The sequence below is a fragment of the Microcaecilia unicolor genome, chromosome 10, assembly GCF_901765095.1.
Source record: "Microcaecilia unicolor chromosome 10, aMicUni1.1, whole genome shotgun sequence".
Taxonomy (NCBI): domain Eukaryota; kingdom Metazoa; phylum Chordata; class Amphibia; order Gymnophiona; family Siphonopidae; genus Microcaecilia; species Microcaecilia unicolor.
In genome coordinates, this window is record NC_044040.1 from 40,633,192 (window position 1) to 40,705,280 (window position 72,089).

A 72,089-nucleotide genomic window follows, 5' to 3' on the forward strand; every position below is an offset into this window, starting at 1 on the left:
TAAATTTGAAAAACAGTGGGTTATGAGTCTCACCGTTACATCCCTGTTGAACAACACAGTGTAGGTGAAAGATGCTTTAAATGTGTTGTTTAATAGAGTAATAATCTTTGGATAAACAGTCTGCAGCCTTCTTCCCTGTCTCTGTGTGTATTGTGGGTCCTTCAGTGTTTCCACTGTGTGATAGTCCATTGGTAGCAGGTGCGAACGCGGCTTGGTGAGGTAAAGGGGGGAGGGGGTATGTGGTGGAATTCTGTGTGTGTGATTTGTGTGCTGTGCTCGCACTTCATGATTTTGACCTCCTCCGCATCATAGAACGTCAACATTATTTTAAACTTTTGTATTTGCTTTGGACGTGTGGGAAAGAGCGCCGTGGGTTCTCTGTTTTTCTCTGCTGGTAGATGTTGAATGCAGAGGTCACGTGTGCACTTACCTTTCACGGCGTGCTGGACTCTGCGGTTTTGTGGGAGGTGTGCTTGTCTGCTGTTTTGCTGTCCCCCTAAGTGTCCTGCTCCGCAGCGAGTTATCTTCCAGGGCTCCTCCCCTCCGTTCCTGAAGTCTGGTGCTCCGATTTACACGCCCCCCCCTCCTTCCCTCCCCTTCCGTATTCCAGGCCCTCCTCCCCCTTCCTGTTTGCTGGAGTCTGCAGTCGTGTGCGAGGGGTGCTTGTCTGCTGTTGCTCTCCCCTTGACAGCTGTTCCGTGAGTCCAACGCATGCGCGGAATGTTGATGACAGCTGCTGTCTACTGCGCATTTGCGGGTGAGTCGGTCACCTCTCATTTATATAGTTAGATAATGTTAGTTTTCTTTCCCTCAAATTTTCTTCCATGTTTTTCTTCACCATCCCCAACCCCTCTGCTCAAAACTTCAATTCCAGTTACTCAGCTGGGGCACCAGCAGATAAAGCATTTACATTTTGTTCTTAATCGTACTGGTTTTGCATTAACCTTTGAATTTGGTTTCAAAAGAAGAAATTGCATTGTTGATTTTCAGCTTACTTCAGTCACAGGCTGCTTCTTTATAGGTTCATTACACTTTTCCTTTTATAAAACTCACATCGCGAGAAGGGGTGGGCAGTTTCATTAAGAAGACCTTTCTCCTTGCTTGTAAATGGATCTTGATGAATTGAAAGGGCCAAATCCTCCCAATGTGACACAGTGGCACATTCAGTCATTTCAAATTGTGAATACAGAAAAATTATTGGTAGATGAAATGATGCCTGTAAATCAGAGGGCTTTTTAAAGTATCTGGGAATCCTTTTGGAACTCAATACTATACCATATACAGCAAGGAGGTCCTTATTGAATACTTGATAATACCCGAACTACCATGTTTCTGTACCTACAATATTTGATCTTGTCATTTAGAAGATTGATGATTCTATGGTTTGGTTAGAAAGGTGAATTGGTTTATAAGGATAGGGAAGGGTGGGATATACAATGGAGTATTGTGTTCAGTTTTAGAGGCCGTATCTTGCTAAAGATGTCAAAAGACTGGAAGCGGTGCAAAGAAAAGCTACGAAAATGGTATGGGATTTGCGGTGCAAACCGTACGAGGAGAGACTTGCCAACCTGAACATGTATACCTTGGAGGAAAGGAGAAACAGGGGTGACATGATACAGACGTTCAAATATTTGAAAGGTATTAATCCGCAAATGAACCTTTTCAGGAGACGGGAAGGTGGTAGAACTAGAGGACATGAATTGAGGTTGCAGGGGGGGCAGACTTAAGAGTAATGCTAGGAAGTATTTTTTCACAGAAAGGGTGGTAGATAAGTGGAATGCCCTCCCATAGGAGGTGGTGGAGATAAAAACGGTAATGGAATTCAAACATACGTGGGATAAACATAAATGAATCCTGTTTAGAAGGAATGTATCTACGGAATCTTAGTGGAGATTGGGTTGTGACACTGGTAATTGGAGAGTAAAACCAGTGCTGTGTGGACTCCTACAGTCTGCGCCTTGATCTTGGCTGAATAGATATGAATGGGCTGGAGTGTAAATTTTAAGGGGCTTCGATGTTAGCTTCAAAACTTTTAGTGCAGGAACAGTGCTGGGCGCACTTTTACAGTCTGTGCCCTGAGAAAGGCAGGGAAAGATCAAACTCAGGTATACATATAAAGTATCACATACCATGTAAAATGAGTTTATCTTGTAGGGCAGACTGGATGGACCATTCAGGTCTTTATCTGCTGTCATTTACTATGTTAATGGAAATCTAGCACAAAATGTAAAGGCATTGTTATCTCTTTTGTCATTGTGTAATGATTGATGCGTAAAAGGAATAATATATTTCAATGAAACAGGCAATAAGAAAGAAACTATGTCTTACCTGATAATTTTCTTTCATTTATGCCTAGCAGATCAGTCCAGAACCTGTAGGTTGTGTCGCTCAGTCAGCATATGTGGAGATAGAGATTCTAGAATTTGGGGCTGTAGCCTATAAAGGCACTGTGCAGTCTCAGGTTTTCAGTATTTTGACTGACAAAGCAGTACTGTTCAACTTTGTACTTCTATTCAGTTAGGATATTCATCTATTACATTTATGAAATAAGGCATTCTTTGCTCTATTTACCCACAGTTTTCCAACTGGGACAAGAGATGCCTCAGAAACCAATCATATAAGTTAAAGGTAGAAGCACCTTGAGCTGTAAAAATGTTAATGGGAACAATATACCAGAAATAGAAGCATGGCTATTAATATTCAACTAGGGAGGATCTCTGGACTAGTCTGGTAGAACTAAAAGAAAGAAAATGAACAGGTATGACATCATTTCTCCTTCCATATCATCCTTACCAGACCAGTCCAGAACCTGTGGGATGTAATAAAGCAGTCCTTGATGGGTGGGACTTGTATATAGGTGCCAGAAGAGCTTGGCCTCAAGCACCACCTTTACTGGCATCCTTGTATGAAACTACTGAACCTTGCAAAACATGATGTAGATCGTAAGATGCTATTCAGATAGAATGTATCGTCTGAAAATTGTTCATTTTACCTTAAATAGAATATTGTGGTCAGCTTGGATTACAGTTAAAATTTATACCATAATATGAGTGTACAGTGTTCAAGTCTGCCAGAGACTGGTAAGAGAAGCCCCTGTGTTTCCATCTGTCATAATGCCCTTAGTCCAAGTAAATTCCATCTTTCACTCAGGCTGAGAACATAAGTTGCTAGTGACTGAAGAGCTCTAGTAATGATTTTTATATAATCTGCTGAGATTATATTTATTTTTAACACAGCAATTTCCTTCTGCTCCTTCCAGCTGAATTCTAAACAGAATAGGATGAGGCTTGACCTATGAGAGAAAAGATTATTTTTTTTCCAGTGACTTGATTTCTGCAGTACCAGGTTCACACTTTGTTTAGTTTATGCTTTTTGAAATTTATGTTCTGTAGTTGTTGATAGTTGTTTTCTTGACAAGGAGTGCTGACATCAACAGCATAAAAACAGTAGTGAATATAGCTAAAGTTACACATAAGTTCATGAAACTCAAATGAACCATTTTAACTAGACACGTTCAGGCTGAAATTCAAAGGAAGCTATGTGCTAGTCGCTGGGTGATCAGTGCACAGCTTGCTTATCCATATCGTTTATTAATTTACTAGATCGTCACTTATTACGAAAATAAGTCAGAACGGTTTGCAATGTAATATAACATTAAAATACAACGTTAAAATACTATAAAACATACTCTGAAATCCATTTATGATAGGAAAGCACAGCAAACCAGTCAATTCATACGAATTACTTAAGCTATAATCATAAAAACATTCAATAAAATCTGAAAAAAATAATAAGAAAAGAAAAGTATATTCTCTCTTAAAAAAAAAAAATAATCCTATGGATAGTATCAGGCTGCTTAAATCACTAGGGGCCTCTTTTATCATGCTGCGCTAGCGGTTCCAATGTGGCAATGCCTACGAAGCATATTCAAAGTAACATAAATAGTAACATACTAGATGATGGCAGATAAAGACCTATCCAGTCTGCCCAACAAGATAAACTCATATGTGCTACATTATATGTATACCTGATCTTGATTTATCCTTGCCATTTTTGGGGCATAGACCGTAGAAGTCTGCCCAGTACTTGCCCTGCCTCCCAACCACCGGTGCTGCCACCCAATCTCCGCTAAGCTTCTGAGGATCCATTCCTTCTGAACAGGATTCCTTTATGTTTATCCCACGCATTTTTGAATTCTGTTACTGTTTTCATCTCCACCACCTCCCGCGGGAGGGCATTCCAAGTATCCACCACTCTCTCTGTGAAAAAATACTTCCTGACATTTTTCTTGAGTCTGCCCCCCTTCGACCTCATTTCATGTCCTGTAGTTCTACCGCCTTCCCATCTCCAGAAAAAATTTGTTTGCGGATTAATACCTTTCAAATATTTGAATGTCTGTTTCATATCATGCTTGTTTCTCCTTTTCTTCCAGGGTATACATGTTCAGGTCAGCAAGTCTCTCCTTATATGTCTTGTAACGCAAACCCCATACCATTTTTGTAGCTTAATTTTGCACCACCTCAATTCTTTTTACATCCTTAGCAAGATACGGCCTCCAAAACTGAACACAATACTCCAAGTGGGGCCTCACCAACGAATTGTACAGGGGCATCAACACCTTGAATGGGCTTTGTCAACATTACCGCACCACGGGCCGCTAGCCTCGAAATGCTTAAAAAACCATCTGTATGCAAAAAATGTTCCAAATCCTGATTTTGGAAATTCAGAATTTGGATGTTTCACTCTACAGTTTGTCTGAATAGCAAGGGGGCATGTTGTGAGTGTGTTTGGGCCAGACTAGGAAGGACCCAAAAGTAGGATGTCCAGCAGCGACTTTTGAACGGGAAGAAATGACCATGTCTAAAAACAAAACAAAAAAAAGATGCTTTTATCTAGACCTGTTTCTGTAACATCCAAGTTACAGCAAGTTGCTCTTATTGAGCACCTGACTACTGGAGGGATTAAGGTATGGCCACTCTTTAATCCCCCAGTGGTTGCTGTCCCCCTGCCTCAACCCTGACAGTAAAACCAGAAAGGAACACCAGGCTCTATGTCAGCCATTCTGAACAAGGCAACAAGCAGTCAAAGGTGGCAGCCTAGTGGCACATGCAGTGACTTGTAAACAAAAAGATACAGGTTCACATCCAACTGCCTGCTGTACCTAAAAAATGGCTTGTTCTAACCCCAGCGAGGGTCTTTCCCGTGCGCTAAGGCCACTTTTAGTGCTGCCAGGAAATGGCTGATTTTTCTATTTCAGCAATAATGGCCAAACACTAATTTTCCCATTAGTGTGTGAGCATTTACTGGCACCTATTTTGTAGGAGGCGAGGGTTCACGCGCTGCCTACTCTCCGCACCCAGACCTACCCCAGCGCTAAAAAATAAAAACTACTTTTTAGCCTGAGTGTGTCTGCGGTAGTACATTTTAACTTGCAGTAAGCACAAGCTAGTGTTTACTGCAGCTTAGTAAAAGGGGCTTCCTCCAGGAACAGAAAAATGCTTACTGTACATAGTAACATAGTAGATGACGGCAGATAAAGACCTGTATGGTCCATCCAGTCTGTCCTACAAGATAAACTCATTTTACATGGTATGTGATACTTTATATGTATACCCGAGTTTGATTTGTCCTTGCCTTTCTCAGGGCACAGACCGTAGAAGTCTGTCCAGTACTGTTCTTGTACTAAGTTCTAAAGCTAACATTGAAGCCCCTTAAAATTTACACTCCAGCCCATCCCTTTTTATTTAGTCACAATCAGGGCGTAGACCGTAGAAGTCTGCCCAGCTCCCGTTTTGTTTCCAATTACCGGCGTCACCACCCAATCTCTGCTAAGATTCCACGGAACCATTCCTTCTAAACAGGATTCCTTTGTGTTTATCCCACGCTTGTTTGAATTCCAATACTGTTTTCATCTCCACCACCTCCCGCGGGAGGGCATTCCATGTATCCACCATCCTCTCCGTGAAAAAATACTTCCTGACATTAGTCCTGAGTCTGCCCCCCTTCAACCTCAATTCATGTCCTCTAGTTCTACCGCCTTCCCGTCTCCGGAAAAGGTTCGTTTGCGGATTAATACCTTCCAAGTATTTGAACATCTGTATCATATCACCCCTGTTTCTCCTTTCCTCCAAGGTATACATGTTCAGGTCAGCAAGTCTCTCCTTGTACGGTTTGCAACGCAAATCCCATACCATTTTCGTAGCTTTTCTTTGCAGCGCTTCCACTCTTTTTACATCTTTAGCAAAATACAGCCTCCAAAACTGAACACAATACTCCAAGTGGGATAAGACACCTATAAGCCTGAAGGCTATTGAACTGTTGTAATTCAAGTACAGTAGGCATTTTTCTGTTCCTGGAGGGATCACATTTACAAAAAAAACAAACATTTGTAGTCCACTACCTTAACCATTGGCCTAAACCTCTGTTCTGCAAGGCTGTTTGTGGCCATTTTCATAGGAATGTTGCCAGACAAGTGTCCCTGTGCCTTATTTCCCCTCATAATTGAAATGCTTCAGGGGGTCTTTTACAAAGGCATGGTAACGTTTTTAGTGCATGCTAAATGCTAGATAGGAATACATGGGTGTCTCTAGCGTTTAGCGCACACTTATTTTTAACGCATGCCAAAAACACTAGTGCACCTTTGTAAAAGGCCCACTCAGTTTGTAGAATGATTGTTTAGGATAGACATCTCCAGCGTAAGGACGTCCTTCTCATTCATTCTCAAACAGGAGATCTGGATGTCTTTCCTGATTGAGAATTGCTGTGAGATGTTTTTTTTTTTTTTTTTGATGAGCAAGACATCCTAATTCTGACTTGGACATTCTTTTGAAAATGTCTCTCATAGAATTTTAAATTTAGTTCTGTTTGTACTATAGCCAGTGACGTTTTTGCAGAGATGGTGTGATGTGATCATGCCGCTTACTATTTCTGTCATTCTTGCTGTAGCATTCTGAATCAACTGGAGCTGGTAGAAATCCTCTGTAGTCAGACAAATGTAGTTGCATTACAGTAGTCTAGTCTTCATGTTATCATGGCGTGAACCACTGTGACAAGACTTGCCTTCTTAATGTATGGAGAGAGGCAGTGTAGTTGTCACAGAAGATAGAAGCAGCTCCTGAAAGTTGCTTGGAGTTGGGGCATCAGTGTAAGTGTTGAGTCTAGCTATATGCCAAGGTACCTGACTTGTGATTTGTGGCGGAATTCATATCTCCCAAGAGAGATTTTGATATCAAATATGTTCTCACTGGTGTTAGGAACTCATAGGAGCTCAGTGTTCTTTTTAGCCCATTCTTGAATTGCTGTTAAACAGGTAGTCAGTTTATTCAGGGCTGTAGGTATGTCTAGCTCAGTGGGTAAGGGTAGCTGCACGTCATCCACATAGATGTAGAACTGAATATCCATTGACTGAATCAGCTCGACTAGTGAGTTGAGGTAGATATTAAACAGAATAGGTGACCGATCCTTGTGGTATCCCACAGGTTATCGCCCTTAGTGGCAATGAGGTGCTGCCGAACAGTATAGACTGTTGCCTATCTGATAGAAAAACATAAGAATAGCCATACTGGGTCAGACCAATGGTCCATCTAGCCCAGTATTCTGCTTCCAGCAGCGTCCAATTCAGGTCACAAGTACCTGGCAGAATCCCAAATAGTCGCAAGATTCATGATACTTATCCTAGGGACAAGCAGTGACTTATGGATTTTTCATCCAAGAACTTGTCCAAACCTTTTTTAAACCAAGATTCACTGATTACTTATACCACATCTTCTGGTAACAAGTTCCAGAGCTTTAACTATTCGTTGAGTGAAAAAGTATTTCCTCCTGTTTGTTTTAAAAATAGTAAATGAAAAGAAAAAGTCTATATGCCTCTAACTGATGCTTAACAGTATCTCCCTCTGACTCTGTCCAATAAGATTCAACCAATAATGAGTCCAAAGTTGCTCCCTTAAAAGCTAAGGGCCTCTTTTATCAAGCTGCTTTAGTGGTTCCCGCGCAGCAATGCCGACGGAGCCCGTTCAAAGTGAATGGACTTTGTCGGCATAACCGCACCGGGATCCATTAGCACAGCTCGATAAGAGGCCCTAAATTAGAAAATAATTTATTGGTCTTTGATACCAAAAATGTGCAAGACTACACCTATCATGCGATATTGCAACATCCATTCCCTTTTCCTTTTAAATAGCCTATTTGAGAACAACTTCTTAGAGCTGTTCCCCGCAGTCTGAATCTTTCATCTTAAGGGGTATGTTTACTAAGTCGCATTAAACACTGACTCGCCTATACGTTTCTATGAGTGCATTAGTGTTTAATGCGTATAAACCATTTATGCATGTTAAAAACGCTAACGCACCCATAGCGCACCTTAGTAAACATAGGAGTAAGTGTCGTAGCAGAAAACCAATTTGCAACAGTCTGTCATTCCTTCTTAAATGGTTGGGATCATTCCACTTTACCCATTGTCTCTCTAGTTTCTTGATCTCTCTCTTCTCTGCATGCAGTTGTCTGTGAACCAGTGGGCTACTTGCTTGAGCAAAGGTACATAAGTACATAAGTACATAAGTAGTGCCATACTGGGAAAGACCAAAGGTCCATCTAGCCCAGCATCCTGTCACCGACAGTGGCCAATCCAGGTCAAGGGCACCTGGCACGCTCCCCAAACGTAAAAACATTCCAGACAAGTTATACCTAAAAATGCGGAATTTTTCCAAGTCCATTTAATAGCGGTCTATGGACTTGTCCTTTAGGAATCTATCTAACCCCTTTTTAAACTCCGTCAAGCTAACCGCCCGTACCACGTTCTCCGGCAACGAATTCCAGAGTCTAATTACACGTTGGGTGAAGAAAAATTTTCTCCGATTCGTTTTAAATTTACCACACTGTAGCTTCAACTCATGCCCTCTAGTCCTAGTATTTTTGGATAGCGTGAACAGACGCTTCACATCCACCCGATCCATTCCACTCATTATTTTATACACTTCTATCATATCTCCCCTCAGCCGTCTCTTCTCCAAGCTGAAAAGCCCTAGCCTTCTCAGCCTCTCTTCATAGGAAATTTGCTATGGGGTAATCTCATCTAAAATTTGGACAACCTCCTCATTCCAATTGTCCACTAGACATTCAGCAGGGCCATTTGCGGTTTCTTCGAGTGAACTAGCATTAGTTCACTGAAACAACCAGCAGTTTGAAACTTCCACCTTGGCTACTATGATTTGCTCAGCTTTCACAAACATTAATATTTCACCCATATTTAAAAAATGAAATGTTGATTGAATTATGAATGTTTATAAAAGCTGTACTCAGATTCTTCTTGACTACTGGCCTGTCTTTTTTTTTTTTTTTTTTTCTGTGTATGACCTTGTTAAATCTGTCTGTGGATTGGGACTAAGGTGAATCTTAACTCTTTGCTTCATAAAGATCTGTTTTCTGAGGCTTCACAGCTCAATCTTGTCCCTCGTCCAGCTCTGACCCTGCGGAATACTCTCCCTTTATATCTGAAGCTGGAGGCCTCTTTCTCAAATCTATGAAGTCTTTGAAAACTCTTCTTTGAACCAGTCTTTTCTTTGGGGGATGGGGTACACTGAGTGGCCTATAACAGGATCGTTCTGTTGATTTGTCCTGTCTATATTTTCTGTTCTGTATACTTTATTAGCTTTGTAAAGCACCGCAGCAAGCTATTCTGCTGGACTGGTGGTATAGTAAATCCTTGGAAATACATATTCCTATCCATTTCAGATAGATAGTGTGCTTGGACCTCTCTAAACCCTCTAATGACTCCCTTATAGTGGTGACTCATAATCGAACTCCTGTAGGAATGACCCACTTAAACCAGCGACGGATTTTTACACAATCTATAATAATTCAGTCTTATATGGGAGACAGTCTAGGAAAACAATTTTCTTTTATTCTAACAATATGGTAATGAAATACATTATTTCCATAGTACAATATACAGCAAATTCCCATCAGAGCTTCCGGCTTTGTTCCTCAGAACCAGACAGAGTACATAAAAGCCTCTCTTATTGAGCTGGGGAGTGGAGTGGCATGCATTAGTGTCTCTCCCAGACAAAAAGCACTAAGGCATGATAGCTCAGGAACAATTATAAATAGAGCAGTTCCTCCACCTCTAGAAAACAGGCAAATTATGCAATAGGATGTGATCGCTGTGGAGCTCAGTCATGTCTGCTTAGAAACACAGAACATGATGGCAGATAAAAACCATATGGATAGTCTGCCTATCCTTTCCATCTATTATTCCTTCCTCCCTCTTCTGATCCCATGTGCCCATATAGTGAATTATGCGATCCGCCATCAGCAACCAGCTTTAAGCAATAGCTCCCAGTATTTATACCACTAATGTGTGTATCTTAAGCACATGCAGAATTTCCAGACTACAAAACTGTGCCACATTATGCAAAATAAAGGCAATACTATGCATTGTACCAAACGTTAGATGCAAACCTCATAATTCTATATGTTGCCAAAAATTGCATGTCCAAATTTGAGCACACACCAAGTTTGCATGTGCAAATTCATTGAATAACAAGCCAATTAATATCAATAACTGGCTTTTTAAAAAGTAATTGTTGGCACTAATTAGATATAATTGGATCTTGTGTGAGTAAAAAAAAAAAGCGCGGAAATGGGAGGGTCATGGGCAGAATGGGTTGTTCTTAGCATTTATGTGTGTTGATATAGAATAACTGGGATACACGCCTTTTTTTAAGTGCGTACATTTGCACCACGTTTCAGCTGGTGCACATGACCACGCCTAAGGTTAGGTGTGAGTCCCGGGCATAGGTGCTGGTCTGTAAACCGTGCCTAACTTTAAGCATGGCTTGTAGAATAGTGCTTTTCTCAGCACCATATATAGAATTCACCTCCAATTGTTTGCCAAGGTTTATAGAATACAAGTACATATGTGCAAGATTAGTGTCTTTAATTGGTGATTATGCGCATATGTGCTAGACACTATTTTATGAAATTGGCACACTAGTTAATTGACACATAGCAGATGGGCTGTAGTGGTGGGTAGAGCGTGGGCATCTCATGAGTGTGCCCCATAGCAATGAGCACACCTTACAGAATAATATCATAGAAATAGGACGGCAGATAAGGGCCAAATGGCTCATCCAGTCTGCCCTTCCTCAGTACCCACTAACTCCTCCTTTTCCTAAGGGATCCCACGTGCCTGTCCCATGCGTTCTTAAATTCTGACACAGTCTTCATCTCTGCATTGCAGGGTATACTTAGGTCTGCCAGATTATGCCTATGTTTTGGTGTGCTAAAGTGCCTAACTCACTATTCTATAGTGAGTTAGGCACACCATACTGCTTTTATAGAATTGGTGCTAAGAGCACTCTGAAAGGGAAAGGGGTTCCAGTCAAGGCAGTTTGCATATTATATACGGTACTTATTTTGTACCTGGGGTAATGAAGGGTTAAGTGACCAGAGACAAGAAGCTGCAGTGAGAATTGAACCCGGTTCCACTGGATCTTAGGCTGCTCCACTCCACCTAGATTTATGGGCCACTTTATAGAATTGCCCTAATGTTTCATAGATAGCAACGTTGCTTATTCCTAATTTAGCCAAAAGATCATTGTCATCTCATCTTTTTTTTTTTTTACCGCACAAGGACTTGAACTTGATCAAATTCTTCAAAATAGGCCATTTTACTTGATTCACAAAATACAGGTTCTCAATGTGGTTCTTGAGATTATAATATTTCTACCTATCTAAAAGTGTAAGCTAAATCAGTAACCTAATCACTACCAAGAAACATTTGCTAAGAAAATCCTTAGTACTGAAGCACACCTACACTCTCTAAGATCTCGTAAAGAAACCCATTACTCTTTGTCTCCCTAGGCTCCTCTGCTGCAAGGTCCTCTTTATGGATCCCCTCTGCTTAGGGTAAGGTTTCCCTAACTTTCGGGCCATCCTTCCATTCTTCCCCAACTAAGTCTGAGGGGTTCCAACTCCCTTCCAGGCCCCGAATTTCAGTTTCCTTTCCTTTAGAGCTTGAAGTCCATCCAAACTCATAGATGTCCACCTTATGCAAATTGATATTCTCAGGAGGATTGAAGAAAAGAAGAAGCCAGAGAAATAGAAGAGAAGGCAAATCAGCATATTAGTGACCTCCTCTCCCTCCTAGGAATGGGTTAGTCCTCCCCTGCCACCTACCACATAATCTTCTGTATTGGACTACTACCACCCCACACAAAGTCTCATGTCTTCACCCTAAGATAGTATGGACTATACCCAGTCTTCTCTTATCATATACTTTTCTCATTTTTAGGTGGTTGCATCCTTCTATCTCTGGTCTCTATTCTTTGCATCAAGTCTCTTCTTCTTCCTACACAGGAAGTCAATATTCACATGTGGTTTTCCTGCGCTATGCTCTAGAGAGAAATCATAGACTTGAAGAACTAGATACCACCTGGTAAGTCAAGCATTAATATTTTTCATTGGGATTAGCTATGGCATGGTCATTAACTAGCACGAAGTGCCTAACTAAAAGGTAGTAATGGAGAGACTCCACTGCCCATTTTACAGTCAAACATTGTGGTGGCATAGTGTTGTTCTGCTTCAGTTAACTTTCTACTAAGATATGTAAATATTGAGCACAGGTCATGCACCATGGAAAAGGGCCAAAGGGCAAAAACTGGTAAGCATGTGAACCAGAAACTCATGATCTGATAAGGCATTCCTGCGTGCAAGCAGGCATGAGAAAGGAGCAATTATGAATAGACAAAAAATGTGGTTTAGCAACAGCTGGGAAACAGATGGTGTTGAAAGAAAACAGGATGATCTTTGAGGAAGATAACTTGCTAAACTTATGTGAAGTGTTGTCTAAAATAAAGGTATATAAGCAGTTGAATCAGAACAATACTTTGGAGAGACAGTTACAGATAATACCTATGTGTAGCAGTGCTGTCCTCCCATGAGAAACTATTGATGGTATCTGTACCTTGGTAAGTAATAAAAATTTGCTTTTCTCATACATGGCCTTAGTCTTTTATCACTCCAAATTGTGAGTGGCTGGTACATAATAATTTTGAAGTGGTGGTAAAAAGACTAGAATATAACAGCTACAACATAGGGTGCTCATATTCCCTTATCTTTTGGCTTTACATGGCCCCTAAGCCCACCCCTGAGGTGTCTGTTTATAAGTCAAATTCCCAACTAAAATCCATATTTTGTGGGACGGCACCCCAACACAAGGCTTCCTTCAGGCGGCCAAAGGCCTGGTCAGCCACCATATCCCACTTCAGTTTATTGGGTTGGGAATTTTGCAACACCACCATTAAATCTGCAGCTAACTCTGCAAGCTGTGGGATGAATTTCCTATAGTACCCAACCAAACCCAGAAAAGCCCTCAGCTGTCTCTAGGTTTTGGGTAACTGTACTTTTTGAATAGCCTCCATTTTCAAGGGCATGGGTTTTATCCCCCCCCCCCCTACCCACACACACACACACACAGTGGCTGAGGTACTGCACCTCCTGCTCGCCCAGGGGACACTTTTTCAGGTTAGCTGTAAGTCCAGCCTGCCTGAGAGCCTCATAGAGTGCCCCTAACTGTTCTAAATGCTCTTCCCAGGTGGTGGAGAAGACCACCACATCATGTAAATAGGCTCAAGCATTGGCCTGGTGTGGTTTGAGTATTTCATTCATCACCATCTGAAATGTAGTGGGGGCCCAGTGGTTTCTGAAAGGCAGCACCATGAACTGATATAACCTTGATGGGTTATAAAGGTGATTTTTTCCCATGACTCTTATTCCAATGGGATTTGCCAATATCCCTTTGTGAGATCAATGGCTGACAAATAGTGCCCCCCCCCCCCCCCAGCAGTTCTATCAGATCATCAACCCGGGGCATCAGGTAAACACCAAAGTAGGACATGGAACCCGCGGGATTCCCGCAGGGATGGAAGCAGTTCTATGGGGTTCCTGTGGGGACGGAAGCAGTTCCTGTGGGGTTCTCATGGGGATGGAAGCAGTTCTGTGGGGTTCCCATGGAAGTGTAAGCTGCACCTGCACCAGCCTCTCATCTACAGAGTACCAAGTCCTTTGAGTGCTGTCTCCTCCTCCTCCTCTTCTTCCTTGCTTTAACAGCACAAATGTGGAAAGTCTTCCATTAAGGAGATGGTAGAGACACAAATGATGACGGAATTCAAAAAGGCATGGGATGAACACAGAGGATCTCTAATTAGAAAATGGAAGTTATTAAAAACCTAACCTTAAATGGCTGCATGTGTATGGATGTGTCAAGTGACGCTTAGATGGCAACTCTGTCTGTGATGAACTAGGGCTGATACTGGACAGACTTGTATGGCCTGTGTCTCATACGTGGCAATCTGGTTTAGGATGGTCTGGAAAGGGCTTAGACAGCAACTTCAGTGGCTGGAACATAAGGACAGTGCTGGACAGATTTTTATAGCCTGTGTCCCACAAATGAGAAGACAAATAGACTGGAGTGGGCTTCAACGGCAACTCCAGTAGTTGAAACATAAGGATAGGGCCAGATAGACTTCTATGGTCTATGTTCCAGAAACACGAAAGAAAGACCATAATCAAGTATATAATATCACACTTGTTGATTTAGTGAATTCAAACATGCGTGGGATAAACATAAAGGAATCCTGTTCAGAAGGAATGGATTTTCAGCAGCTTAGCCGAGATTGGGTGGCAGAGCCAGTGGTGGGAGGCGGGGATAGTGCTGGGCAGACTTATACAGTCTGTGCCGGGGCTGGTGGTTGGGAGGCGGGGAAAATGCTGGGCAGACTTATACGGTCTGTACCAGAGCTGGTGGTGGGAGGCGGGGATAGTGCTGGGCAGACTTATACGGTCTGTGCCCTGAAGAGGACAGGTACAAATCAAGTAGGGTATACACAAAAAGTAGCACATATGAGTTTATCTTGTTGGGCAGACTGGAAGGACCGTGCAGGTCCTTTTCTGCCATCATCTACTATGTTACTATTGTGCAGACTGGATGGACCGTTCAGGTCTTTATTTGCTGTCACTTACTATGTTACAATTAATCCTCTTTGCTCCTGGGCTGATGCGTATACCTCAGCTCTGACACAGGCATAAGCATCGGATGTCACCTGACCTACTGGTGCGTGCATGTGGTGACCTCTCAGCACACAGTGCTAGTAAATCAGAGACAAATCTTACATGTGCACACCAGAGTGTTCCAAGTTTCAACTTCCATTCCTTCCTTGCCTACAGTGCTGTGGCTCAAATCCAGAGAGAGACTGAGGGAGCTGACTGGAATTTTCTTTTATGTACCATTAAATTCTTACAGGGATGGGTGGGGATGGGATAAATTCTTGCGGGGACGGGTGGGGATGGGTTGGGATGGGCTAAAGTTTTGCGGGGGTGGGTGGGGATGGGTAAGATTCCAGTGAGGACGGGTGGGGATGGGCAAGATTCCAGCAGGGACGGGCGGGGATGGGTAAGATTTCTGTCCCCGTGCAACTCTCTAGTTCCAACCTTCCCTTCCAGGCCCTGAGGTCAAGTTTCCTTTCCCTTAGATCTTGAAGTCCATCCAGTCTCCTAGATGCCCACCTTATGCAGATTAATATGCTGATTAGCCTTCAGTTCTACTTCTCTAGCTTCTTCTTTTCCTCAGTACTACTGAGAATATCAAAGTGACCTCTCACTCCTGGGAATGGGTTAGCTCTCCCCTGCCACCTCCCATGTAGGTTTCTCTTTTGGACTACTACCACCTCACACAGGATCCCAGGTCTTCACCCTAACTAAGATAGCACAGATTATACCCAAACAATCTTCTTGTATGTAGCAGGAAATACCCACTGATTTCAGGAGAGTTTTTTCTTTAAAATTATTTTCAGTGGTAGGCTGTATACTTTGTTAGAGTGTTATTTAACCACTTGGTTTTTCAGTGTATCTTCAAAGAATACATATGCAATAGATTTGCATGCACTGTCTCTGTTGTATGTAAATCTATTTCATGCATGTTCATTATAGGTATCTTGAAAATGTGACTGGCTGGGTATTTTCTGAGAATTGGGTTGAGAAACACTATCCCAGATGTGTATAAAAACAAGTTAACTATGAAGCTCCATGGAGAACTAATGGAATCTGTTTTTCAGAATGCATATGTCTGTGGAGTCCTGGAAAAATATCCTTATTGGGATTTCCTTGGTTCTCTTGATAGGTGCAGAAAATGTAGTATGGGTAGGACGCTATGTGCTGAAAATATGGGGGATGGGGAGACACACACACATAGAGTGCTTATAACCCTTCTTTTCTTAAAAATTGATAGCAAATTATTGTAAATGATAAGAATGACAGAGACAGTAGATTAGACAAAACAATAATTCTAATGAAAATCAAAATTACCTTCTCTGAAACATATGTAATAAGCATTCTAAGAAATAATAACTACTAATGAACAATTAGACATGATGAGAATAAGACAGCAGGTAGGAAACACAAAAAATCTCAAAGACATAACAACCTGATAATAAATTCAGTATATCTAGCATACGGTATATAGAACACCAGACCACAGGAAATTCACAAGAGGCAAAATCAAACCAAATTTTTCAGGGTCAATAGGTGGTAGCCAAGCTTGAAGCCTTGACAACTGGTGTTACTGTTTACACATTTGAAACAGTTGCTAAGTTGACCATTTTTACTGCATAGATTATTAGTTAATGAAATATTTGTACTCAGCAGGCTGTGTCTTGACTGTTGGTTTATCCCTGAGCCCTTGACAACTGGAGAATTTCTTTAAACTTTTGAATAGTTGCCCATTTCTGTTTCTAGATAGAAACTCAAATGTGATCTTTTTTTATTTTATTTAAAAAAAAAATGTTTCTTTCTGTGTGTTCTGGTGTACCTAAGCATTACATCTCTGTGCAAGTCTTTCATGATGGAGTGCCTGACATACACAGACTGAACACCAGATGGCAGCATATGCACAGTAAAAACTAAGTGGACACATTATTAATATGGAACTACCTGTAAACATGATGGCAGAAAAGACCACAAGGTTCATCTACTCTGACCATGTTCTGTCACATGTGATGCTGCAGACGCTGTCTGAACTCTGATTTTACCTTTACATACCCACAACCTAAAACTGTTTTTGCCCTTCTTGCTTTCACTGAAGTCTGTTCAAAGCATTCAACACCACCCTTTCAAAGAAGAAATATTTCCTTGTGTTACTCCCGAATCTACATTTCATGCCATGATCTATTGCTTTAGAACAGGTGCTTTTACTAAGGTGCGCCGAAAAGTGGCCTGGAACAAGTGCAGGTCCATTTTTCAGTGCACTTGCAAAAAAGGTCTCTTGGCGTCTCACGCGTTAACCAGATGGTAATCATCAGCGTGTGTACAATGCTGATTACCGCCCAGTTAGTGCCACACACCGGAAAATAAAATATAATTTCCAGTGTGTGTGTAGTGGACGCTGTATATGAGCACAAATTATGCATTATGGAATGGGTTAAAAGGCTAGAGATTGATAAAGTCTGTATGACTCTGGAATCTATCAGAGATTGATGAGCTTGCATAACTTTGGGATTTGTGATCTCTGGAACTTATGATACCCTTAGGGGGCAGGCAAGCGGGCCTGGGAAGGAGACTAGTGTAAACAGCAGAAGAATGTTGTTTTACCAGCTTAAGAGAACCAGATGGAAATCAGATAATCTGTGAGAAAGACAGTTTGCAGAACAAGAGTCATGTAAATCATTGTTTGAAACAAATGATATAAGCTGCTGTCTCAGAAGAATATTTCAGGCAGACAAACATCTTATGTTACTGAATTGATCTCTCATGAGAAACTATGGTGAATAAAATATATTTTATCATATCCTGTTTACTTAGTATTGGTTTCTTTTACCTCTCCCAGTTGAGAATGGCTGGTTTATGCTAATTTGGGAAGGGATACAAGCAGCCTAAAAACAACGCACGTAAAAAATGAAATTACCGCCCGGGCCACGCAGAAGCTGGGCGGTAGTTCCAAATTGGCACACGGGTGCACATAGGTGCCGACGTGGCTTAGTAAAAGGGCCCCCTAGGTTGCAACCCCAAATAGGGTCATAAAATCTTCATTTGGGGTCATTTTTTTCCTTTTAAGTTCAAACATTTTATTGAATATTTATATCAAACAAAATACAACTACAGAGAACTATATAAAACAAAAAATATAAATAAAACATAATTATATTCATTGTGATTGTCAGAAGGGAAAAAATGCTACAATCATAATCAGTTTATAATTAACAGAAAAACAATCATCGCACCCATTGATGAGACAGTGAATTAAATCAGTGAAAGATAAGTTTCAAGAGATTTTCCAAACCTCACAAATTTTATATCTATTGTTTTTTTCTGCAGCCTTAAATTCTTATTTATAGATAGTATGCCACCAAACGTTATCATTCAGAGTTGTGGCAGTCTTCAAAAAACCAAGAATCATTTGTATTGCAAGCGCACTTAATATGTCAAAGATTGTTATATATCATCTAGTTATAAAAAAGGATGTGCTAAACGTAGGATGATGATGGATAGCAAAATTGAATTGTTGATTTTTAGAATTTTTTGGATAGTTGACCATATGTTTTGCCACAAAGTATTGATACATGAGCAGTCGAAGATCATAAGAGCTAAGGTGTCTCATTGTGTTTACAATGCCAGCAAAGCTTGGTGTTGGCAATCTTTGTCCTCCCTTTTCTAAACGGAGTCCATATTATCCCATAGGCTACAAAGTATAGAGATTGGGATAAACTAGGTGATTGTGTAGGTCTGTTGACCTTATACCAAAAGAATTCACAATTTATAGTTTGATCAGTAATTTCCAGATTTTGTTCCCAGACTTTTATAAGTACAAGATATGTGTCATGTTTTCCAACCTGGAAACTGGGTTTGTGAGCCCTTGGGCCACTGCTGAGGAGCGGCAGCGGCAGGCAAAACCACCCTCAAATCAGGGACAGGGCAGAACAGGACTGGAACCCCGGACTGGGGTTGCAGCAGTGGCAAACAAGCTGGAACAGGCAGAGCAGGAACCTTAGTCTTCACCTGCGCTTAGCCGCTTTTCCCCAGGAGTTGAGCCCTTGGATGCAGGTGGCCGGCAGGGCTTTGCAGGACAGGGCAGGGGCAGGATACCAACAGGCAACACACAACAGAGAAGGACTAAAAGCTGCCAGCGCAGCCACTAAACAAGAAACACAAACAGATAAGAAATATGACTGAAAGCTGCCAGGCAGCCACCAAACAAGACACACAAAGTACCAAGAACTAGACACAGAAATACAAACAAGAATCAAGACTAGGACAGTACAAGCTAAACTACACAAAGACTAAACTAGAATCAGGCAGGGAACTGAACCAGAAACTAAATTAGGCAGAAGTGCCACAAGCACCAACATACCAGGGCCTTAGGCAATGCAAAGGCAAAGCAGAAAGCTTTCAGAATGGCTAAAAAGCCCAGCAGCAGCTGAGGCTCAGCTGCAGCAATCACCAGGCAACTACGGGAGCTGTGCAGGTTCAATCCAAGCAAGTAAGTCTGGCAGCCCAGAAGATCCGGACCAGACTCGACCGATATCTGGAACGGGTGGCAATAACCAGACAGTTCATTGCAGCCACCAGGTGGCGAGAAGAAGGAGAGCACGAAACATGGGCACAACCGTGATAATATGCATGAAAAGAGAAATTATTAAGAATTTTGTAAATGGGTGAGACAAACTTGCCTTCCACTAACAATTTTTTACTTAGATCATAAATGAGAAGTTTTCAAAATGATTGAGCTCTTTTTTAATTGTTTGTATAAGGCGTAGCCAATGAAAATATTGATTGGGTGTGCCCCAAGGACTGGATCAAGAAACATTACCCTACAGTACACAAATTTAGCTATTTCAGTCTGTCCCAAAAGATACATAGGAACTAGAATCTTTTCTTGCTTGCATTCCTTACCCTTCACTGTTAGATATATTGACTCATATCTATCCCTCTTATCTGTATATATATATATCTTCTCTCTTCTTACACACCCCACAGAATTGGGGAGTAGTTTTGCTTTAAGACTTGTCTTAATTCAGAATATTAATATATAAAAAGAAAAAGAACTCTATACTCAATAAATTAGGACATCTGGGGGAGGCGTATTTTCAAAGCATTTAGACTTACAAAGTTACATAGGAACCTATGGAACTTTATAAGTCTAAGTGGTTTGAAAATGAGCCCCAGCTGGTCATCCTCCCTCCTTATTCTCCATGTGTTTGGTGACGCCAGCCTTCCTTTGCCCCTCTTCAGTTAAAAACTGTTTCAGAAACTTTTCCCCCCACTCCCCAGTCTTAAATCATTCTGTTCCACCACTTTGATAATGTGAGAGAGACACCTCCTGCTGATGATCTACATAGTAGATGATGGCAGAAAAAGACCTGCACGGTCCATCTAGTCTGCCCAACAATTTAAACTCATATGTGCTACTTCATGTGTATACCTGACCTTGATTTGTTTCTGCCATTTTCAGGGCACAGACCATAGAAGTCTGCCCAGAACAAGGCCCACCTCCCAACCACCAGCCCCGCCTCCCCCCACCGGCTCTGCCACCCAATCTCGGCTAAGCTTCTGAAGATCCCTTCCTTCCGAGCAGGATTCCTTTATGTTTATCCCACGCATTTTTGAATTCCGTTACCGTTTTCATCTCCACCACTTCCCGCGGGAGGGCATTCCAAGCATCCACCACTGTCTCCGTGAAAAAATACTTCCTGACATTTTTCCTTGAGTCTGCCCCCCTTCAATCTCATTTCATGTCCTCTCGTTTTACCGCCTTCCCATCTCCGGAAAAGGTTCGATTGCGGATTTATACCTTTCAAATATTTGAACGTCTGTATCATATCACCCCTGTTTCTCCTCTCCTCCAGGGTATACATTTTCAGGTGCGCAAGTCTCTCCTCATATGTCTTGTAACGCAAATCCCATACCATTTTTGTAGCTTTTCTTTGCACCGCTAGATATTAGAATACAGAAGAGATGTCAGAAACCTATAGGATTAGAAACTATGCTAAATATAATACCAGTGCTTTTCCTATATAATAATTCTCACCTCCAACAGGATGTGCTTGGGACCATGCCTGCCGGAAGTGGTCTGCTAGGCAGGCACGCACTGACCTCAGTGACATCAGTGACAGACAATTTGGCAAAGCAAAACAATCTGAGTGCTGGCCATTACGACACAGGGTTGATAGGAGAGTTTTAAAAGACTAAAGGAACCGAAAGTGTTAAATGGGGGGATGGGGGAGTTCTGAACGACTGAAAGACATGAACATTTGGGAAAGGAAAACAATCTGAATGCTGGCCATTAGGACACAGGGTAGATAGGAGAGTTTTAAAAGACTAAAGGAAACGAAAGTGTTAAACTGGAGAAGGGGGGGGGGGAGTTGTGAATGACTGAAAGACATGCAAATTTGGGACAGGAAAACAATCTCAATGCTGGCCATTAGCACACAGGGTACATAGGAGAGTTTTAAAAGACTGAAGGAACCAAAAGTGTTCAGGGGGGGAGGGCAAGTTCTGAATGAATGAAAGAAATGAAAATTTACGAGAGGAACACAATCTGAATGCCGGGCATTTGTACACAGGGTAGATAGGACACTTTTTTTAAAAAAATGAAGGACGTGAAAGTATTACATCTTCGGGGAGGGGTGAGGAGGAAAGAGGTGGGGTATCCGGATACTGGGCGATAGGGCCACGGGGGTACATAGACTTTTGAAAGCCTTAAGGAACCCAAAGTGTGGGAAGGAGGAGGAAAAGGATGGGAGGGAACGGGGTGAGGGGCATTAGGAACAGGGGAGGGGGCCCTGTCACACACTCTCATTCTCACACACACACTGTCACACAGACAGTCTCACTCTGTCACACACCCGCACATTCACTCTGGCTCTCTCTCTCAAACATACACACTCCCAGGAAAACCTTGCTAGCGCCCGTTTCATTCGTTCCAGAAACGGGCCTTTTTTGCTAGTGTTATATAATTTAGGAATTAGTTAAGTGTCTATTTATCTAGGACCAAAATGATTACCTTCTCAGGTATAAAAACAATGCAATCTAGCAGTGCCCTTTGGAAAAAAAAAGACACATTCCAGGTAAATACTTCAGTGCATTGCTCAGCATAACAGAGAGCAATCCACTTTCCAGGGCCTTTTCTGGACATCTAGTTCTTCTTGTCAGAATTAATGATGACTGTTGCCCAGATGCTTTAATGCGGCGCTTCTCTGCTCTTTATTTCTTGTTGGTTCTCTGGAGAAATCCAAAACATTTTAAATTTGATTTAGGGAAGTTTTCTGAAGTAAACTGAGCCACTGCAGACAGCACTTTAACTTTCATGGTCAGGACACAGGCGATAAAGAACAATAAAAGGTAAAGTAATTTCATTTAGAGACCCACAGCCTTGTATGTTTGTATTTGGAGTTTAATAGCTATATGGCCTTTTGTTTTCTGCTGTTGCTTTGAGGTTCTTTTACGGACTTTGAGTGATTTTCTGCTGGAAATCTTACTGGCTGAAGAATAAATGTATGCTTTTGTGTGCATGTTAGGGGAAGGGGGTGCCCTGACGTAGAAGCAAGAGACTGAGCAGTCCTGATCCTGTCATATTCTGTCATTGAAGTTGTGAGCTTTCTAGAATGTTCAGTTAAATTCTGAGAAACCTGACTGGTTGGTGCATAGGGAAGTAATTGTTGAAAAATGCAACGGTTCACTTTGACTGTAGCATTTGTGTCTTTTTGCTTATTAAAAATAGAAACATAAGAAAACTCTAAAAATATCTATAAAAAAAAAAGCAAAACCTGTTTAACTGGCATATAGTAGAAATAATCCTCTTTAGGGCAGGACATTTATAGTTAATGTGTGATCAGCTTCCCCATCAACATGAGTGAGTACACCTTCACAGCAGGTAAAAGTAGAGGCTGACCAAAGACGATTCACCACTGGAGACTTGAATCCAACAGTCTTTATTAGTATATAAGTGAATAGGGGGGGAGGGTAGAAGGGGAGTAAATGTTGTAAAAAATTGATGATACAGTAAAGATGTACATAAATGCATATGATGTGTCACTATGATTACAGAATGTTTGCTTTTCATAAATTGTTTCAAATGTTTGATCATCAATAAAAACCGTTTAAATATATTAGTATAAGTGAAATAAGGACCGTGTCGGGTCCTTATTTCACTTATACTAATAAAGACTGTTGGATTCAAGTCTCCAGTGGTGAATCGTCTTTGGTCAGCCTCTACTTTTGCCTGCTGTGATTCGTCATCGTACAGGATTCCCCCTGTTTTGCACTTTGGATTTGAGTATACCTTCATCCAGGAATCCTCACGTACTCCTTTCCTTTCACCGCCTCTGGTTATCAGCTACTTGACTGCTAGACCATCAGGCTGCGAGGGAATGGCATCAGTTCTAGGTCATGAAACTTCTTCTGGCTCTTGGTTGGGTGGGCTATACCCAAGGAGCGCACGCAAGGAGTCGCTCTTTGGTGAGCCCCTCAGTGCCTACACAAAGGGTAATTTTTTATAGCAGGCTATTTATAAAACAATACCAAACATGTAGCTCTTCTATACCTGTTTTACGAAGGGAATGGATCATAATATAAAGTTGGCTCGTTTAGAGCTGCGCTGGATATTTACTCTAAACACTGTGAATCCTAGAGGACTTAATGAAAGTGTGGAATGGAACACCATAATTTAGCTTTCCTCCTTCATTGTTCCCCATTGTGAATAACTTTTAGGCTGGATCGTTGTGTACCTGGCCCCTGTGAGTATCAAAAAGTTGGTTGTGCCTTTGACGTCAGTAGAAGGATTCTTCCGGCCAATGTGTACTTGCTGGTGCCTTTAAAAGCCACACAACATGTTTGGGAAGGAAGTCTCGTTTTAATTTGAGCTAGAGGAAGGAGTTGTTTTTCATGCCTTAACCCTCGTCCCTGAAGCAAGCAATTGAAACCTGCAGAGTCGGGCGGTTTCAGGGGAAGGCATTGTGGAATAAAGTGGAAGAATTCCCATGAGACCAGATAAGTACTCAGCTTTTCACCTTGCACATTTAAAAAGACTGAAAGTTTGTAGCACAGTGGTGTCGGGAAGCAATAAAACAGAAAAAAAGAAAAAAAGCCTTCCGAACTCACTGCAGGGATACCCGATGAAAGAAACACTATACCATTTCATAGCAGTATCCTTGACTGCATGAGGAGTGGGAAAATCATCTGAGGGTTCCCTTGCTACTCATGGGTGTGCATTGTATTATAAATATTGGATAAGTGGATTAGTGCATTGGTGTTAGCTGAGACTTTAGTTTAATATTTGGGTGGCTAAGGTCCTGGTTTATTTTGTTCATTTTTGGATGTTACCAGAGACCACGATACTTTTGTATTGTTTTACGAAGGCAACATATGTATATACTAGTAAAAAAAATGCCTGTTTCTGTGAGAAATGAAACGGGCGCTAGCAAGGTTTTGCTGTCCAGCGACCCTCCTCTCCCCCGGCCCCCCCTGCAGCAACCCATGGCCAGCGACCCTGCTCTCCCCCTACCCCCCTCCAGCCACCCTGCTCTCCCCCTGCTCCCCCTGCGGCCACCCATGTCATGCAACCGTCCTCTCCTCCTGCCCCCTTGCAGCCACCCATGTCCTGCAACCCTCCTATCCCCCTGCCCCCTTGTAGGCACCTATGTGTAGTGGCGAGGCTCCTCTCCCCCTGCCCCGTTGCAGCTACTTATGTGCAGCAGCGACCCTCATCTCCCCCTGCCCCCCCTGCAGCCACCCATGCCAGTGACCCTGCTCTCGCCCTGCCCCCCCCAGCAGACACCCATGTCTAGTGACCCTGCTGTCTCACCTGCCCCTCCATCCACTGCGGTTCTTTTTTAGGAAATGTTCGTGGCAGGCAGGAAAGATCCACGTTCCTGCCTGGCTGCGGCTGTCGCTCTGTGTTGCCGGTTGCCTTTTGAAAATGGCCACCGAGGGGCAGGGGTAGATCGCGATTCGTCGAGTGTCATTGCTCCGCCCTCAACATCATCACGTTGTGATGGGAGGGCAGGGCAGACACATGGGGAAACCGGATATCTAGACCGCTTCAAACTTCTGGCTGAGGCTTCATTAGAACGTTGGAGGTGCCTTTTATATATAGAGATGTGTCTTTATGGAGTAAGGTGCTAGAATAATCCACAGAGGTGCATTCCCAGACAGAATTGCACCTGCACATACCATGTTTATACATGCTTATTCACGCTTTCCCTAGCTGAGATAATATTTAACCATCTCTCTGACCTCATGTGCAACTTTCTTTAAATCAGTCACCTTACTTTCTAACTCTTCTTACTCTCTTACCTATCTATATGTTCCATCTTTGCTTTACCCTTCACTATCAATTAAAATGTTCTATTACATATTGTGTTGACATTGTAAGTAGTATACTAATCCACACAGACCGTCAACAATATGAAACAAGGGACCACAATATCACAATTCCTCATGTACAGCCACAAAACAACCTTTTAGGGTGGATAGTGTTCACAATGAGCTCCTTTTATTATCGACCAGATAGAGAGAAGAGTTTTCAGTTTTGGCACAGTATAAGTCATCACAAAAACTAAATATAAGAAAACCAATGGAATGCATTAGGGGCTTATAGCCCATTTAGTTTAAACAAAAGAGATCTGCATGAAACAAAATATTTATTTTTATTTTGACTTACAAAACCACTTGCCTCTGAAACATGTTCAAAACTTCTACAAAACAGATGAAGATGTGGTTACATATGCCCTAATGAAAGGAGAGTTTAATTTTACTTTCATTTAATTTCAATATATTCCATCGTCTTTATAACACCAAGCTTCCCAAGGCAGATTACAACTGGTAAGATGAACCCAATCGGAAACAGGATATCCATTTAGCCATCTGCATTGTATATACAGTGTATTTATTTATTAAGATTTTAGTGTAGTTTACAGGGGCGTAGCCAGACCTCACCGGGAGGGGGGAGGCCAGCGCCCGAGGTGGGGGGGCACTGTTTAGCCGCCCCCCCCCAAGCTGCCGCTGCCGCCACATTGGACCTCCCTGCCGGCCTGCCGACGATCCCCTTGAACACCCCTCCTGCCACCAACTCTCCCCCGCCGTAGCTGCCTGCCCCGCAGCCGCATCAGATACCTTTTTTGCTGGTGGGGGTCCCCGAACCCCGCCAGCCGAAGAGAGTCTTCTTCAGCACCAGAGTAGCGCTTTTGTTCAACGAAGTTCCTGGTGCGATCAGCTGTTTCGACGCCTTACGTCCTGCACTGGGCTACTTGTCAGCAGTATTCTTCTTCTCAGCCCATCTACCAACCTACCTGCCTCAGTCACTACTTATGGCCAATGTACACATTCTCTTCCTTGCCCTATCCCTTCCTAATCTTTTTCCCCTCCCCCTACCGCTGTCTACCTCTGAAACTCACTGCCCACCCATGTCCTCTCCAGTCCTACTCACTACTGCAATACCCTATTCACCCCCGTTCCTCACCACCTCACCATCTCTCTTGTCCCCCTCCTCCTTCCTAGCTCTCAACCTTCAACACTTCCTTCCTGCCATTAACCCATCCCCATTCCTCCTAAGTGCATCCCGTCTTCATCGCCCTACCTCCCCCACCCTCCTCCGCACTATCTTGCTCCTCCTCCTGCTATCCGCGGGAGACATCAATCCCAATCCAGGTCCCCCCCACCTGTCCTCGTCCTATCCATGCAAACGATTCTGGGATGTCTCCAATCTCATCTCTATTCCCCTCCTCCCCCCTCTTCCCTCCCCTTCTGATGTGCCCTGTGGAATGCCCGATCGGTCTGCAACAAACTTCCCTTCACCCATGATCTCTTCATCTCTCATTCCCTTCAATTGCTCGCCCTAACTGAAACCTGGCTCTCCCCTGATGACTCTGCCTCAGTCGCGGCCCTATGCCATGGAGGTTATCTCTTCTCCCACACTCCCCGCCCAGTTGGCCGCGGTGGAGGCGTTGGGTTACTACTCTCGCCCTCCTGTAGTTTCCAACCCCTCCTTCTACCGCAATCTCACTGCTTCTCATCCTTTGAAGCCCACGCCATCCGTCTATTCTACCCGTTGCCACTCAGAATGGCAGTCATTTACCGCCCCCCTGATAAATCTCTCTCTTCCTTCCTCACTGACTTCGATGCCTGGCTTTCTGTTTTTTTTGATCCCTCACCTCCGTCCCTCATTCTCGGGTCATCTTTGACTCCTCCCTCTCCTCTGCGCATATCCAGCAGACAGCCAAGACCTGTCGCTTCTTCCTCTTTAACATCAGCAAAATTCGCCCTTTCCTCTCTGAGCACACCACCCGAACTCTCATCCATGCTCTCATTACCTCTCGCCTTAACTACTGCAACCTACTCCTCACTGGCCTCCCACTTAACCATCTATCCCCCCTTCAATCCATTCAGAACTCTGTTGCATGTCTTATATTCCGCCTGAACCGATATACTCATATCACCCCTCTCTTCAGGTCACTTCACTGGCTTCCGATCAGATATCGCATACAGTTCAAGCTTCTCCTTCTTACCTACAAATGCACTCAGTCTGCAGCCCCCCATTATCTCTCTACCCTCATCTCCCCTTACGTTCCCGCCCGAAACCTCCGCTCACAGGTCAAATCCCTCCTCTCAGTACCCTTCTCCACCACTGCCAACTCCAGGCTCTGCCCATTCTGCCTCGCCTCACCCTATGCTTGGAATAAACTTCCTGAGCCCTTACGCCAAGCCCCCTCCCTACCCATCTTCAAATCCTTGCTCAAAGCCCACCTCTTCAATGTTGCTTTCGGCACCTAACCTTTATACCTTTCAGGAAATCTAGACTGCCCCAATTTGACTGCCCCTACTTGACTGACTGTACATTTGTCCTTTAGATTGTAAGCTCTTTGAGCAGGGACTGTCCTTCTATGTTAAATTGTACAGCGCTGTGTAACCCTAGTAGCGCTTTAGAAATAGTAGTAGTATTTTTATCTGCTTGTTACAATGCATAATATCTGAGGGTACTCTACAAAATATTATATGCATTCATGCATGGCATAAAATATTTGTGATATTGAAGTACGATATAAAACAAAATATATCGGTACAGGTGTAGTTAGTCCTGGTTTTCTTATTGTGACCTACTACTAAAGTTAGACACTAAAATGTCAACTAACACTAGAATTGTATAATGGCATTGCGTGCATACTTGCTGATATAGAATTTGAGCTTAGTGCCAAAATGTAGGCAATGCTATAGAATTTTCCGCTAATTGTTTCTAACGCTTTTATTTCAACAATAGATCGTAAAGCCTCCTCCTCTAGCTTTGTAATGTGTGACATCAGTTGCAGTGCTTGTCGCCTCTCCTTCTACCATTTTATTCTCCTCGGAAGTAAAAATTAATTAACTGAGAAGATTAAATATTATTACATCTAATTATTAGATCTAAAACCGAGGGGAAGGATTTTCATTTTTATGCTGTGTAGTTTAGGGGACCTTTTTCTTTAATCCACAGCTATGAGGCTTGGCCTGTTTTGAACTTTCAGTGAGTGCTTGTAAGCTGACATTTCAGTGGTAAAAAGCCAAATTTTGACTTTTTACCTCTGAAATGTCATCAAAGTTTGCAAAGAAACCGTGGGAGGTTTTCTGACGATTATATATCTGGGTTACCCGGTCAATAGTCAGCCTTATTTTTTATGACATTTACAAGGTTTGCAAATCTGTGTAGGGCTGAAGTTGATTTGTTTTTCTGATTTGAAGAAATTTGCTATAATCAGACTGGTCATGAGTTCAGGATATGACCTCAGATCCATGGCAGTCATCTCCTTTAAGTCATTCTGTAAAGATGTGACATCACACCCACAAGCTGTAGGATAGCTCTTAATATCTTAACTAAACAGACTGTTATATTTCATAGATGCATTTATATACAGTTAAAAATACTATGAGGTACTACGTATATTATAAGATAAGATGCTGTTTTTATCCTAATTTATAGAGAGAGTTTCTAAAAAAAATATGCTGGCTAAAACTTGATGGATCAATATTCAAATACTACAGTCAGTTAAAAAAAATGCCAGCTGTGCTCTGTACCATTTTGCTGTGTAGCCTGTTGCCAAACAAAGTACATATTTAAATTAGTCACCTTTCCTTCAGAGGACTTACAGAGCAGGCAGCCCAGGAGCAACCTTAAGTTGCAGATGAAGACCAGCATGGCGCATCTAGTCTGCCCAGGAAGAAGGCTGGGTTGCACCCACTGCTCCATGTAGGTAACCTCCTATACCCTTGTTTAGTGTTGCACCTGCTGGTCCATACTCAGGTCCAGATACACTGTGCAAGTTCAGCCTGAGAGAGTACTACTCAGGCTTAGTAAGGGCGGATTATAGGAACCAACAAACGATAATTGTATCAACATTGAGCACAGGATGGTGGTCAGACAACCACTTGGCAACTGAATCAAGACAGACTGAAGTGGAGAAATTGTGGGCGAGGAAGAGCACGTTGGATAAAGAAGGAGGATATCATCTATGCAAAACCAGGCCGAGATACTGGAAAGGCTGAATGAGGGTTGCCATGGGGCTTAGAAACAAGTTAAACAGCAACGGAGACAGAATAGATCCCTGAGGGGACACCACAGTGAGACAAAGAAGTGGGGGTGAATACCTGAAAAGAACGGTCAGAAAGGAAAGAGGCGATTCAGGAAAGAACAGCCCCGGAGATACCCAAAGTTGACAGATGCGAAAGTAAGAGAGAGAATGATTAACAACATCAAATACCGCCGAGAGATCAAGACAAACCATCAGGACAATTTTATGCTGGTCAAAGTGGGAGTGAAGTTCACTAAGCAATGATACTAAAACAGTTTCTATGCTAAAATGAGACCTAAAACCAGATTGGCGGGGATAAAGAGGCAGTACCTTTTCAGAGAAATCGGAGAGCTGGAAGAACACCACCTTTTAAAGTATTTTTGACATTAAAAAAAGGATAGAGCCAAGGGTGATAATAGTTGGGTAGAGAAGAGGTCTACACTTGGTTTTTTTCAGTAAGGGACAGACAATAGCATACTTCCAAGAATTTGAAAAGTGGCCAGTAGTTAAAGTGAGATTTATTACTGCTAAGATTGTGAAGCAATTGCAGGTTAGGTAATTTCAGCCAAGAAGGTGGTATAGGGTCATGCAGCCAGTAGTAGGTGGGCTTCATTGAGGACAGGAGCTTCTTGACAGACTACATGGATTGGGTTTGAAAAGAAGACCAATTGGACAAACCTGGTGAGGAGATGCTGGTCGAGAGGGGGGCCCAAGATCGAAGTAGAAGAGTCACCAGGGAGAGGTGGAAATGGCTTTAATAGGGTCACAATTTTATTTGCGAAATATTGAGATAGTGCCTCAGCTGAGGGGGCAGCAATTGTCAGTTTGGACCCTGACGTTTTGAGTGTCTGTCAATAAATGGAATAAAGATGTCTGAGAAATGCATCATAAGAAAACTTTAATTTGGGCTCAAATTCAGATATAAACTTTGCTTCACATGAACTCTTTAGTGGTTCCTGTCTATCTGTACAATTTCCTCATTTGGACATTACTACTACTACTACTTATCATTTCTATAGCGCTATTAGACGTACGCAGCGCGGTACACTTGAGCATGAAGAGACAGTTTACTGCTGTTTCTAAGGGGCATAGAGACAACCAGGTTGAGTTTGATTCTGTAGCATAAAAAATAGGTCCGGGGGTTGTCTGCTGTGCTGCAGCAGACTCTGAACATCCCCTGTCTAGCACAAGATAGTAAGGGGTCAAATCAAGAAAGGTCATCTAAAGTTAGGTGCCTAAATTTCATTGCTAAGTATTAATTTTAAAGCAGCAATTAAACGAGTAGCATAATGAGGTATTTAAATACCAACATTTAGGCATGACCACTTATGTCATAGTAGATGATGGCAGAAAAAGACCTGCACGGTCCATCCAGTCTGCCCAACAAAATAAACTCATATGTGCTACTTTTTGTGTATTCTTTACCTTGATTTCTACCTGTCTTTTTCAGGGCACAGACCGTATAAGTCTGCCCAGCACTATCCCCGCCTCCCACCTCCGGCTCTGGCACAGACCGTATAAGTCTGCCCAGCACTATCCTCGCCTTCCAACCACCAGCCCCGCTTCCCACCACCGGCTCTGGCACAGACCGTATAAGTCTGCCCAACACTATCCCCGCCTCTCAACCAACAACCCCCGCATCCCCCCACCGGCTGCCCCCTCCCCTGTCCACAGTTCCACTTCCTTTTTGTCCACAAATTAAGCTGTACCTCAGCCTCTCCTTCCCTCCCCGCCCCAGGAAGTAGAATGCCTCTGCCTGAAGCTAAATTTTTCCCCAATTGAAGAGCAGGTGCTTAATGAGGGATAGCTGGTTGGGGAGTTATTGTGGATTCTGCAGGATAGAAAATGTCATGTCATGTCTGTGGCGGGTGTAACGGAACACCCCTAAATGCGGCGCTTTGCATGCATAACTGATAGTATTCTCTATAGAACAGTCAGAACACCCATGCCCGACACACGTGAACGTTCCAGGACTAGGCAATTTATGAGCATATTTTATAGAATAGGGCCATAACTCACTGATGCAACTGTAAATTAGGGATAGTTATTATTATTAGCATTTGTATAGCGCTACCAGACGCACGCAGCGCTGAACACCTGACACAGAGAGATAGTCCCTGCTCAATAGAGCTTACAATCTAAAAAATACAGACAGACAAGACAATTAAGGGTGAGGGAAGTACTGGGTGAGAAGGAACAAGGGGAGGGCAGTTGAGTAGTGGCTAGGAGCCAAAAGCAGCGGTGAAAAGGTGGGTTTTCAGCATAGATTTGAAAACAGGTAGAGATGGAGCTAGACGTACAGGCTCAGGAAGTCTATTCCAGGCATAAGGTTAAGGTCAATTATTGATGGTTATCACCAATTAAGTGCCATTCAAGAGCTAATGAATTAGAGGGTCTTTTACTAAGCTGCAGTAGCATTTTTAGTGAGCACTAATGATTTAACGTGCACTAAACGCTAGAGACGCTCATTGGAATATATGGGCATCTCTCACGTTTAGCAAACACTTATTTTTGGTGCGTACTAAGAACGCTACCACAGCTTAGTAAAAGACCCCCTAAGTTATGTGTGCAAACGGTACAATTCTATAGCTACATACGCAAATGAGGCATTAACTGTGCATGCCTTTTATAGAGTTAGAGCAAGGAAAGTAAAGCTGAGCTCTCTATGCTAGGCTCTGCTGTAGCATGTACAGGGTGCTGACATTTTAAGTTCACAAAGAGCTGGAATGGCTGGTTGAGCGTATTCAGTTCTTCTGTCCAATATTTTCTTTGTGTCTGAAGTAAACTGCAAGCAAGGACTCAAGGCTAGCCCAAAGTTAGGCAAACTAGATGGTAGCCCTGGGCAAGAGCTTCTGGGGGAGGGGTGGGGTGGCATAGAGCAGTTAGTCCTGAGAACTCCAACAACCAGCATATACTTCTACCTACAAGGAAGTGCACATTTTTCAAATATCAATATGTTGGGGGGGGGGGGGGGGAATCTACAGACCTCAAAGTTTATTTATTTATTTATTTGTATTTTGCTCACACGTTTTTCAGTAGTAGTGTAATGTCCAGTAGGTATTTCCCTGACAAGCTCACGCTCTAATATTTGTACCTGAAGCAATGGAGACCACAAGGAATGGGGCACCTTTGGCTATCAAGCCTGATGCTGTAACCAATAGGCTACTTCATAGGTCAGTGGTTTCCAAACCTGTCCTTTCCCCAGCCAGTCAGGTTTTCAGGCTATCTAAAACAAATATTCACGAGTTAGATTTAAATGGAATGGAGGCAGTGCATGCAAATTAATATTCATTGCAGAAATCCTGAAAACCCGCTCAGCTGGTGTTCCCTCAGGACAGGTTTGGGAACCACTGCCATAATTGAAGGGGAGGGGTGCAAATACCCTTGCATTGGCCCTGCCAGGACTCAGTTACAGCCTAATACTCTGCTATGTGCCAGTGACAGACAGACCGAGAGATTTTTCAAATGGGAAACCTGACTTTGGCAAGAGTCTTGGAGAAGGAAAGGCAGCACTAGAAAGAGGAGGCTCAGGTTAAAGAAACTGTATCAAACTGTAAAAATGTACAAAGCAAAATTCCATAAGATTCCTTATTCACATTTCTGGGGTTTCAGCTAAAGCCACATATGGTTTTTTTTTTTTTTTGCAAACATAATCTGGTATACAGGTTTGGATGGCATTTTGCAGGAAAGGGCACTGCTGTTTTGCATATGTTGGTGCAGTAATTATGCTGTTAATTATGTTGGTACGTTAACTTAATTACTCAGGAGTGGATAATGGGGATTCTGCTTACCGGCCATGGTTTTGATGATTCAGCGTATTACAGATTTGCCCTTCTGGCCCTTAGTGGTTTTCAGAATATTTGTCATGATGTGGTGGATTGTGCAGGCTGAGCAACACTGCAGAAGCAAAGCTTCAGTAGACATATGTGTATTCTTCTCTTTTCTATGAGGAAAGGCTAAAGCGGCTTGGGCTCTTCAACTTAGAGAAAAGACGGCTGAGGGGAGATATGATAGAGGTCTATAAAATAATGAGTAGAATGGTAGATGTGAATCGTTTGTTTACTCTTTCCAAAAATACTAGGACTAGTGGGCACACAATGAAGCTACAAAGTAGTAAATTTAAAACGAATCAGAGAAAATTTTCTTCACTCAACGTGTAATTAAACTCTGGAATTTGTTGCCCTACACCCCTTCCCGTGCACTCCGTTCCCTGGATAAATCCTTCTTATCTGTTCCCTTCTCCGCTACTGCCAACTCCAGACTTCGCTCCTTCTGTCTTGCTGTGCCCTACACCTGGAATAGACTTCCTGAGCCCCTACGTCTTGCCCCATCCTTGCCCATCTTTAAATCTAGATTGAAAGCCCACCTCTTTAACATTGCTTTTGACTCGTAACTACTTGTAACCACTCGCTTCCACCTACCCTCCTCTCCTCTTTCCTCTACACATTAATTGATTTGTTTGCTTTATTTTTTGTCTACTAGATTGTAAACTCTTTGAGCAGGGACTGTTTTTCTTCTATGTTTGTGCAGCGCTGCGTACGCTTTGTAGTGCTATAGACATGTTAAATAGTAGTAGTAGTAGTAGTAGTAGTAAAAAGCAGTTAGCTTAGTAGGGTTTAAAAAAGGTTTGATGGCTTCCTAAAGGAAAAGTCCATAGACCATTATTAAAATGGACTTGGGGAAAATCTACTGCTTATTTCTAGAATAAGCAGCATAAAATGTATTGTACTGTTTTGGGATCTTGCCAGATACCTGTGACCTGCATTGGCCACTGTTAGAAACAGGATGTTGTGCTTGATGGACCTTCGGTCTGTCCCAGTAGGGCAATACTTAAGTACTTATGTACTATTTCTTCATATTTTGGCTTAGCTAGGAGCCAGTTCAATTGGATCCAAAGCTCTTAAATACATACAATGTCCTATTGTGGATTAAAAACTGGTTGAAGGATAGGAAACAGAGAGTGGGGTTAAATGGGCAGTATTCACAATGGAGAAGGGTAGTTAGTGGGGTTCCACAGGGGTCTGTGCTAGGACCGCTCATTTTAATATATTTATAAATGATTTAGAGATGGGAGTAACTAGTGAGGTAATTAAATTTGCTGATGACACAAAGTTATTCAAAGTTGTTAAATTGCGACAGGATTGTGAAAAATTACAAGAGGACCTTACGAGACTGGGAGACTGGGCGGCTAAATGGCAGATGACGTTTAATGTGAGCAAGTGCAAGGTAATGCATGTGGGAAAAAAGAACCCGAATTATAGCTACGTCATGCAAGGTTCCACGTTAGGAGTTACGGACCAAGAAAGGGATCTGGGTGTCATCGTTGATAATACACTGAAACCTTCTGCTCAGTGTGCTGCTGCGGCTAGGAAAGCGAATAGAATGTTGGGTATTATTAGGAAAGGTATGCAAAACAGGTGTGAGGATGTTATAATGCCGTTGTATCTCTCCATGGTGCGACCGCACCTTGAGTATTGTGTTCAATTCTGGTCGCCGCATCTCAAGAAATATAGTAGAATTGGAAAAGGTGCAGAGAAGGGCGACTAAAATGATAGCGGGGATGGGACGACTTCCCTATGAAGAAAGATTAAGGAGGCTAGGGCTATTCAGCTTGGAGAAGAGACGGCTGAGGGGAGACATGATAGAGGTATATAAAATAATGAGTGGAGTGGAACAGGTGGATGTGAAGCGTCTGTTCACGCTTTCCAAAAATACTAGGACTAGGGGGCATGCGATGAAACTACAGTGTAGTAAATTTAAAACAAATCGAGAAAATTGTTCTTCACCCAACGTGTAATTAAACTCTGGAATTCGTTGCCGGAGAAAGTGGTGAAGGCGGTTAGCTTAGCAGAGTTTAAAAAGGGGTTGGACGGTTTCCTGAAGGACAAGTCCATAAATCGCTACTAAATGGACTTGGGAAAAATCCACAATTCCAGGAATAACATGTATAGAATGTTTGTATGTTTGGGAAGCTTGTCAGGTGCCCTTGGCCTGGATTGGCCGCTGTCGTGGACAGGATGCTGGGCTCGATGGACCCTTGGTCTTTTCCCAGTATGGCATTACTTATGTACTTATGTACCAGAAACACACAAAACATACATCAATACATAAATGGCCAGCAGGGCAACACTGAAGCACTAGCAGGAAGCAACTCCAGCACTACTGGAGCTCAAGGGGAAAGCACTGCTAGAATCAGGGCCGCCGAGAGACTACTGGAATACACTGGGGAAGCTTTTAGGGGGCAACCCCAACACTATTGGAGCATGCATGGGAAGCAGTACCAAGGGGCAACTCTGACACTACTGGAGCACATAGGGGAAGCACTAGCGGGGGACAACACCAGTACTAATGGAGCAGCAGTAGGAGGCATCCATCTCTCTCCCTTGTTTTTTTTTAATTGAAAATTTATTGTAATTTAAATTTCAAAATTTAAATTTCAAAATCTAAAACAAAGAAATATATCTTTGCAGGACACAGAAAACACAACAACACAGAACATCTACGCTATACCATAGAAACCTAGTAACATATTAAAGACCCAAATGGTCCAACCAGGCTGCCCAACAGTCACACTCATTATCAATTAATTATCAGCAATGAATATGACACCACTAATTGGCAATTATAATCTAAGTGGGTAGGTGTTATTCTATAACTGTGAGCAGCATAAAAAAAAAATCCCTAGAAAATGAAGAACAAACAATCCAAAAATAGGGACGGGCAAAGGCTATCACAAACCACAACAGGCCAAAAAGGACTGAAGAAACAATGTACCATCAATGGAAGCAAGGAACCAACATGGTCCATGTTTCAGCGGGAGTGCTGCGTGCCTCCGGGGTCAGTATCATCTGAACTGGTGCACAGCTGCCGAGAGGGGGGGGGCAGAGGGGAGCAAAATTCCCCAGGCCCGGCCCTCCGGGGGGGGGGGGCCTGGCGCAGGGGTCTCTCTCTCTCTTCTGCTCCTGACGGGACCCGGGTGATTGCGTCCCGACAGGAGCAGGAGAGAGAAAACTCTGGCACTAGACCCCCCTTGCGTTCCTGCCTAGCAGCTGCAGGGCCCTCAGGCTACGCATGCTCAATTTTGAGACTGAGCATGTGCGACCTGAGGAAAGCAGGGGCAGGCAATGCTGGGCAGAGGAAGGACCGCACTGCCTGCAGCTGGCAGGGCCAGCCAAGGTACTTCGGGAGGGAGGGGAGGTGGCGGTGGTGATGGCGATTTTGTGGGGGCAGTGGCAGTGATGACGATTCTGGCCTGGGCCCGGCCCTGCCCCGGGCCCAGCTCAGTCTCTCGGCGGCCCTGATTGGTGCCTTAGCAACAATGCATAACTGTCCAGAAAAAAACACCAATCCTAAATTGTCAAGTGCACCCGTCTGAAAAAAATCCAACTTGTGAAAAGAGCTTCAGTATGCAAGCGCAGGTAATTGAAGGAAAACATATGTGCCAAAATCGCTTAGCGCGTAAGTGTTGGATGGGGGGATGGGCAGAGTATAGGCAGATCATGGGTGTGTCTCTGAGATACACGTACAAGCAATGTATCAAGTTACAAGCAATTTGGGGCACAATTAGGCATCAATAGTTACAACTACCATTGACTTGGTGGAACTCTTGACATTTAGCTTCAGCTGTGCCAATGCCCACTTACACTAGTATTCTACAATAGAATATTTGTGCCGAGATGCTGTTTGGCAATGAGGCACCTAAATCTTGGTGACAATGTATAGAATTTTCACCAAAGAAATCAAGAGAACCATAGGATCTCATCATAGCATGGCGACTATAATATCACAGCCCCGAGCATCTGCTCTCTCACATTAATATCTCTAGTACATTCAATATGAATATTTTTCATAAGCAGTTTCTCTGCGTAGGAAGGATCAAAAAGATATATTGAGTTCTAGCTATAGTTACCAGGCACTTGCAGGGAAACCTTAAAAAATACATGCCAACAGAAGAACCCTAGATTTCAATTCCAAAATGTTTTCCTCTTTAAACTGTGTAGCCCTTGCTACATCTGTAAATATTTGGATCCTTTGCCCATAAAAACTAAACTCTTTCTTCTTAAAATAAAATCTCAAAATCATTGATTTATCCTTCTAGGCAGCAAATGTGAGCAGGAGAGTAGCCCTAGAGGTAATATTATCAGAAGAACTTTAAAGAGAATTTGTTAAATCCAGTTTCCCACCTTCAAGGGAGTCAGAACCTCCTTCAGTCACTGCCCTAATTTCAGCCCTACATCTAGCATCTCGCTTCCTTTCCCTTCTAACCCCTGCATTTCCTGTTTGCAGTGTTTCAGAATGGGCCTCTATGAAATGGTACCACGCTAGCGCAGCCAAGTACTTTGGAGCCACAAAGGAAGGGTAGGGCAATAGTGGTGGTGGCGGCAGGGGAAAGGGAAGTGAAGGGGAAGATGAGGACTGTTGTACTGCTGTGCTGCCCCTCCCCCCCAATATTTCCTTTCTCATCAAGATATCAGAGAGAGGGTCCTGTTTTAAGAAGAAAGATTTTTGCCATGAACACAAAGGGAAGAAACTCAGAAACAGATCCCAGAATGCCTGTCCAGTATTATCACATAGCTACATAGTGCTGGTTAAAAGAAAACTGCTGGGCCATGGCCATTAAAAAAAAAACATGAAGACAACAAAACTAAATTTACATAGAGGAAAAGGCATTTATGCATTCTCTTCACACTTGCTCTAAATGGATTTAGACACCTCATCTTTGCTCTGCTGGTTGGATATCCTTTTGCCTCTTAATTTTATCAACTACTAACATGGCACAGTCACTCTTACTATAAAGGCCTCAGTCTGCTCCAGACCCTCTGTGCCTTCGTTTTCCTGTTCTGGTGATTTAGAATGTCACAGGACATATGTGCAGGCTCAGTAGAGGGTTAGTTTGGCTACAAACCTGTCTTGGTAGATTAGGGAAATCAGGAAGTCTCAGGAGTAAGCTGGCCTCGCTTTCTCTAAATCCTGCCTCGCGAAGCTTTGCCTTTTCTTCTTGTGTTCTTCTGCTTCACTGTACTTTCTCCTTTTAAATTCATTTTTCCCTTTAGAGAGTTGTTATTCTTACAGTCTTTGAAAATCTTGTTTATTGATGTCATAGAAGGTGAAAGAGGGAGCACTAAAATTTGTACAATCAGTAACACAGAACAGCAGCACTACACACAGTCACTAAAAGCCAGGAAAGTACCATTAGACACAGACACTATCCCATCCCACTGCACAACGGGGGAGCACTGTAAATACTACAGACAGTTACTAAAACCCAGGAAAGTACCAGTAAATACCACAGACAGGGACACTATCCCATCTCACTGCGCAACAGGGGGGCACTGAAAGTACTTCAGAAAGTTACTATAACCGAGGAAAATACCAGTAACAGAGACACTATCCCATTTCACTGAACAGGGGGGCACTGAAAGTACTTCAGACAGTTACTATAACCCAGGAAAGTACCAGTAAATACCACAGACAGGGACACTATCCCATTCCACTGCATAACAGGGGGGCACTGAAAGTACTTCAGAGAGTTACTATAACCCAGGAAAGTACCAGTAAATACCACAGTTTTCAAAGACTCCCTAAACAAATAATAATCTGAACTATCCTGAGGTTGGGTAGGGATGGAATTCTATAATTTAATAGCAAAATAGCTAGAAGAGCAATCCATATAACGTTTATAACGAATCTTATTTGCTGAAGGAAGAGCTAAATTTAAAGAATGTTGTCTACGAGTAGGCTGACTTAGTGATATATACTGGACTAAATTAATGTGGTCTGATGGACTACAACCATAAAAAATCTCATGGACAAAACAAACCGTCTTAGTCCACTCTTGCAGCAATAGGTAACCAATGCAGATCCCTAAGCAACGGTGTCACATGTTCAAAATTTCTTACAACCAAAGATGAATTTCGTTGCGCAATTCTGCAACAACTGAAGTCCTTTTAAAAGAACCTGATTGATACCAACACAAAGAACCACAATAGTCCAGATGTGGCAACACTGTTGAACTAACAATCTATCAAAAAAAAAAAAAAGGGAAGATCTTATAGCTCTATGCTGTCTTAATTTAGCAAACACACCTTTACACAAATTATCAACTTGATGTTTCATAGATAGCTGTGTATCCAAAATAAAACCTAGTACTCTAGATGATTTTTCAAAGGACAGTAGTTCTTCTGTTTTAAGGACCAGATTTTGTGGAATTCTAGTTACTGATGAGTCAAAATAGAATAACTTGGTCTTAGCTGTGTTTAAATTTAATAAATTCAAAGATGCCCCATAATGAGTCTTTGAGATGCATTCAAAAATTAAAACACCTACGTCAGCAACATCCTTTGGCAGTGGTAATAAAATATTCAGCAGTATTTAACTGTTCAGTGCCGCTGAAAATGTCTGCTTAACGCCCAACTCAAAACTGGCTATTTTGGGTGCGTTTCAGGGGTGGAGTCAGCACTTGGCCGGTTAAGTGCCGATATTCAGCAGTCAACCGGCTGAGGTAACAGCGTGAATAGGACTGCATGAAGGTCAGTCATATCTTTATCTGGTTCGCTATAGCCGGTTAACTGCTGAATATTGCACTTAACTAGCTATGTTTTTGCCGGCTCCATAAACCCATTTAAGGGTCTCAAACAGGTATTTCCACTCAAGAAGATCAAAAGCTTTTTTTTTTTTGCATCTAAGGACATGACGCACAAAGGGTCAGAACATCTCGCTGCTAATTGCTAGACATGACAAAAACATTCTAGTGTTAACAGAAGTCATTCGGCCCTTCACAAAGCCACACTGAGTAGAGTGTATAAGATCAGGCATCACCTGAGCAAGACTGTCAGCAAGTAATTTTGAAAAACATTTTACAATTATAATTAAGGAGAGAGATGGGTTGATAATTCTTGGTAAGTAGCGGGTCCCGACCCTGCTTTGAAAACACAATAATAACCTCTTCATTGAATGATCCTATGCTACAGCGTGTATCAATAAAAGATTGATACAGTATAAACAAAGAAATTTAGGCATAAGCAACGTTTGGAAAGCCTAGTGTAAAATTCAGTGGTGAACCCATCGCCACTTGGGGCTTTAGGCCTTTAATGGCATCCTGAATCTCTGATATAGAAATAGGACGATTTAAGATCTCAATCTGTGTTTGTGACAGCTTCGGTGAGCGTACATTTTCCAGAAAGGCACAAATCTCTTCCTTTGTAGGATCAACTCCAGAAGTATATCACTGTTCATAAAACTGGCAGAATTGCACCATAATATCACTTGGGTTCATGTAAGGAATATCACCAGCTCTAATAGCTTGAATTTTTGTTACCTTACTCTTCTTTTTTACATAATTGGCTGGTAAACGGCCTGCTCTATCGTGGTGCTCATAATACAGAGTATATTCTTTGGCTAACAATATGCCCGCTCTCTCCGCCAATATAGAGTTATAGTGACATTTGAATTTCTGGAGCTGAAAGCGAAGTGAGTCAGAAGAACACCTATAAAACTGCTGTTCCAGATCTTTAATATTTGATTTCCAAGGAAGAGAGTTGCACCTTCCTTAATGCAGCTCATTTGGCTGCAAAAGTAATAGTTTTTGCTCCTAATATAAGCGTTAAAGGCATCCCAAATGACATGAGACCCAAGATTGTCAGTCTTATTACTAAAATATTCCTGAATCCAGGTCCCTATGCTTGAAATAAGTTCCTTTTCTTCCAAAAAAAGAAGAATTAAATCTCCAGCTACTCAATTTAGAGGTCAGGGGACCTAATTCTAAAATTAGTTACACCAGCATGATTGGACAAATGCATTGGCTCAATAGTACAATCAACAAGAGCAGATGTTAATGTTGTTGAGATTAAAAAATAATCAAGCCTCATGCAAGAATTATGTGGGGGGGGGGGGGGGGGGGGAGGGAGAGGGAGCAGAGAGTAAAATCAACATCCGAGGGATGCTTGAGCCTCCACACATCACACAGAGAATGCTCTTCTTTTAGATGATTTAGAGCTTTCAAGGAAGTATGAGGCCTATATTTTGCAGAATATTGTCATCAACATTCAGGCCCAGGACCAGATTCCAGTCTCCCCTTACAATAACACAATCAGCTCGAAAAAGAAACAGTTGTTTGTTCAGCAACAGACTTATACATTGGTTATTGTATATGGTCCTAATTTAGATTTAGTCTTCCACTTTCTTTTGTGGTGTTGTATTCTTGTGGCTCCACTTTCTTTTGTGTTGTTTCCACTTTCTTTTGTGGTACCTAATTTAGATGATTCATCAAATTATGAAAAAAAGAACAGAGACCAGAACGATGACCCATCTGCTGTACTCATCCGCACAGTGACTAAGAACAGAATAATTTAATTGCTTGGAGAGGAAAACCACCACTCCACACTTACCCGAGACTGTAGAAGGGGGAAAAAAAAGTAGTCTTGTACCCAGTCACACTTTAACTTGGAAAAGTCCAAAGAATTGAATCTAGTTTCCTGTAGCAACACAATCTGCGCTTACAAATGCTTGAAGTACACTAACAACTTTTTACGCATGATAGGGTGATTAATCCCCTTAGTGTTCAGTGACACAAAACTTATAAGATCCCATATGCTCTTAAAGAACAGAAGAAAAATATTAAACAAAATTGAGAACTGAAGAGAGCCTGAAGCATTGGACATGTCGATAGTCCCTGCACCAAATCATCTTGACAGCATACAAGGATGAAAGAAAAAGTCAACAATACAGAGTATAGCAGAAGGCATTTGTCACCCATCTGATATAATATAAAGCACTCACACTCACTCCTCCACACAAACATCCCTGCTCCTACCAACCCTACACACACACAACCAACCCATCCAATAGCCCTAAACCACAGCTAATCACACATCCAAAGAGGTGACCCCAAGAAAGTATTCACCCATGGGAGGTACGATAGCCCAGGAGATGCAAATAAAACATTCACCACAGAAAAGAAAGAACAAATTTTGCTAGTAAAGTACACTAACATCCAACACAAATGTAGCATGTGATTAAAACATAACTTTCAAACAACTAATTAGGATTCCCACAGTGAAAAATTATACAGTCAAGTATCCATTGCCTGTAAAGTTTTGAACTCCTCAATATAGTGCTCCAGCAACTTCGGCTCCACGTACGTCTCAGTCTTGTTGTTGTGGGTGACTTTTCAACTTGGCCAGAGCCAGAAGGCCATACCAGGCCTCAGAGCTGTAGCGAGGGCGGCTGACACCCGGGGCGGGTCACCGCTGCGCACCCCCCCCGGGTGCAGCACGGCGCCCCCCCTTCAGGAGTGCACCCTCCCCCCGGAGCACATTCTTAATTGATGAAGAAACAAAGAAGCGAGGGGCGGGCGGGAGGGTCGATCCGCCCCCGAGTCCACATGACTGGGAGCTGCGTCGGCTCCGTTGGTTCCTTGCAAGGAACCAAAGGAGCCGACACCCCACCAGCGGCGTGCACCCGGGGCGGACCGCCCCACCGCCCCCCTTCCTACGCCACTGCCAGGCCTCAATCGCCTTAAGGCATTGTTGCACGTCCAAAGCACAAAACCTTGTTCAAAACTATATTTTTGAAAAAAAAGATAGATGTTTTTCTTTTTCGAAAATGACCTTCTTTCCTATTCGGATTTTGGATGTTTTGTGCAAAACATCCAAAATCGGACTTAAACGTCATATTGAAAATGCTCCTCCATGTGTCTTTATAAAATAGGCTCAAAATAGATACCTTCCTGCTCAATTAACCTATGTGCCATGCCATAAAAGTACCCTGTCAAGGGGCCAAGCTTTGAATCTAGAAACTTTTAATCTTTTTCTTAGCTGCAGCTTTTATCTCTTACCACTAGAGGGCTCAATATTTTCTTTCCTCACTTGCCTGTCGTATCCAGCAAGCACAATGGGCTGTTTACAGAACAAGGTATTGAGTTCAGTTCCTCTTGATCTGACTTGTGACATCACAGTTAGGACCTTAACAGCTATATGTGTGCTGCAAATGGAACAGCAAATGGGCATCAGTACTTTACATGAGGAACTCATGATAATGACAAAACCATTTGTAACCTGGCTGCAGGAGAATGGAAAGCAACTGCTGTGAATGATAAATGGGAACAGTGTTCCCAGAGAAGAGACACAGCAAATGCAATGAGCCTGCTATGGGTTTTCTTGTCTTTTTCATCATGCACACTGTACCCTTGAGTGCTTTTGCTGATGGGACCTTCTCCTTTGGGAGCTGGGAGTGAACAGATAACAAGAAGAGATGAAAGAGGTCTTGCAAATTGAAATGAACCAAAGCACAGCCCAGCACTGTGGCTCTGGCAGAGATTTCAGAGGCTAAGCAAATGCTGTTCCAGGCAAAAAGCAGAATCCTTGAAGACTAAATTATGTCTGAGAATGAACTTCAGGAGCATCAACTTTATACGGAGCGAGTCCTAGTAAATACGCAGAAATTATCTCTGGGGCAACATCCTGATACTTAATCTGTGGCTGTAGGAGCCATAGGCCCGAGGCAAAGCAGATCAAGTGATAATGTGAGATCTGCAGGTCATCAGCGCTATTTAAAGTCATCAAAAAATAAACATAAAATGGGAATAAAATGTACTGTATGTTCCAAAGTTACTCCTGTCTATTTATAGTACTAATGTCTGGAAGATGCTCAACATAATTCAGTGTGTGCTATTGTTTTTCCAGTGGATTAATGTATGCAGTTCTGCTAGTCAAACCTTGCAGTCATTACACATCTCTAAGGCAAGAGACGCTTCTGTCTAACACATCTTAGCTTATTCTAAATCACTGTCTAGTCCACAAGTGGAAATGCTTCATGCATTTATTTTTTTATGTCTGTGTCTGTAGCGAAGCAGGTTCTCCCACCTCCAACTAGTGTTCTGCTGTTAATGCAAACTGTGTGTTAGAAAATCAGCAAGCCAGTCAGTTGAGCAATTGTACTGGTTGAATGACAGTCTGTACTTATAGCATAGCTCCCAGGTTCCTGTGGTTAGAGTTAGAAAATTCAGTAGCAGGTATACAGCACCTTTTGAATTGTTTAGCATACTTTAATAATGTACATTTATTTTATATAATAAAAATAAAATAGTTTTTCAACCTTACATTATGTTTTGAATAATTTATATATTTCTTTTGGGAACTTTATGGCTGCGGTCCCAGACTCCCAACCCCCCTCCCATCCTAACTTGCAGTATAAGCTCCCCTGGCCTACCTACAATCTCTGGGGCACCAACATGGGCGGTAGAGGCAGGAGTGAAACCCACTCACTCCTGTAGTTAGTGGCAGCCTTTCCCAAATGGATGCCAAGAAGACCTCTTGTGGCAGCCTCGTGGTACTACCAAGAAAAGGCTGCTGCTAGGGGCAGGAGTGAGGGGGCTTCACTTCTGCCCCCACCACCTCTGCTGGACTACCAAAGATTGCAGGTTGGCCCGAGGGAGGCTATCCTGCATGTCGGATTGGTGGGGAGGGGGTAAGAGGGGGGAGTTTGTGTGGTTGGGAGAGGGGAATTGAGACTGGAAGGAGGGGGGGATCATCAGGCCTCTATAAAAATTTATTTTTATTATACATGTCCCAGCTGATATTCAGCCAGGGGCCCGTACTACTGTCCAGCACCTAAACAATTAGGCCTGGTGCCCGGACATGGTCCGGCATTGAATATCTGGGGCTAATTCTGTCCATGGGGGTCAGTGTTTAAAATATCACTGACCGCTGTGGGCTATCAGCTGGAATTTGTTGCTGTTGTTGTTGGGACTATGGCTGGGTCTGGTTTATACCAGCAGACTTGATGAGGAATTCTCAGATTTTCAAGTAATCCACTCACTCAATAACTCAGCTGACTCCAAAGAAGTTTATTCTAAATCAACTATTTACACTTTCTTGGTGAACCAGGGTCAGTGTGGCAGAAGTGATAGGTTCACAAAGAAAGGCAACAAGTAGCAACCAAAACATATACAATGAGTGGAGGAGTAGCCCAGTGGTTAGTGCAGTGGACTTTGATCCTGGGGAACCGAGTTTGATTCCCACTGCAGCTCCTTTTAACTCTGGGCAAGTCACTTAATCCTCCATTGCCCCTGGTACAAAATAAGTACCTGAATATATGTAAACCGCTTTGAATGTAGTTGCAAAAACCTCAGAAAGGCAGTATATCAAGTCCCATTTCCCTTCCCTTCCCCTTCACACCCAAATCCCTCTCAGGGAAAGTCCCACTGTTCTAATATCCTATTTTCTACTACTGAATATAGCAGATATAAGCACAGTTCCTTTAGGTAAATGACAACTCCTGAGGGTAAGAGGACAGCAAAGTTCATCCACACCCTTGTCACCTCTCGCTTGGACTATTGCAATTTACTTCTCACTGGTCTTCCGCTCAGCCATCTCTCTCCTCTCCAATCTGTCCAAAATTCTGCGGCATGACTTATTTTCCACCAGAATCGTTATACCCACACTAGCTCACTCCTCAAGTCACTTCACTGGCTCCCTGTCCGCTTCCGCATTCAGTTTAAACTTCTCGTACTGACCTTTAAATGCATCGACTCTGCAGCCCCCCATTACCTCTCCACTCTCATCTCTCTCTACATTCCTTCCCATGAACTCCACTCACTGGACAAGTCTCTCTTGTCGTCCTCCTTCTCCTCCACTGCTAACTCCAGGCTTCGTTCCTTTTCTCTCGCGGCACCTTATGCCTGGAATAGACTTCCTGGACCTATACGTGTAGCTCCATCTCTACCTGTTTTCAAATCTATGCTGAAAACCCACCTTTTCACTGCTGCTTTTAGCTCCTAGCCACTACTCAATTGCCCTCCCCCATTGTCCCTTCCTTCCTTCTCACCCATTACTTCCCTCACCTGTAACTGTCTTGTCTGTCTGTATTATTTAGATTGCAAGCTCTTTTGATCAGGGACTGTCTCTTTGTATCAGGTGATCAGCGCTGCGTGCGTCTGGTAGCGCTATTCAAATGCTAATAATAATAATAATAATGCATCTCAGGGATTCTGAGACTCAAATATATGTTCTATGTGGCCAGTTAAGATCAGTTGAAGAGTTCTTGAATCCTCTAGATTCTTCAGCCTTATAGATGCTCCTGGACCACTAGCATGTGAAGAAGGTTGCCTTGTTGTAATTCACAATCAATAGCCCAGTGTCTCCTCCTCAGTGTAACAGTGTAAAACATTCCCCTGTGCTCTCCAACCTCCAAACAGGGCAGCAACTTAAGTGGTTCTGACACCTGTGTACTTCAGTAGCATTCCTTAGTCTCTATGTGGCTCCTTGTCTCCGATCTATATTGCTGAGGCTTAGGCTTGAAGGTTCTCCTCTGGTAGTGAAGGTCAATGGCCAGGAAGATCTCAGGAGACAAAGACAAGGGTTTCAATACTGAGTCTCTATTTTATAGTTGGGAGCGGGGTTGACTTGCTGCCATTAGTTCCTCCCATTGATTTTAATACACTTCCTAGTTTCTCTCAGCGTCTGTCCTGTCTTGAAAAGGTCAAAATGTTCACTGGGACACTAGACTCTGCCTGCCTACCTACCATTGAGGTAAGAAATATTATCCTACTGGTTTAAAATAGCGGCACTGTGAATCCAAGCAGACGTTCCTCATTTCCAGATTCCCAGGTCTCCTACACAGGAATGACCAAATCAACATGAGTATTAAACAGGAAAATTAGGGATTAAGATTTAAAAGCAGCTTCAATAAGTTGTGCTTTTAGTCATGATTGAGCAGAACCAGAAATGGAGCATGACTTACTGATTCAGGAAGGCTATTCTAAGTGTTGTTGTTTTGCTACAGTAAAACCACAGTTTTTGCAGAGATTCTAATGGATTAACTTAGCCACTTAATCATGATGTGTTTTTTTTTTTTAGATAGTTTGGGCAATTTTGCTACAGGCACTGATTAGATGATCTGCAGTTTCATATTTGACTTTACATAATTGGCATTTGCTATCATTTGACGTTTTTTTTTCTGTCTCAGCTTTCACACCATCTATCTGTAATGCTTGTTTGTAGGCTGCTAAGATCATTTCTTTAGTTTCTTTTTTAAGTGCTCCAATTTTCTGCCGTTGCCATGACAAGTCTTTGTCACATTTTTCGTACTGTAAGAGGGAAACTGGAGCAAAAGGAGAAACCTCCCTAGGTCTACCCCCTTTCACTCTTATTTCAAGGGAAAAAGGTCAGTGAAGAAGAGTTAGTGAAATGAAGGGTTCCCCCAGCAGAGGGCACTGGGACTCACTTATGCCAAGAGGAGGGAGGGATGACAGAAGGGGAGGGGCAGGGGGGAAGGGAATAATCTAGAAAAACCGTGGTGGTACAGCCCAATGGGGGATAAGCTTCCTAGGGAGGAGCAGGAACCATTAAAGCCTCACATTGAAGCAGAAGAGAGGGGAAGGATGAGTGAGCCCATGGAGGTTCAGGAATATCCCAGAACAGAGGAGGTTCAAGGTTATGAGAAAAGGTATACCAAATGCCTAAAGCCCAGAGGAGGAGATGGAAGTTCAATACATTTAACTTCCTATAAAGGTAGCATTAAGCAGTGCTTCAGAGAAAGGAACTGAGTGAACAACCTATCTCCTATAATAATTTGCACCTCCAAAGTTCTGAAGCTGACTGCAGGAAGTTGAAGCTTGGTTCATAATGTCTGAAGCCTTCCGGTGAAGTCACCATGTTGCCTGGGAAACCGTGACGCAATTTGTAATTCCATTTAGAACCCTGAAAAGAAGTGAAAAGAAAACATGAAAAAGATGCGTGCGCGCTGCTGCAAGTGAGCGGGAGGGAGCAGCAGCAAAAGGAGGCACAACAAGGCACGGCGGGAAGAAGGCCCTCCCTCTTCATCCTCACACACCCACCTCCGTCAAACTCATACCTGAAGTCGCCTACTAACAAGCCCACAGATTTCCTTCTCCGGTGCCCCGTCCCCTATGATACACAACTTCCCTACTTCTCTCCCTCTGGCCTCTGTATATGCCTTGCCGGAACCAGGAAATTGTGTCAGAGGGGAGCGCAGCACGTCCAAAATCAAAACTGGAGGGGTTGGTTAACTAAGTAACGTCCAATGTCGATGCAGTAGTGTTCCGTAAAAGTATGTAAGGATACCCATGTTAGCTGCTTTACAGATATTTATTGGGGGGGGGGGGGGGGGGAAGCTATGTGAAGGTGAGCTTTTCTATTAACTAGCCGTAGTCCGATGGTGATGAGCAGTGTCATGAGGATTCTGCGTGTTTTCAGTAGGAAAAGATACAAACCGCTATCCTGAGTGCCTGGGGATATTGTGCCCGGGGGAGTTAAATAAATGTTAAGTGTTCGCGCACAATCTAAAGTATGCAGTTGATGCTGGTTATTGTCAGTATGAGCAGGTGGACAATACTGGAAGTATGATGGATTGAGTTAAAAGAAATATAGACACCATCTTTGTAAGAAATTTTGGGTGTGCTGTGGATGGAAGTATCTTATTATGCACAATAGGGGAGGGGGAAGGGGGAGAAGGGGGGAGGTGGGGAAGGGAGAGGAGAGGGGGAGGGGAGGGGGAGGGGAAAGGGGAGGGAGGTGAGGGAGAGGTGAGGAGGGAGGGGGAAGGGAGAAGAGAAGAGGGAGGGGGTGAGGAGGGGAGGTGGGGGAAGGGAGAGGGGGAGGGGCAACTGGATATCTGAGGACGGAGGGAGGTAGGGAGGGGGCCCTGGAACCTTGCTAGCGCCCGTTTCCTTTCTGTTGGAAATGGGCCTCTTTTACTAGTGAGGAAATAAGTTGCACCTTTGTTTTTTCCAAGTTTTGTTTGTTGGTAGAGAGGGGTAGGTCCCAATGCAGCAGAAACCTGCTGGATTGGGAGTAGCGGGTTTTGGGTCTGCCAGTGTTTGAGCTCTAGGCTTACTCGGAGAGAGGGCTCAAATTCCTTTTCTTGTGAATAATTTTGTTTATTAAAATTTAAAAAAAGACTGAGAAGGTTTACTACCTAATGTTTTATTTTATTTTTTGAAAGACTCTGCACTGTAGTAAATACATTGGGGAAAACACAAGAAGACTTTTCTTTTTGTTTCAAACAGAACTGTTGAATAACTTTGTAAAAAAAAAATGCCAGGAAACAGATGTGGGAAGTTAGACTGACCCTGGCAGGGAAGGAGAGAAATGAATATAGGAACCTGAACTAATTTGCATATGTTTTTTCCCCAATCTTTAATGAAGGGCATGGCTGTTTTCCTTCCTTCTCATGGGTAGAAGGAAAAGAGATGAACTAGTAAAGTAAGAGATCTTTAATCACTGACCAGAAAATAGGATCAAAGCATTGGTGAGTGAAGTACTCACCCTAAAGGAAAAAGGGACACTCTAGCTTGACTATGGGAGTGAAAGCAAGGCTTCTTGATAAGTAAACAATTTTTCCAGGAGTATCTTTTTATGGGGAAAAGTTTCTACTCTAGTATATTCTTTTAACACTAAAGGTGCAGTAGATGTTAATAGTCCCTAGATGAACCCAAATATTTCCTGGCTACATCATAATATATATGGGTTAAATGTATTGACTGTGTAGTGACTTGCCTTTCCAATTATTGAATCTTGAATTGTTTTTTTATATTTGCCTTTTATTTTCAATTATCTTTTTCTTTCTTTTTTTTTTTTTTTAGCAATTTTTCTTTGCAAAGATCAATTAACATTGACTGGTTTTTGTAATGTAGTTATTCGGGCCCATGCTTTTCTTCTTCCACAGTTTGCTTCACTTGCAACAATTCTCCGCATCCTTTGGCTCTTGGTATATTTTTAATCAATCAATGTCACTTTGTGGGTGTAGGGCACGATTATTGCCATCAATTTCCTGGTTCTTCAATCACGTTTATCTAAATCAGGTTGTGTCCAGTCTACAGTTCTGGCAGTATCTGATGACTGGACTTGCCCAAGAATTAATAGTTTTAATTACGTTACCTCCACTTAATTTTGATTTTAAAATTTTATGAACACATTTGATATAGTTTGAGCAAGTCTTCATTTTGATCTTTCCTTATAGCAAATTTCAGGCTTCTAATAATCCTCATCACATATCCTTCTCTGGTACCAGTTATTTAATGATACGTCCATTTATTAACTATAAACCATCTTTGATTTTGCCTCCTGTAATTGCCAACGTTGCACATTTGTCTAAGCTAAATTTCAATCCTATGTCTACATTAAATATACAAATTGTGTTGGGCAAAGATTCAGTTTCAGCTTTTGTTTGCCGTATAGTTTTAGATCATCTACATACAGTAAATATATTGTCGGACTTTGTACATTTAGCACTAAACGTCCCAAATATCCGAATAGCAAATGTAACCATTTTCAAAAATACTATTTGTAACAAGGTGTTGTGCTCTGTGCGTTTATCTTTTATTTTTGAAAAAAAAACCCTGCATAAATGAAAAACTTAGAAAAATTGGGATGTAGAAGGGGCCAGCATTTTTAGCAGACTGTTCCCCCAGACATCCCAGGAGAGCAATGAGTCACCCTAAGGGGCACTGCTGTGGACTTCATATAAATGCTCCCAAGTACACATCTCACTCTTGCTGCCTTATCTTATCTGCTGAGCTCTACAGATCTCACCGCGACCTCTCTAACCTCATCTCTATTTCTCTACTCCCCTCCTCTTCTCTGCCCTTCTCTTGCCCGCTCTATCTGTAACAAACTCGCCTACAGTATATCCAGGACCTCTTTATCTCGCGTCACCTCCATCTGCTCGCCATAACAGAAACCTGGCTCTGCCCTGATGACTCTGCTTCAGTCGCAGCCCTGTGCCATGGCGGTTATCTATTTTCACATACTCCTCGCCCTGCTGGCCGTGGGGGCGGTGTTGGACTACTTCTCTCTCCCTCCTCCAGATTTCAACCCCTTCTTCCACCTCAATCTCACTGTTTTTCCTCCTTTGACGTCCACTCTATCCACCTTTTCTCTCCTCTGTCTCTTCGAATAGCGGTCATTTATTGTCCCCCTGATAAGTCCCTTTCATCCTTTCTCAGTGACTTTGACACCTGGCTTGCCTTCTTCCATGATCCTTCCTCCCCCTCTCTCATCCTTGGTGAGTTTAATAATCCTGCTAATGATCCTTCCAACTCTTATATTTCCAAGTTACTCGCTTTAACGTCCTCCTTTAATCTCCAACTATGCTCCACCTCCCCCACTCATCAAAATGGTCACTGTCTTGATCTCATCTTCTCCTCCAACTGTTCACCCTCTAGTTTCCTTGCCTCTGATTTTCCCTCCTCTGATCACCATCTTATAACTTTCACTCTTAAATCTCCTCCCTCCCAGTCCCGTCCTATCTTATCTAATTTATCTAGGAATCTTCACGATATTGACCCTTCATCTCTATCCTCCCATGTTTCAAACCTCCTCTCTACTGTGGCACCATCCACGTCTGTCAACGAGGCTGTTTCTTCTTACAACAGTACTCTATCCTCTGCCTTAGACACTCTTGCACCTTTGATGACCTGCCCTGTAAGGCGTACAAAACCCCAACCTTGGCTGACTTCTAATATCCGCTACCTATGTTCCTGTACCCGCTCCGCCGAACGCTTCTGGCGGAAATCTCGGGCCCTTGCTGATTTCTTACACTTTAAGTTCATGCTGATCTCCTTCCAATCTGCTCTTTTACGTGCCAAACAGGATTATTATATCCAACTGACCAACTCTCTTGGCTCTAATCCTCGACTTCTCTTCACCACATTGAACTCTCTCCTCAAGGTGCCCCCTCCCCCAACTCCCCCTTCATTATCTTCTTATCTACCCTATCAGATTAACTGTTCACTCGTTCTCTAGATTGTACACTTGTCTTTAGATTGTTCTCTTTTCTTTTAGATTGTAAGCTCTTTGAGCAGGGACTGTTCTTCTATGTTTAAATTGTACAGCGCTGCGTAACCCTAGTAGCGCTTTATAAATGTTAGTTAGTAGTAGTAGTAGTCCTCAGACCCTTGCTGAATTCTTTCACAACAAGGTTCAAAAGATAAACCTTGCTTTCTCTACCTCACCACCTCTCCCTCCACTAGTCCATTCCCCTCTCTCTCCTTCCCCTCATTCCCTTTCCTCCTTTCCTGAAGTTACTATTGAGGAAACTACACTTCTCCTTTCTTCCTCAAAATGTACCACCTGTTCCTCTGATCCCATTCCCACCCACCTTCTTAATGCCATCTCTCCTGCTCTTATTCCTTTTATCTGTCACATTCTCAACCTCTCACTTTCCACTGCGACTGTCCCTGCTGCCTTTAAACATGCTGTGGTCACACCTCTCCTTAAGAAGCCTTCACTCGACCCTACTTGTCCCTCTAATTACCGACCCATCTCCTCCTTCCTTTTCTCTCCAAATTACATGAGCGTGCTGTTCACCGCCGCTGCCTGATTTTCTCTCCTCACATGCTATTCTTGCCCACTACAATCTGGTTTTCGCCCTCTCCACTCAACCGAAACTGCGCTTACTAATGTCTCCAATGACCTATTACTGGCTAAATCCAGAGATCAATATTCCATCCTCATTCTTCTTGATCTTTCCGCTGCTTTTGACACTGTCGATCACAGCATACTTCTCGATACCCTGTCTTCACTTGGATTCCAGGGCTCTGTCCTTTCCTGGTTCTCTTCCTACCTCTCCCTCCGCACCTTTAGTGTTCACTCTGGTGGATCCTCTTCTACTTCTATCCCTCTGCCTGTCGGCGTACCTCAGGGTTCTGTTCTTGGTCCCCTCCTCTTTTCTATCTACACTTCTTCCCTTGGTTCATTAATCTCATCCCATGGCTTTTCCTACCATCTCTATGCTGATGACTCCCAAATCTACCTTTCTACCCCTGATATCTCACCTTGCATCTAAACCAAAGTTTCAGCGTGCTTGTCTGACATTGCTGTCTGGATGTCTCAATGCCACCTGAAATTAAATATGTCCAAAACCGAGCTTCTCATTTTCCCCCCCAAACCCACCTCCCCGCTCCCCCCCGTTTTCTATTTCTGTTGATGGCTCTCTCATTCTCCCTGTCTCCTCAGCTCGAAACCTTGGGGTCATCTTTGACTCTTCTCTCTCTCCTTCTCTGCTCATATCCAGCAGCTTGCCAAGACCTGTCGTTTCTTTCTTTACAACATCCATAAAATCCGCCCCTTTCTTTCTGAGCACTCTACCAAAACCCTCATCCACACCCTTGTCACCTCTCGTTTAGACTACTGCAATCTGCTTCTTGCTGGCCTCCCACTTAGTCACCTCTTCCCTCTCCAGTCGGTTCAAAACTCTGCTGCCCGTCTTGTCTTCCGCCAGGGTCGCTTTACTCATACTACCCCTCTCCTCAAGACCCTTCACTGGCTCCCTATCTGTTTTCGCATCCTGTTCAAACTTCTTCTACTAACCTTTAAATGTACTCACTCTGCTGCTCCCCAGTATCTCTCCACACTCGTCCTTCCCTACACCCCTTCCCGTGCACTCCGCTCCATGGATAAATCCTTCTTATCTGTTCCCTTCTCCACTACTGCCAACTCCAGACTTCGCGCCTTCTGTCTCGCTGCACCCTACGCCTGGAATAAACTTCCTGAGCCCCTACGTCTTGCCCCATCCTTGGCCACCTTTAAATCTAGACTGAAAGCCCACCTCTTTAACATTGCTTTTGACTCGTAACCACTTGTAACCACTCGCCTCCACCTACCCTCATCTCTTCCTTCCCGTTCACATTAATTGATTTGATTTGCTTACTTTATTTATTTTTTGTCTATTAGATTGTAAGCTCTTTGAGCAGGGACTGTCTTTCTTCTATGTTTGTGCAGCGCTGCGTACGCCTTGTAGCGCTATAGAAATGCTAAATAGTAGTAGTAGTAGTAGCTCTCCAAAACCCACCCAAAACCCACCCAAAACTCACTACCCCCAACTGTACACCACTACAGTAGCCCTTGTGGGTGAAGGAGGCACCTATATGTGGGTACAGTGGGTTCCTGGTGAGTTTTGGAGGGCTCACACTTTCTACCACAAGTGCAACAGGTAGGGGAAGGTATGGGCTTGGGTCCACCTGTGTATACTACACTGCACCCACTACTATACTATTCTAGGGACCAGGATGCTGCTCTGATGAACTTGGCTGGCTATAATACCTGGCTGTCATAGAGACTGGTGAGTACTCTCTTTAGTCATATTTTTGGGTGGTGGGAGGAAGAGGGTCAACTCCTGAATCCCTCCTCTGGTCATTTGGGACACCTTTTTGTGTCTTATTCATAAGAAAGATCTAGACCAACATGTTAGGTTTTGCCCTAGATGTTTTGGTTTTGTTCAATTATGGCTGTGAAACATCCAAGTGTTAGGCACACCCTAAGCCTGCCTTCAAAATGCCCCCTTGTGATTTGGGTGCACTGCAGACAAAATGCTTAGAGAGATGTCTGCAAAACAAGTTTTAAAAATACCAATTTGAATGTTTTGAGAAGAAATCTGTCCAAATGGTGCTGTATGACACTTTTTGGATGGTTTTTCTCTTTTGAAAATGAGTCTGTACACTCTCAGTTAATTCCCACCTACCTTAGATCTTGTCAGTCATGGCCTTGATATCATAGCTAAAAGTCCTGTCTGTCATGACTTGGCTGTAAGCTCCATGAAGTAGGGTCTTTCTACTTCTCTACAGTGCTACTCATATTCGGTACTCAGTTCACAAATTATACTACTAATAACAGAACATACCCACTAGTGGCATTCCTAGGGGGGCTGACACCCGGGGCGGATCGCTGATCCCCCCCCCCCGGGTGCAACGCAACCCCCCCCCCCCCCGGTGAAACGCAACTATCCCCCCTCCCCTTACTCTACTATCCCAATCCCTGGTGGTCTAGAGGTACCTCTTCGGGGCAGGAAAGAGCCCCCTCTTTCCTGCCCGGAACTGCTAGCTGCCCTGCATCCTCCTGTCCTGTGGTGAGTCCAGCTCTCAGCGTTTCAAAATGGCTGCCGAGAGTTGAAGCAGCCGGTGTGCACCCGGGGCGGACCACCCCCACCGCCCCCCCCTTAATACGCCACTGATACCCACTAACTGTGATTGGCTCACCGCCAGTTATTCTGTGAGATAACATCTGCCTATTTACAAGAAGCAGAGCCTATGTGGCATGGTGCCCCATAAAAGAAGTTACAAGTCATGTGTCAGCCAATGAAAAAGTGAAGCTCAGTTGCAGAAGAAAGTGAGCTTTTCCTTAGTGATATTTTTTTACTTGCTTGGCCCATTCAGTCACTGCAGATGTAATTAAGGGCTCTTGGAACAGTTTGTCTTGAAATGCAAAGGTAATGGATTTGGCTGCTCTGCCAGGTCAGTGATGGTCTTCTGTAGATGGTGAGCAGCTGGGCTGGCACAGTTTCAGGTTCTGTTTTGCATTTCTTATGCTTCTGCAAATTATTTGTGGACCTAACTGAAAATCCTTTTGGAACCGGCTTCCCAAACGAGAACTGGCCAACACTCTTGAAGATTTTACTATGTTCAAACACATATACGAGGGGATCACCGTCTCAGTACTTGTGGGGTGCAGCAAAAAACTTCCATTAGTTTCAGAGGGAGATGCCCAAAGAATCATCATTGTAGATCAGAATGTTAAAACCCACCCTCGGTCCTCAATCGGGATGCTTTCCCCATAGGCAAAATTTGAAAAACCCTATTCTTAAACAATAGCAATGATAAAAACTATCAGGAAGATGGTGGATATATTAACAAAAGCCACAAGAGTTTATTTGGTTTTCTTAAAATTATATAAGAGTACAATGTTACTGTTTATCTAAAAAACTAAATATGAAAGTGCTAAGCCCCTTCGAGAAAAACTACACTGGCTCCCACTTAAAGAACGCATCACTTTCAAAATTTGCTCCCTAGTTCACAAAATCATTCACGGAGATGCACTAGCCTACATGTCAGACCTGATAGACCTACCACCCAGGAATGCCAAACGATCATCCCGCACATTCCTTGATCTGCACTTCCCTAACTGCAAAGGTCTAAAATACAAATTAATGCACATGTCAAACTTTACCTACTTGAGCACACAGTTATGGAACGCACTGCCGCACAACTTAAAAGCGAACTTTCGCAAACTACTAAAGACCCATCTCTTTATCAAGGCATACCACAAAGACCAACCAATATGAATATACGCAACTCCTCCACATAAATTCAGAACTATCTTATAATATCTGCTTGTTATAATAATATAATGTTTTATCATTATCATGTTACCCAAGATCCTTTTCTATTATATTTCCATCACTCATGATGTATTGTAAGCCACATTGAGCCTGCAAAGAGGTGGGAAAATGTGGGATACAAATGCAATAAATAAATAAAGCATAACCTGAGTAAATAAACCAGCTTCCAACAACCTAAAAGTAGAGACTAAAGCAGTAATCTAACTACTACCAATCAAACTCCAACCAAGCAAAATTATGTTCCCTAGGCTGCTCTACTACCAGGTCCTGTTTGTGGATCCCCTCTTTGCTCAGGGTGAGATTTACCTAACCTTTGGGTTAGTCTTCCCCAACTAAGGGTTTCCAGTCCTCCCTTTGGGGCCCCGAGTTCCAGTTTCCTTTCCTCTAGAGCTTGAAATCCATCCAATTTCCTAGATGTCCACTGAATGCTAATCAGCCCATCCAAACTCCTAGATGTCCACTGTACGCAAATTAATATGCTGATTAATATTCAGTTCTATTTCCCTGGCTGCTTCTTTTCCTCAGTCCTCTGAGAACAAGGAAATCAAAATGACCTCTTCTCCCTCCCGGGAATGGGTTAGTCCTCCCCTGCCATCTCCCATGTAGACTTCTCTGTTGGACTACTACCACCCTACGCAGGGTCCCAGGTCTTCAACATAACTAAGATAGTATGAACTATACCCAAACAGTCTTCTTGTATGTAACGAGAGATGCTACTTCTAAGGGAGATCTTTCCCAGTGATAAATGTATACTCTATCATATTTTTTTTCTCCCTTCCTGGTCTTTATTCTCTAGATTTATTTATTTATTTTATTTATTTATTTATTTATTGCATTTGTATCCCACATTTTCCCACTTATTTGTAGGCTCAATGTGGCTTACAATATTCCATTATGGCATTTGCCATTCCAGAGTAAGAAGATACAATTGGTGTAGCATGGAATACATGGATGGCATTGTAGAGTTTCTTTCTAGTCAGGAAATTAGCATTTACAGGCATCTTTATGTTCTACCAAGAAATTATAGGGTTGAACAGCTAAATACCACCTGGTGAGTCAAGAATTGCTATTTTTTTATTCTAATGTGGTCTAGGGCTAACCTAAAGGAGTATGGTTGATGAGTAGCAGAAATTGCCTCCCTAAGAGGTAGTACTGGAGAGACTCCACTGCCCATTTTACAGCCAAACATTCCTTCTCTGTTGTGGTATAGTGTTCTGCTTTAGTTAACTTTCTACTAAGATATAACATGGGGTGCTCATTTTCACCTCTATTGGCTTAACATGGCCCCTAAGCCTACCCCTGAGGCGTCTGTTTGTAAGACAAATTCCCAACTAAAATCCATGTTTTCCAGGTCTGGACCCCTAAACAAGGCTTCCTTCAGGTGGCCAAAGGACCGGTCAGCAACCCTATCCCACTTTAGTTTATTGGGTTGAGAATTTTGCTACATTACGGTTAAATCCACAGCTAATTCTGCAAACTGGGGGATGAATTTCCTATAATACCCTACCAAACCCAGGAAAGCCCTTAGCTGTCTCTTGGGTTTGTGGCACCTGTACTTTTTGAATAATCTCCACTTTCGAGGGCATAGGTCTTATTTGCCCCCCCCCCCCCAATTAGCTGAAATTTCAGCCTGCCTGAAAGCATCGCAGACTGCCCCTTCACTATTCTAAATGCTCCTCCCAGGCGGTCAAGAAGACAACCACATCATCTAAATGGGCCCGAGCATAGGCCTGGTATGGTTTGAGTATCTGATTAATCACCATCTGAAATGTAGTGGGGTCCCATGGAGTCTGAAAGGCAGCACCGTGAACTGATATAAAATTTGATGAGCGATAGAGGTGTATTTTTTTTCACATGATTCTTCTTCCAATGGGATTTGCCAATATCCCTTCATGAGATCAATGGTTGACAAACAGTGCCCCCCCTCCCCACAGCTGTTCTTTCAGATCATCAACCTGTAAGCATCAAAGCAGGACACACTTTGACCCCTTTAAAGTCAACACAGAACTGGGTACTTCCATTGGGCTTGGGAACTAACACAATGGGGTTAGGCCACTCACTGGTGGATTCTTTGATTATCCCCAATTGAACATTTCTAGTACTTCGCACTCTACTTCTTCCTTTTTTACCTGGGGTAACCAATACGGCTTCTGCCTTATTATCTTGCCAGATTGGGTTATTATAATATTGGTCACAGCCTGCGTATGATCCTGCAATGGGGAAAATACATCCTGGATTCTGTGAACTAATGCCTGCAACTACAACTTTCGTGATGGCTGGGGATTCCTCAATTTTAACAGGATGCTCTTCCCTCACCCTCCCTAGATCTGGTCCCAAATCCTCACATTCCTCATTGCCTACTTCCACAATTTACCCTTCCCTCTCTACTTAGGGTTTCAATAGGTTAACATGGTTAACCTCATAGGTCCATGGGCTTACTTGCCATGTTATATTACAAAATAGCCCTTCCACTATGCCAGTAACTCATTTGTGGAGGTCAGACAAAGCACACTATTATGTTATCTCGTGTTTCAAACTCCCTTTCCCTTGCCTTTTTATCATAGTTTCTTTTGGGCCTGGGTTAAGTCTCTTGCTATCCTTCTAATTTGCAGTAGTTTCTTCCTCATCACTGGTACATATTCGGGTACCGATGTTATTGTTATTTCCTTTCTTCCTAGGCTACCACCCAAACATCAGCTCAAAGGGAGAGAACCCCACCGATGCCTGAGACACTTCCCTATATGGAAACAAAACATAGGGCAGAACCACATCCCAACTGTCTACAGCACCCCCCCTCCACCACTCTTTTTAATCATGTGGACCAGGGTCTGATTAAAATATTCCACCAGACCATCCTTTTGAGGATGGTATGTAGCTATTTTTATGTGTCTAATAACAAATAGCTGGAATATCTCTTCCAAAGTCTGAGACAAAAAATTGGTTCTCCGGCCAAGCAACATTTCCTTTTGGGAACCCCACTCGACAAAATATTTCTAACAGCTCACAAGCTATTTTCTGGGCTATGGTCTTCTTCATTGGGATGGCCCAAGAATACCGGGTAGCATAGTCTACCATCACCAAAATATACTGAAACCCACTCCTAGTGTGGTCCAGGGGCCCTACAATGTCCATTGACACCCTATCCAGTAGTTGCTCCATGATGGGAAAGGGTATTAGTGAAGCTTTCTCAGGTAGCTTTTGTGACACTTTTTGACATTCAGAGCATGTCAACAACCGGGCCACAGCCTGCCCACAGTTCCTGCCTCTGCTAGATGTCCTGTGAGGACACAAGGGGGGGGGGGATCTGGGGGATCAGAACACAAAGGGTTGGGAGGGGGTTTGGAACATATGGGATAGTTAGGAGGAGAATCAGAACTGTTTTTTTTTTTTGGGGGGGGGGGGGACACAGGACTTTGGACCTGCCAAGAAGTGTGGCCAGAAGAGGGGCATGGGTTTGGGGGTGCACCATTATAGTATGTGAGATTATGGGGGCTCTATTATGGGCACAATTCCCTGCATGTACCCCAAAGACTTTTACATTTATCCTGTGTTTAGTTATCACAGAGTAAGTGCAAACAGTTACTGATCCTTCCAACAAGGGTCTCCTAGATGTTCCAGGTATCCCAGCATCTATCTTTATGGACATGGACATTCCTTCCACTTCTGCGATGTAGAATGAACGTCCATGCTTTCAGCCTGTTCAGGTCCTGACCCAACACACCCACACCACACCCCCTTGCTAAGTGTACATTCTGCACTTTTAGATGTTCATATGCTTGCTATGTAAAATCAAGATTTGGATGTTCAAGCGCCAGTTCATGCGCATCTGAAACGTGGATAGTGCTTCTAAAACAAGTATCTTAACTATCACAGAAGAGTTCCTGCAAAGCAGTGGCTTAGGAAGGGGGGGCGGTGGGGCGGTCCGCCCCGGGTGCACGCCGCTGGGGGGTGTTGGCGCCTCGCTGGTTCCTTGCTCTCTCTGCCCCGGAACAGGTTACTTCCTGTTCTGGGGCAGAGAGAGCAAGGAACCAGCGAGGCGCCGACACGACACCCCCCAGCGGCGTGCACTCGGCGGATTGGCCCTCCCGCCTGCCCCTCACCGCCTTCCAGGTATGTTCTCGCGGGGGGGGGGGGTTGCACTACGGAGGGGGAGGGTGCGTCGCGCTGCACCCGGGGGGGGGGGGGGTGCGCAGCGGCGACCCGCCCCGGGTGTCAGTTGCCGTCATGACGCCACAGCTGCAAAGAGAAATAAAGAGACATTTCTGTGTTGTTTTTTTTTTTTTTGCTGCTGATGAAAATAGAGTATGCTAAATCCATTATTGTGTCTTAGTGAAAGAATCGCTTAGTTGGTGGAGAAGTACACTAAACAGTGACCATCCTACAAGAGGACTAGAAAGCAAGAAGATTTTGTTTGGTGGATAAATATATTCATTGATAACTAAGATCTTGATGGTTGATTTATTTTGATATGTGAGTGAGATGCATTAAAATGTTTTGAAAATAGAAAAAATGATAAAATGTTGAAAACTATTAAAACTATACAAATTTGAAAATACTGACTACAAAATGATATACAAGTTCTGATCCTCTTTGTTTATTTTGCCTTGTTTCCGCTTTCTGTGATATGTTTTCTTGCAAATGTATTAATCTAATATTGTCTTCCTATTTTAGCTATTCTATTTCTTAGTGGAAGTGCTGCTACTGTATAGAAGGCTTTTTATAAAAGTTACTTTCTTTTCAGTTGAATTAAAGGTCTGGAAAAGAGAGAAGTCCAGAATGTTAGTTATATGAGATTTTATTGTCCCCGTGGGTGCTTTCCAGGTATAAAAAGTGTTCCATGGGTCTCTAAGCCAATGACCCCCAATGTATATTGAGAAGTGGTTTGGCCTCTAACCAGACACTTTAACAGGAGAATTTTGATGTGCAGTTTTTCTAACTCAAGGATTATAAAAGGAAGATAATACCTGGAGATACTGCAGAGGTTAACGTGTATATATATATTTTAAATTTTCTGTCTTTGCAAGAGCCATGACAATTTTGGGTATACCAAAGTTTTTTTGGGATGAAGATTAAGGTCTATGATTCTGAGACATATGCTGCATGGTTCACTATTGCAATTATTTATTTTAGAAACATAGCCATGTGCAAACAGTGACATTTACATGTATATATTGCATACATGTGTAAATGCTAATTTCAGAAAGCTGATATTTCGATGTGGATATCGATACTACCTAGAGATTTCAAGGGGCATGCTTTGGGTATAGTTTAAGTGTAGCTTGGGTGGGACTAAAATCTATACGACTATTTCCCATTTTACTAAGGAAGGGATTTACACCTGCCCAAAGGATCGAAGGCACGTATGTGCCCCCCACCTCGGGCTCTGGCCCCCTCTCTCTGTGAAGTCTGGCTACGCCCCCGGTGTGTATGCATTTCTGTTACTTGCATTTCTGATGTTCTGCTTTATCTAATCCAGAAGACGCCTCTGAATTGATATTAAGTATATCCATTTCCTTTCAAGTAATTGATCCTTTCCTTGACATTGACTGCTGCAGCACTGTCCAGTTCTGACTCAATATTCAGCAGAACTATCTCTCTTGCCCACTCAAACAATGTGATGTTGACTCCAGGGTGTCGACCTGCTGAGGATCTCTGTCCTGGGGCAGGGTCAGTGATGTGCTAGAGGAGGTTTCCAAGAGCCCCTAATTAAATTCTTTTCTGATTAAAAAAGTCTTTCACTAAGGTGCCAATGATCAAAAGTAAACGCAAGTGCTAGAGGCCATTAGCGCAATACTAGCTCCTGCATTTACCAGTGCAAAATGATCAAAGGGGTCTAGTGCAGCAAACGACGAGTACGCCAGGCTTTAGCGCAGATAGCATGCAAATGTAGTCAAGCTCATTTAAATGAGGTCATTTTGTATTCCTCCCCAATGATCAGAAAAGAGCGTTCGAAACAAAGGTGCCTTACCGCTGTAAAAAAATAACGCCAGGTCCGAGCGGACATTAGGCTGTTGGAAGAGAGGATTTCCCATGATTCTCGTGCTTCTTTCTGCAAAATCTACCAGTTCTGATTGCTTTTGGAAGCAGAAGGAAGCCTGTGCGAGCTCTTGACCACCGGTTGTGAGAAACAGCAGACCCGAACGTGAAGCACTTATTGGCGTTTTTGTCCTGGGTCTAAATTTAAAGCGGCTATGCTTAAAAAAATAAGCAAAAAACCAAAGCACACATTGGTGTCTGTTAACTTGCATCTACATATAAGCATCCTCCAGAAATAAAAAAGAACATTAATGAAAAACACTTATATTTAGGTTGCAGAATGCTGATGCCAATGTGTTCTTCACGTTCGGGTTTTGCCAGGCGCATACGCACAGGAGTTGAGCTTACCGTTGAACTCTTCTGCGAACGCACCAAGCACAATCTTCCTGCCGAATTCCCTAATGCTCAAAGCTATGAGCCAGGGGCATAGCCAGACTTCGGCGGGAGGGGGGTCCAGAGCCTGAGGTAAGGGGGCACATTTTACCCCCCCCCGGCGCCGCCGACCTCCCTGCCGCCATTGCCGACACCCCCACTGCCATCAGCACCACCACCAACAACTTTGACCCCCCCTCTGCCGGCGACCCTCTCGACCCCCCGCCCACCGTCACCTACCTTTGCTGGCGGGGGACCCCAACCCCCGCCAGCCGAGGTCCTCTTCTTCCTTCGTTCTGTTTCTGAGTCTGACGTCCTGCATGCACAACGTGCAGGATGTCAGACTCACAGAAACAGAACGAAGCCTTGCGATCTGCAGGGCTTCGTTCTGTTTCTGTGAGTCTGATGTGCAGGACGTCAGACTCAGAAACAAAACGAAGGAAGAAGAGGACCTCGGCTGGCGGGGGTTGGGGTACCCCACCAGCAAAGGTAGCGGACGGTGATGGCGGGTTGGCAGTGGGAGGTGGGGTGGAGAGGTTCATCGGCAGGGGGGTCCAGGGCCAAATCTATGGGGGCCCAGGCCCCCGTGGCCCCATATTAGCTATGCCCCTGCTATGAGCACACCTAGATTTGCATCTCATTAGCTTTGAGCATTAGGCTGTTCTTCTGCTACTGTTCCGGTGCTATTTTTAAAGTGCTATTCAAAGTAGGTGCTGGAGTGTTGATTATCTGCCTCTGAGTTAAACGGAATGGGTGAGAGCCTTCGATCAGAAATTGGGAGCAGGTTATTTGTCTATGTGTGTTTTGTGCTCTCTGTATTTAACTGAGGCCAGGAGTCAGTCAGCTGGCCTATGGAGCAGCTGTGGAGGGCTGTTTATAAATGTTAACGATATGCTGAAATTGGGGAGAGCACCTGACTGCCTTGCTGCCTTTCAGCCACGAGAAATATTTTTTTTTCTGATGCCTGTCGGCTGTCTATTTGCGCACAAAGAGCTGGGTAAAACTGTCGAGACATTTTAGTTTCTCTGATGATGCTCTGATCTGGAAAAGAACACAGACAATCAAAACATATATTAGGCCTTATTTATACTCTTTCAGAGAGTTTCTATGTTTGGGTGCTGAGAGCTTACACTGATTTCATCAGTGCAAGCAGTCAAGAAGCTGGTTATGACAGAGCTGCCGAATGACTCGGCTCCAGGAGGGAGACGTTTGGCCAGTCTGGAGTTTTTGATCTTGTGGCCCAGTGCATTGTGGTATTTGTAGTCCCAGTGTCTGCCATTTGAAATCAGTGCTACAGATGCTGTGATACAAAAGGGTAGAATTGTCTGAAATCTAGGACTGGGCTTAAATAGCATCTATAGTATATGACTCATACCTCTGGACCAAGAGTGAAAGAGAAGATGGCTAAGATGGCTGGGTCTGGCCTGAAAAAGGATCATCTGTGAATGGCTTCGACAGACATACATGGACTACTAGGTGACCAGAATTACACACAGTATTCGAGGTGCGGTCGCATCATGGAGAAATACAAAGGCATTATAACATTCTCATTTTTGTTTTCTATTCCTTTCCTAATAATACCTAACATTCTATTTGCTTTCTTAGCTGCCGCCACAGACGGTTTCAATGTATCATCAATAATGAGACTAGATCCTTTTTCTGGTCGGTGACACCTAATGTGGAACCTTATGAGGCTTATTTTCGAAAGAGAAAAACGCCCAAATTCCGACCTAAATCGGGAGATGGATGTCTTTCTCTTGTGGGTGCCCAAATCGGTATAATCAAAAGCCAATTTTGGGCGTTTCCAACTGCACTCCGTCGCGGGAACGCATAAAGTTGACGGGGGCGTGTCAGAGGCGTGGTGAAGGCGGGACTGAGGCGTGGTTATCGGCTGAGCAGAGATGTGCGTGCTCGACCGATAATGAAAAAAAGAAAGGCGTTTTCAGAGAGAATTTAGGTCACTTTTGTTGGACCCGTTTTTTTCACGAACAGGTCCCAAAAAAGTGCCCTAAATGACCAGATGACCACCGGTGGGAACCGGGGATGACCTCCCCTGACTCCCCCAGTGGTCACTAACCCCCTCCCACCAAAAAAAAACGAATGTTAAACACTTTTTTCCCAACTTGTAAGCCAGCCTCAAATGTCATCCCCAGCTCCATGACAGCAGTATGCAGGTCCCTGAAGTAATTTTAGTTTAGTTAGTGCTGTGCGGGACCCATGCAGAGAGGAAAAATCGGAAGAAAAAAAAAAAAAAAACAAGCAAGTGCAGTCAGGGACGTCTAAATTACCAGGATAGTAAAAGGGGGAATCAAACCAGCAACCTTCTGATTACAAGCTCAGTGCTCTAGCCAGTGCACCACTGATTAGACATCCTTCCCGTTCCATTAAGTCTCTCCAAGTTTCTGTCAGCCAATCACCGCTGTTTAGCTGACACAGATGTCAGCTAAATGAGCTGTGATTGCTGACAGAAACTTGGAGAGACTTAATGGAAAGGGAAGGACGTCTAATCAGTGGTGCACTGGCTAGAGCACTGAGCTTGTAATCAAAAGGTTGCTGGTTCAATTCCCCCTTTTACTATCTTTTAATTTGGACGTCCCTGACTGCAGTTGCTTGCTTGTTTTTTTTTTCTTCCGATTTTTCCTCTCTGCATGGGTCCCGCGCAGCACCAACTAAAGTAAAATTGCTCTGGGGACCTGCATACTACTGTCATGGAGCTAGGTATGATATTTGAGGCTGGCATAGAGGCATCTCAGGGGGACCAGTGCACTACAAATGCTGGCCCCTCCCACGACCAAATGCCTTGGATTTGGTCGTTTTTGAGCTGGGACGCTTCGGTTTCGATTATCGCTAAAAAACAAAAACGCCCAGCTCAAAAAACGCCCTAATCCAATGTATTTTCGAAAAAAAGATGGAAGTCCATTTTTTTCGAAAATACAGTTCGGCCCGCCCCTTCACGGACCCGTTCTCGGAGATGGACGTTTTTACAAATGGGCGTTCGCGTTCGATTATGCCCCTCTCTATCACGTAGCTATAGTTTGGGTTCCTCTTTCCCACATGCATCACTTTGCACTTGCTCACATTAAACGTCATCTGCCATTTAGATGCCCAGTCTCTCAGTCTTATAAGGCCCACTTGTAATTTTTCAGAATCCTCTTGTGATTTAACACCTTTGAATAACTTTGTGTCATCAGCAAATTTAATTACCTCACTAGTTATTCCCATCTCTAGATCATTTATAAATATGTTAAAAAGCAGCAGCCCCAGCACAGACCCCTAGGGAACTCCACTATCTACCCTTCAGCATTGAGAATATGAGCATTTAACCCTACTCTCTGCTTTGTTTTTTAATCTTTTTAACCAGTTCTTAATCCACAATAGGGTACTACCTCATATCCAATGACTTTCTAACTTCCTCAGGAGTCTTTCATGAGGTACTTTGTCAAATGTCTTTTCAAAATCCAGATATCCGATATCGACCAGCTCACATTTATCCACATGTTTAGTCACCTCCTTTAAAGAAATGTAGTAGATGGGTGAGGCAAGGTTTCCCTTGACTAAATCCATGTTGGCTTTGTCTCATTAATCTATGCTTATGTATATGCTCCGTAATTTTGTTCTTTATAATAGTGTCTACCATTTTGCCCGGAACTGACGTCAGGCACTCTGGTCTATAATTTCCCTCCTTAAAAATTAGTGTTACATTCGCAACCCTCGAATCTTCCAGTGCAATGCTGGATTTTAAAGATAAATTACATATTACTAGCAATAGCTCTGCAAGTTCATTTTCAATTCTATCAGTACTCTGGGACATATACCATCCGGTCCAGGTGATATACATAGAAAACTATATAGAAAGTGGCATAATAAACATAAATAAGAGTGTTTAGCATGATTATTGGCAAACTCAGCATATGGAAGTAACTTAACCCAGTCATCTTAATGATAGTTCAAGAAACATCTAAGCTATTGCTCGAGTGCGATTTTTGTTTGTTGTGACTCTGTAGATAGTATAATGCCTTTTGTGAGTTTCTGGGACTAGCTGGCTAATTCTACCTGCCCTATGGAACACATGTCCCGCGATGGTCGTCATGTTTCCTAAAATCTCTATAGACTTTCAGCTGTCCTGGTTACGTATTGCAAGAACTTTGTCTCCTCCTAAACTTCATTTGTGGAAACTCTGCATTCAGGAACCTCTTTACTGTTCAAATCTTGCTTCCTTGCCTCATCCCTTCCTAAGGTTTGCTTTGTTTGCTAGCTCCTTCTGCCAAGCTTTACTTGGTTTCTCATGCTTAAGCTCTGCTGGCTGTCAGCATGTACAGGCACGATCCAACTGGAAGGCTGCCTATGCACACAGAAGGTATCTGCCTGGTTCAGCTGAAGCCTACTGGATTCTTCTAGGTCTACTCAAGGCTGCTTATAGCTTCAGATAACTATGATGTGACAGGTGGTATGCTTGATGTCTAACGGCTTAAACATCATTTACTAGAATCAAAAGACAAACTTAACTTCTGTGATTTTAACTGAAATATCAGTAAAAGCACATTTAATAGCTTGCATAGGTAAATAAAGAATTTTGTTTGCCTCTTTTTGGGTATCAGAAGCAGGTCTTCTAAAGCTTTGTGCCCCTACTCATCTTCAGAATGTTTAGCTAAGCCATAACCTTACAGTAATCCAGAAGTTTTGCATTATGCCATTTAAGTAAGGCCAGCACAAGGGTATTGCTCTAGAATGAATCTTCAGCTTTGTGCACTCTCAATTAACCTCCAGGTCACTAGCTCCTGCTCCCCAACCCAGAATTTGAACATTAAACAATCATACTAATAACTTCAACAGCAGCTCTCTGATAAAGAACAGCCCAGTGGAAGCAAGAGAGAGGCAGGGCTAGGCTGATTATGATGTGCAATAGTAGCTAGAGACAGGAACAGGCCAAGACACCAGTAGTGGGGTAGAGCACACTGAATAGCCCAAGACACTAATGCTTGAAAAGGAATTTTTTTTCTTATGTTATTTTATTTAATTCCTTTTCCACAATAAATTCCCCAGTGGAAAGGAGACAGTGATAGAGCATCAGCAGCTTAACAGCCACAACATAGCAGGGTGGTGGCACTTAACTAAAACAGCAGGGCAGGCAGTGGAACAGGCTGCAGACACAGGCAGAAGAATTCAGTTTGCTTTTTATGTTTTTGCATGAGCTAATGCACTGGACCAAGCCAGCAGGCTGGGCAGTGGCAGGGCCTGGAGCAGGTAGGTCAAGTAGCGACACCAGCTGAAGCAGCACTGTATGTAGGGGGAAGGGCTAAGAAAGAAGGTTTTCTCTTTATTTTTTTGCATGAGTTAATACACTGGGACTAAGATAGCAGACTGTGCAGCAGCAGTACCTAAACCAGGCAGTGACACAGGTAGCAGCAGAAGCAGAGAGGTGAAGGGGAGGAGATCTTTTTCCTTTTTTGTTATGTTTTTTTCTATGTGTTACTAACAGATCCCGCAGGAAAAAGGAGACCAGGCAACATTAAATGCTGGTCAACCTTGGCCAAATCTGCTAGACTGCAGACTTGTGTGCTCAGTATGTTATGAGTCTGTGATCATGGCCTCGGTGGACTCTGCAAAGTACCTTGTCTTCAAAGTTCATGCAGGGGGACCTCAAGGAAATCACCAACGAAATCAACCAAAGCTCCAAATCATGCACTCCTGGGCGGATGCTTTTCAACTAAAACTCAACGCAGAAAAAACACAATGTCTTATAATCACCTCACAACACAATACAAATAAATTCACCACCATAACCACCCCAACCTGCTCCCTCCCTGTCTCAAATAATTTGAAAATTCTGGGTGTTACCATTGACCGAAATCTCACACTTGAAAACCACGTGAAGAATACAACTAAGAAAATGTTCCATTCCATGTTGAAACTCAAAAGAGTAAAACCCTTCTTCCCAAGGGCCATTTTTCGAAACCTAGTATAGTCAATGGTATTAAGTCACCTGGACTATTGCAATGCACTCTATGCTGGCTGCAAAGAACAGACCATCAAAAAACTTCAAACAGCCCAAAACACCGCAGCCAGACTCATATTTGGGAAAACAAAATATGAAAGTGCAAAAGCCCTCAGAAAGAAATTACACTGGCTCCCACTCAAAGAACGTATCACGTTCAAGATCTGCACGATTGTTCATAAAATCATTTACGGAGATGCCCCAACCTACATGCTAGACCTAGTGGACCTGCCACCCAGAAATGCTAAAAAATCTTCCCGCACCTTTCTCAAGAACCTACACTTCCCCAGTTGTAAAGGATTAAAATACAAACTAACACACGCGACCAGCTTTTCCTACATGAGCACACAGCTGTGGAATGCACTTCTAACTCAACTGAGAACGATCAACGAACTAATTAACTTCCGCAAATCTCTGAAGACTTACCTCTTTGACAAAGCATACCACGAGAACTCATAACTAACTAAAACACAACACCTATCCAACTCTACTCAGAATGTATCTCTCTACAACTGCTTGACCAAATCCTCGTCTTCCTTGACTTCTTTATAACACCAATTGTATTCTTCATCCTGGTATGGCAACGCCATAACAGTTCTTTGTAAGTCACATTGAGCCTGCAAACAGGTGGGAAAATGTGGGATACAAGTGCAATAAATAAATAAATAAAAATTTGCTTTTTAAATTTTTTTATTTATTTATAATATTTCAAATAATTCACAAGTCACACAATACAGAAAATAGAAAAGTAGGCCATTTTACCCCTGTGGTAAAAATCATCTTAGTGCATGGGAATGACCCGTGTAAGGATGCAGTAAGGTCTCTTTTTACCGCAGTTTGGTAAAAGGGCCACTTCATTTTTTTTAGATATATAGATCATCTGCTCCAGTGGGCTCATTGAGGAGCATTAATGTGTCTTTATAGCCTGACTGGTTATTAATAAATCATCTGATTTTTAAGAATCACATGCATATAGAATCTCCATGCATATAGACTGTCACTGAAATGTTTTGATGTTTCACTTATATATACTGTCATCTACCAACATTTGCTTATTTCCGATCTGACAAAGAAGGGCAACCTTCAAAAGCTAATCAAGAAATGTATTAAGTTATGCCCAATAAAAAGGTATCATCTTATTTTCTTTTCCATGTTTTATTTTGTTTTATTTCTATTGATTACCTTTAAAGGTGGACTAACACGGCTACCACACCTCTCTACTTAAGAATCACATTATAGCATTGGTGCCTGATTTCATGCCAGCATTGTGTAAAAACTCCCTTCATGCTAGCTCCATACAGACATGTCTCAAATACATTTGGCCAGCATTTAAAATTTTAACTTTTTTCACTCAATGTATAAAGCACTTTAAATAATAAAGCGTCTTAAGCTGCTTTACTCTGCAGTTGCATAGCTGAAGTGATTTTCTAATTGCACTCTGCCTGCTGTTCCCCCTCATGACCACCAGATGGCACTGCAGCATACCAAATCCTGGGCACTGTTTTCTCACGTAAAGCCTCAGGATAAACTGTTAAAAAAGGCAAAAAGCAGAAAGATTAACATTCCAAACGGTTAGTATATCATCAGAGAACAATGAAGCCCCAAGTTATTACAGAGAATGCAGAAGTGAAAAATAAAGTCAATTTGCTGGGGTGGGGGAGAGGGGGGGGGGAGGAGCAGGCAATGCTAGCTTTAGCACTACATCCTTTGTGGGAGCCAGTAACTGTAACCTCTTGATCAGGGGAGGGGGAGAGATTTGCCCTCCCTCCTCTTTATCTACTACTACTACTTATCATTTCTATAGCGCTACTAGAGGTACGCAGCGCTGTACACTTGAACATGAAGAGACAGTCCCTGCTCAACAGAGCTTACAATCTATGGAAGCAAAACCTGGACTGGATCAATCTGTCCTTTTTCTGGAGCCATATGGTAACCCTAATTAGGACAGACAAACAGGACAAACAAGAGATAAGGGAATATTAGGTGAGGATGATAAAATAAGGGTTCTGAACAAGTGAATAAGGGTTAGGAGTTAAAAGCAGCATCAAAAAGGTGGGCTTTTAGCAGTGGTGTGCTGGAGCAGGCTCTCACAGGCTCACAAGAGCTGGTTGTTAGGTTTTTAAGAATTTTGGGAGCTGGTTGTTAAAGCAGGGCCCTCCATGGCTTCTTTAACAACTGGCTCCCAAAATGTGGGCTTGGGCTCCCTGCTGAATTCTCTTTTACTTTGCTGGTGGGGATGCTGAGCCCTGCCAGCCAAGTAAATAGACTACTGCTGCTCCCCGCTCCTTGTTTCCAGCTCTGGGCAGCAGGCTGGGACTTCTCGAGCATGTGAGAGAAGTTCCAGCATGCTGCTCCGAGCAAGACGGGAGTGGTGGCAGTCCATTTATTGGCTGCCAGCAAAGGTATGCCTAGCGTGCCTGCACGAAGGGAGGGAGGAGAGAGAGGCAAGTGTTGCTCCCCCCCCCCCCCCCCCCCCGGCCACCCCTGGCCCTTCCAACTGCAGAGCTGGCTACGTCCTGAGAAAGAGCCTGTTGTTAAAAATTTACCAGCACACCCCTGGCTTTTAGCTTAGATTTGAAGACGGCCAGAGATGGAGCTTGACCTACCGGCTCAGGAAGTTTATTTATCTACAGCATTAGAAACTCTTCAAAGCCACCACCGTACCTCAAATTCCATAGGCTGCACACCCCAAAATCCAGCCCTGGATGCAGGAGACCCTGCCTAAAACTGCAGTAGATTTGTAGAGAAAAACAATCCAGCCTCACCCTTTGCAACTTGCTAGAGCAGAAAGTCAGTTTTCCGGGGGGAAAATGTAGGAGGCTTGCTTGCTTCCAAGCCTTGCACCAAGTGTTGGGAGACTTTTTCAGCCTGAATATTCACACAGTGTTTTTTTTTTTTTTTGGGGGGGTGGGGGGAAATGTAATTGTTGATTTATTTATGCTGTTGCAGGTCTTCAAGAACCAGGGCCG